The sequence below is a fragment of the Carya illinoinensis genome, chromosome 2, assembly GCF_018687715.1.
Source record: "Carya illinoinensis cultivar Pawnee chromosome 2, C.illinoinensisPawnee_v1, whole genome shotgun sequence".
NCBI classification, from domain to species: Eukaryota; Viridiplantae; Streptophyta; class Magnoliopsida; order Fagales; family Juglandaceae; genus Carya; species Carya illinoinensis.
In genome coordinates this window covers 1,333,156-1,403,772 of record NC_056753.1, presented here as the reverse complement: position 1 = coordinate 1,403,772, position 70,617 = coordinate 1,333,156, and the positions used below count along the sequence as shown (strand labels likewise).

The following is a 70,617-nucleotide window of genomic DNA, read 5'->3' as shown; positions in this document are numbered from 1 at the left end:
CAAGAAGAGGGGTGGGAGTTCAGTTAATAAGGTAGAAAGTTGTCAAAATGCAATCATTCCAAAAATGTAAGGGTAGGCCTGACTGAAAACACAATGCTCTTGCAACATTGAGAATGTGTTGATGCTTTCTCTCAACAATACTATTTTGTTGAGGTATCTCAACACAAGAGCGTTGGTGAATGATGCCTTTTTGATTAAAAAACTTAGTCATTTTGAACTCAGCTCCATTATCACTTTGAATCATTTTTATTTTAGTGTCAAATCGAGTTGCTGTCATGTTGTAAAAAGATTCAATACAAGCCCTTGTTTATGATTTTGCATGCAGTAAATAAACCCAAGTGGTTCGTGAAAAATCATCAACAAGAGTCCGAAAATACTTGGTTTCATCATAAGCAGGTATTGAACATGGTCCCCACATGCACTAAATGAAAAATGGAAGGAGATTTGTGATGGCTGATAGGAAAAGAATTTCTGTGTTGCTTAGCGATTGGACAAATTGAACAAGGAGAGATTTTATTTGCATTGAAATTGTCTTTTACATTTGGATCATCAATCAAGACTAGTCTAGAATTTGAAATATGACCAAGGCTACAATGCCAAAGGTTAGAACTATTACTACTAGTCATGACAGAAGTAGCAAAAGGTTTGGAATTAAAAGATAAAGAAGATAAAGCTTTTGTAAAATCATTTGGAGGAACAACCACTGGCAAAAGATGATACAAGCTGCCTTTGACTTCAGCCATCCCAATCGTGATCTAGGTGGAAAGGTCCTGGATGAAAAAATGGTTAGGCAAGAAAACCAAACAGTAGGAAAGAGATTCTGTTAGTCTTTTAACTAAAATTAAATTGAAACAAAAGGAAGGCACACATAAAGCATCCTTTAGCAGGATGTTATCAGTGACTTGCACATTTCCTAAATGACTTGCACATTTCCTAAATGATTAACAGGGATAGAAGTTCCATTTGGAAGCTTAACAGAATATGAAACCTTGGTTGTAACAGAGGAAAAGAAGGTGGTACTACAGATCATATGATCTGTTGCACCTAAGTCTATGATCCAAGGTATATCAATATGATCAACAAATTTATGAGCAAAAGAAGAAAGGGCAAGAGGGATACTAGAGATCTTGGAAGCTTTTGGCTTAATTGTGATAGGTTGATGGACAACCTAAGCCTAGTTCACAAAGGGGCAAGCAGTCGCAGTATCCTTGACTTGAAGCAAAGCCGTGCTTTGGTGAAACTTACTTGGTTTTCATTAATTTCCTCCTAGTTAGAATCTAATGACAAGCTGACTTGATTGACAGAAGGTCCAACATTTTTACCCTTGTAAAATTTATGGCCTGGAGGGCATTCATGCAATTTATAATTCCTTTCAACTACATGACCAGTTTGCTTACAATGGGAACAGCTAGGTACTTGTGGATTCTCTCCTTTAAAACAAGTCTCAAGGGTATGGCCCTGTATGCGGCAATGGGTACAATATGGCATGTCTCTCTTAGTAGTAGCAGGTGATTTGGTATTGGTTTTGAAAGAGTTATAGGATGTGTTTGTGACTAAAGCCATAGACTCAGGATTTGGGAAATCAGATATGATCTTGTGCTATTGTTCTTGCTACTGTTTAAGGTAGGGCTGTGCTCCGATTCAGACGGAGTCAGAATCGGAATTTCGACTTCCGATTCTGACTTTTGTCAGAGTCGAAATCGAGCTCCGATTCCGATTTCAAGAGGAATCGGAGTTCGATTCTAATTTTGAACAGAATTTCGACTTTCAAAATCCGAACGGAATTCGGAATTCCAATTACTGTCGGTAGTCAGATTTCTGATCGGGGCCAGAATTCCAACTTCCGACTTTAATTCCGACTTGTAGTGGTTGATACGTTTTATCTTCTAATAAATTTATTTTATCCTTATTTAATAAAAACTCTCACTTTATATATAAATTATTCTTGTTTAGTATTTCTCAATTAAACAAATAGGAATTATTTTATTGAATGGAATTTGAATATGTATTAAGTATTTTCTACTCTATTAATATTTATCTTTTTTTTTTTGAATGTGATAGTGATGCTAGTTTAGTACTTGAAAGGTGAAACTTTAGTTTTTATTAATTTGAGGTATTTTTGTATAGATTTTATTGTTATTTTCAATTTTCTTGAAATATATAAAAGCTTGAACACGTTAAATTGTATAATTAATTAATTAATTAATTAATTTTCTTGGTATAACGAGTATTAGGGACAATATTTTCAATGCAAAAGGTCAAATATGTTTGAGCACGTTAGATTGCATAATTAATTATTATACATAATTCAGAAAGTCCTAAACAATTAATAATAGGAATAACAGCCTATTTCAAAATTTGATTAAACAGTTCATAAGAATAAATATTTTGATTCAACCAAAATAAAAAACATCCTTTGCACTTTGCAGTATCGTACTTGGTCATTTGAAGTACCTGAAATTAAGATAAAAAAGTATTCAATCAATAAATGTAACCAAATATTGATACAAAAAATTGAACACAGTAAAAGTAAAATTTAATTACCATTAATACCAATAAAGATTAAGTTAATTCTGATATCAACTTATTTTTATCCATATTCCATCATTCATCGGCAACTATACTGGGTTTCACAATTACATCTGTGAAATGATAAAAAAATATAAATTAAATAAATTTATGAAATCATAAAAACAATTAAAATAATTAATAATAAAAAAGCAAGTAAAATAAGGTTACCATCTTCAAGCCTATAGCTCTCATCATCAATGCCAATGCTATCTAGTCCAAGGAGTGTATCACTTAGGCCTGGGCTCGGAGTCGGAATCGCGATTTCCAACCTCCGACTCCGACTGGAGTCGGAACCGGAAGTTCACTCCGACTCTGACTCCGATTGGAGTTCGGAGTTCCGAACTCCGATCGAAATTCCGATAGGTTCCGATCGGAATCGGGCTCCGACCTCCGCCCGATTCCGATTCCGAGTTCTAAAAAAAAAGTGATATATATATATAATACATATTACATCTTTAAGAAACTCTTATACAATTGTTCAAAACATTGATAATAGTTTAAATACATCTTTCAATACCAAAATAAAAACATCTTCCAATACAGAGGTGCTCCAAAACATCTTCCAATACAGAGGTGCTCCAAAACATCTTCCAATACATCGTGGTTTGTTGTTGGTGATACTTGAAATTAAAATAAAAAGCCACAATCAATAAAAAGAAAAAAAAATTATTCAGAAAAAAATGATTATAATTTCTGACCAATATTTTTTAATCGCGAGTTTATCAACTTAGCCACACTCCAAGTATCAGTCATCGGTAAGTATGCTAGGGTTCACAATTATATCTATGAAATCATAAAAAGTATAAGGTTAATAGATTTATGAAATCATAAAAAGAATTAAATAAATCAATTGAAATACTCAAATAAAGTTACCCGATTCAAGCTTATAGCTATCAGGATCAAAGCCAATGGTATCTAGTCCAATGGGTGTATCACTTAACCAATTCTGTGTGCAAACGAGGGCCTCCACAGTTGACGGTGACAATGAATTCCGGTAAGAATCCAATACTCGACCTCCAGTGCTAAATACTGACTCAGAGGCAACCGTAGTGATTGGAATGGCCATCACATTTCGGGCAATACGAGAAAGGATCTGATACTTGTTGGAATTAACATTCCACCAAGTTAAAAGCTGAAATGAATCGCTAGGTGCCTCAACCTCTTTCATAAAATACCGTTCAATCTCAGAAGTACACTGCATAATATTCCTCGTTGCAACGAGCTGATGATACTGATTCACAATATTATAACCTCGACGAGGTGGATTTAATGAGTCATCTGAGCTACGGTCATCGAATAGAGGTGTCGGCCTCGAGTGTGAGGTGCCCGCTGCGGATGAAGGCTAACCACTATTGTTGTAGTGAGAATATAAGTCATTAATATCCCTTTTAAGCGCTGTAATAAACTGTGCAACCTTCACTGCTCCCATTGTGGAATTTGCCCAAAATTCTATCAAGGCCAACGTATATCGGGGGTCAAGGATCACAGCCACAAAAAGTAATCTATTTGTTTTCTCAACATCCCCCTAATATTTATCATATTTGGCTTGCATCCTCATAGCCATACCAGATAATAATCCGCATGAACCCGTACAACCTTCTTGCAAGTGGTAGTGAAGCTCTGAGAGCTCGCTGAAGAATAAGTTTGCAGTTGTATATGCGGATCTAGATATCCGCACAGTCATATCATAAAAAACTTGTAAAAATCTCACAAAGTGTCCCACACTAGTCTAACCATGTGTGTCTGGCACACCAAGCTCCTTTCCTGCAGGCTCCAATGATCGGTGCAAAACTATAAGTGCACAGTATCGTAGTTTTATAATAAAGTGATAAGAAGAGAATCGTCCTCAGGGATTGATACCTTACTTTTGCCAAATACCAAAATTATACTAATCTTGATTTTATCTAAAGGAATCACTAAGATTTTTGTAATTGCAAATTAAACTAAGATCAATTGAAAGAGAAATACGCAAAGGAAATAAAACTGACGTTCAAAGATCAAATTAATGGGAAAGAAAACTTCTAGGAAATCGATTTCACCTAATTCTTCACTATACTTTTCTCATCCAGCTAATTTAATTTAATTCTTTTTGTTCATTAGCAAATCTCTAATTCATCCAATAGCCTTTTTCGATAGTCAATTGAAAATTATTCTTGTTCATCAATTCACACAAGAATATGCAAATTAATAAAGCAAGAAAGCAATAAGACCAAAGATTTACTTACTACATAGGTTCATACAAGTCTTTCGATCTCTATACTTTCCTATGCTGAAATATTCAAGATCTACCCTATGATTCCCTCTTTCGATAGCAAATCACAAGATTAAATATCATGTAATCAATGGCCAGTTAATTAGAAGCAATAAACTCAGAATAAATCAGATAAACAAAGAGAGAATTGCCTTAAATTAGCATAGACAATCAAGCATAGTTCGGAACTAGGTTACATCATTTTCCTAGAATAAATAAAATTTAGCTTATGCTAGAAATGGAATTCAACATAAACGAATTCACCATAATTGTTCTAAGAATATTGGAAGAAAATAAACGCTCAAAAATACTCTTCGCAGCCGCAACTCGTCTTCAAAAATTCAAGAAAATGTTTCAATGCTTCTCTCCCATCTGTGCTCGTGTATGATTCCAACGTACGTGCAATATATGGAATTCCCTCTCCAAAACAGATGATTTTAATCCTTCTAGCTGTCTTTTTCTGTCCCAAAAAATGTTCTCCCGTCAAAAGTACGGCCATAGAGTGAAAAATCACTTTTATATGGTGTGACGACAGAAAATCCTTGACCTGTCAAAATACAATGTTCGCTCGAGCGGAGTGTCGAGTGAGAATCGAGCGTTCGACTCTACCTAAATTCGCTCGAGCGGCTTGTCGAGCGCACATCGAGCGTTCAATTTTACCTGACTTCGCTCGAGCGGCCAAAAGCCTCCGCTCGAGCGATCTTTGTTTTCTCGCAACCCGCTCGAGCTCACTGTCGAGGGCAGTCGAGCGTTTGAATCTGCCTGAATTCACTCGAGCGGCCAAAAGCCTCCGCTCGAGCGATCTTGTAAATCTGCAATACGAAATTTTGCAAGTCATCATCCAGCAAAGCATACTTAAGTGCCCCATCCTCGACCTCCATCCTCTCGAATGCTCTTTGGTACTTTTGTGCCACATCCAACATAAGGTATGTTGAGTTCCATCAAGTCGGAACATCCAAACACAATGTCTTAGAACATGAAATTCCAAGCTGGCTTGCTATTGCCTTGAACTTTGACAGCCTTTGAGGGGAAGCCCTCACATACCGCACAATGTTGCGGACTCTGGTAATGGAATCGTCAACCTCTTTTAACCCCTTGCTGACAATGAGGTTGAGGATATGAGCACAACATCGAACATGAATAAATTCGTGGTTGCGGATGACATCAGCTTTCATACTCGTATTCCTCTTGAACCATTCAATTACGGTGTCATTGGCACTGGCATTGTCAATTGCAATACATAGAACCTTTTGAATTCCCCAGTCCTTTAAACAATCATCCATCAGTGCCCCAATTGATGCTCCCTTATGATCAATAATTTCTTTGAACCCAATAATCCATTTTCTCAAATTCCATTCACTATCAATGTAGTGTGCTGTGATACACATGTAGGAAATGTTCTGTATGGAAGTCCATGTGTTAGTCGTAAATGACACTCTCTGGTTAGTGGTAGTGAACATCTTCTTTATCTCCGCCTTCTCTTTTGCATGCTTCTTCATACAATCCCGCATCACCGTATACCGTGATGGCAATGGAAATCGTGGCTCAATAGTCTTGACAAACTTTCGGAAGCCTCTTTTATCGACTGTGGTAAAAGGCATCTCATCTTCAATTATCATCTCTGCAAGCATATCCCTCATGAATTTCTCACTGTATTGAGGGATGACCATTTTCTTAATCTGTGTACCATCAGTGGCCGTAGAAGTTTCGTAACTGAGCTTGGTCTGATCATTGATTGCCTCTCCCTTCGACATTTTATATCGTTGGCAACCCCCAAGATGGACTATTAAGACAGCAGTGCCTTGCTTCTTTGAATGACATCCACAAAGTGCCCCATAGTGGTGGCATCTCGCCTGTGGGTTCTCACGATTACCAGGGATCTTGGTGAAATGCTCCCAGGTCTAAGACCTTTTTGACCTATTTCGTGGCTGAGATGGAGTTTCAGATGGAGGTGGTAGATCTCCAATACCCATCTCCTCATCCTCATTAAACTCATCCTCATCTTCAATGTCTACTGGTATGAGGAATCGGCTACTTGCACAAGATATAGCTGTTTTAGAAGTGTGTCTAGATCTCGGCCTCGGTGACGGGATTGTGGCGCTTGGATTCCCTTCTGACCTTCCACTAGGTGAAACTTCCATATTTATCAAAAATAAAATAAAATAAACAGTTAATATAAATAGAAAAATAAAAAACTTGAAGGCACGAGCATAGAACAAAAAAGGATCTTCAATGCAAAGAAATTTTGCATGCACAAAAAAGTATCGTTCTTGAGAAACAAGAGAAGTTAGGATGACCATTTCTCACATATTTTCTTTACATATTCACCATATTTGAATGCAGGAACTAAACATATTTTCTCTACACATTCACCATATTTTCTCTACACATTCAGAAACAGAGCAAATTGGGGTATGTTGAGTATGTAAGAGCTGACAAGAAACAGAGCAAACAAGTTTCTAATTTCGGAGAGAAGTCATGAAGAGCCTTTTCCTGCAATTTGTAACACAAAAAGTAATGTTTGGCAATGTTTTCTTGGAATATAGTCTCTCTTCCACCTATTCTTGGTCTAATCCACTTTTCTAAAATCATGTTTACTTTCAAGCAATTAATTTGCAGTTTTCTAATATTATTATTATTATTATTATTATTTATGTTTTAATTATTATTAATTTGCAAGTTTTTAGAATCAAGATTGGGTCTTGCACTGTTTTTATGCCAAAAACCATTCAAGAAAGATGTAGAAGTACAGTAAAAAGGTCATTATATATCTAAATTTGAACCTTGATGAAAAGAATTGATTAAGATTTCAATTCTTACAGTCTGGTTAATCCATCAGCAAAGTCCAACTCTATCACAACTGCATAGTCCTTCAAGAAAGGCATGCATTGCAATTAAAAAATCAGAAAGTTCCAACTCAAAGGAAAGTCAAGGCCCAATCAAACCTACCCCCATCAAGCTCAGCAATGCACTTGCAAATAACATGAAGCCACTCTTCTTTATAGAAGCCCAACCAAGTGCACCTATAGACATCTACATGCCATTAACAATAATCCCACCCAATCTAGACAATAGAAACAAACATGTCTAAACCAAAAGAGAATCAACTAACTTCAACCAACTCAAGACCTATTACAAAGAAGAGGGTATCAGAACACTCTGAGAGAGATATCCCACCAAAAATGAGAGGAACTTATATAAGAAAAAATCTCATAATTCCAACATCCTCTAAAGAAACAAAGAAGGTAATTCCAACAGAAGGAGAGTAAGCAACTTCAAAACCCTCAAGTTTCTCTCTCTCTCTCTCTCTCTCTCTCTCTCTCTCAAATTTCCATCAACTGTCAAAATAATTGAAGAGGTAGGGTCCTATCTATCTCCAAATAAGAAATGAGAATCCTATCCTGGAATTGCAGGCATAGCCTGACCTACTGCAAGAAGAAGTCTTAGGACTCATATCAGAACTCATTAACCTGATATGGTATTCCTTATGGAGACAATTTTGAAAGATGTTAAAACACAAGGTGTTGTGAATAGTTTAGGCTTTTCTATATATATAAATGTTCCAAGCCAAGGGAAAAGGGAGGGCTTTTGTTGATGTGGCGCCATGGGGTAGATGTAGAACCCGTTTATGTCTCTAACAACATAATAGTTATGCTTGTGTACTCTAATCTTGTATATATGCTATGGTTGCTTTTGATGGTTTACTGCCCTGCTCAATATTCATGCAAAATGAAGTTCTCGGATCTTTTGAACCAAATAACTATTGCTTATTCAAGATCTATGTTAGAAATAGGTGACTTTAATTCCTTATTAAATCAATATGAGAAACATAGAGGTAGGCCCTTTGCCTCTACTTCAGCAACCAGTGGTTTAAGAAAATTCATGGAAGATAATGGGTTTGTAGACCATGGTTACAGTGGTTCTAAATTCACTTCAACTAACAATAGACATGGAGTCCTCCATGGACAATGCTTCATCCTGATGCAAAAATTTTCCACCTCTCAATCCACACCTCAAACCACTCTCCAATAATCTTCATACACATAGGGCAGAAACCAAAACTTTAAAACCTTCAAATTTTGAAGAATTCTGAGCAATAGACCCCTCATGTAGCATGGTGATAAAAAAATGCATGGGATACTCATTGGACTAAAACACCCTCTTATAACTACGTACCTATCTTCTGGGGCAAGGCTATCCAGTTGCCGTCGCTGCACTGAGGAGTGACTCGGGTGACTGGGTGAGGCATGGCGTCGTGGGGCGTGGGTAGCGGCACAGTGATTCTGTGAACACAGCAGCGTGGGCATTGGCAGCGGCTGAGTCGGTGAGCAAGGGGCGACGAAATGAAGAAGAATGGAGAAGAAGAAAGGGGCGGGCCGGCGGTTGAGTCGGTGAGCAAGGGATCGGGACAGACAAAATGAAGAACAGAAGAAGAAAGGGGGATCAGGGATGGCCGCATAGGTTTAAAAGAACGAAGCAAACGACGTCGTTCCTATTTCAAGGAACGTCGTCGTTTAAGTTAAGGGGGGAACAAAGATTCAGAACGACGTCGTTTTGAATCTTTGTTTTTATTTTTTAAAAAGTCAGAGTTCAGAGTCGGAATTTGGAGCCCATGCTGACTCAGACTCCGAATCCGACCTCCGACCCCATTTTCGGAGTGCCTCCGATTCCAACTCCATTTTTTGAAAATTTCGACTCCATCGGAGTCAGAGTCGGAACGGAATTCAGTCGAAGTCGAAATTTTTGGAAATTTGCACACCCCTAGTATCACTGATCTAGTTCTGTGTGCAAACGAGGGCCTCCACGGTTGACGATGACAAAGAACTCCGGAAAGCATCCAAGACTCAACCTCCAGTGCTAAACGCCGACTCAGATGCAATCGTCGTAATAGGAATGGCTAGCATATCTCGGGCAATACGGGAAAGGGTTGGATACTTGATGGAATTAGCCTTCCACCAAATGCATATTTCAAATGCAGGATTAGGTGCCTCGACCTCTTCCATAAAATACCGTTCAACCTTTGAAGTACACCCCATAATATTCTTCGATGCAACGAGCTGATGATACTCATTCATGATATCGTAATTCCTACGGCGTCGAGGCAATGTGTCAGTCAGGCTAAAGTCATCAGAGGGAGGTGTCGGAGTCATGTGTGAGGTACCCGTTGAAGATGAAGACTGTCCATTATTTTTGTAGTGGTTCACTGGTTGTACAAGTCATCGAGATCAGTTTTAAGCGATGTAATAAACGATACAGACTTCATTGCTCCGAGGACGGAATTTGCCCAATATTCTATCACAGCCAACTTGATTATGGGGTCAAGGATCACACCCACAAAGAGTAATCTATTTATCTTCTCAGCTTGCCCCCAATATTTATTATATTTGGACAACATCCTCTAAGTCATACCAGATAACAGTCTGCTAGGGTTATCACAACCATCTTCCAAGTGGTGGTGTAGTGTCTTGATCTGACTGAACCACAAGTTTGCAGTCGTGTATGCGAATCCAGATATTTTCATTGTAATATCATAAAAAATCTGCAAAAATCTGACAAAAAATTCTACACTCGTCCAATCATGTGTGTCCGGCGCACCGAGCCCCTTTCCTGTAGGCTCCAGCAAAGCATACTTGAGACCCCCATCTTCCACCTCCATCCGCTCAAACACTTTTTGGTACTTCTGTGCCACATCCAACATCATGTATGTAGAGTTCCATCGAGTGGGAACGTCCAAGCACAGTGTCTGAGAATGTTTTATCCCAAATTGTTCTTCTATTGCCCTGAATTTTTTCAACCTTTGCGGGGAAGCCCTCATATACCACACAATGTTGCGGACTTTTGTAATGGAATCGTCAACCTCTTTTAACCCCTCAGTCACAATCAAGTTGATTATGTGAGCACAACAACGAATATGGATAAACTCATGGTCCCGGATGACATCATCTCTTACTCTCATATTTCGCTTGAACCATTCAATTGCAGTATCATTAGCACTAACATTGTCAACTGTAATGCATAAAACCTTATGAATTCCCCAATCTTTCAAGCAATCATCCATTGCTGCCCCAATTGATGCACCCTTATGATCATTTATTTCTTTGAATCCAATAATCCATTTTTTTAAAGTCCATAAACTGTCAATGTAGTGTGCTGTAATACACATGTAGGAACATTCTGTATAGATGTCCATGTGTCAGTCGTAAATGAGACTCTCTGGCTGGTCGTCACAAACATTTGTCTCATCTCAGGCTTCTCTTTCAAATGCCTTTTCATACAATCTCGCATCACTGTATACCGTGATGACAATGGGAATCGTGGCTCAATAAGCTTGATAAACTTTTCGGAACCCTCTTTTCTCAACTGTAGTAAAAGGCATCTCATTTTCAATGATCATCTCGGCAAGCGCATCTCTCAACATCTTCTCACTGTATTGAGGAATGACTATTTTCTTGGATTGCGTACCATCAGTCGCAGTATAAGTTTCATAACTTAGCGTTGTCTGATCTCGGGCCGCCAATCCTTTCTCTATCTTATACCTCTGGCAACTATTTAGATGTGATATCAAACCAGCAGTGCCTTTTTTCTTTGAATGACATGCAACTTCTGTGTCACAATGGTTGCAAGCTGCGTGCGGTTCCAAGGGATCACCGTCAACCTTTGTGAAATGTTCCCACGTCCACGACCTTTTTTTATTTGATCGTGGACGTGGTGGTCTGGCCCTCGTGGATGAAGGTGGTACATCCGGCTCATCCCCAATACCCATATCCTCCTCATCATTAAATGTATCCTTATCTTCTATATTTGCCGGGAGTGGGAATCGACTACTTGCACATGAAGTTTGTGTTTTGGAAGTGGGTCTGGATTTCGTGCTGGGGACGGAATTGTGGCATCCTGATCTTGTTCTGGGGTCCCATATGGTTCTTCCTTCATAGCTTGAAATCTGACACATTTAGTTCCAAAATTACGAAGTTTATTAAAAAAATAATAAACAATAAAACAATCATCTATAGACATGCATAATGAATTCATTTGGCTAGTCTCATGTTTCAAAAGTACTCTTTTTTAATGACGAGCAAAGCTGCTGAACAGTTTTTCAAAACATCGGAATATGTGTCTGTGTTAGTGTGTGTGTGTTCTATTACTGATTTGCTTGTTGTTATATGCTATGTAATGCTAAAGAAATTGAGCATCTGATTTTTTTGGATCATAAGAAGCAGATGACATGTATTTTGAATGTGTTGTATCTGTCATAACATTGTTAATTAATTATTACCAGCGCCCTAATCATGATATCACACCTTCTATATAATATATATATAACCTTATATATAATATTACAATATATATATATTTGGCCAATTTTAACAGAAGCAGAAATGTCCACTAATATTTCTTAATTTTCGTACGTACGTACCACAATTACAAAACTATTAATAAATTAAATGAAAAGATAAGATTATACAATTGTAAACATGCAAGGAGCTCACTTATTTTCTTAAATCCCTTATACTTGTATTGATAAAAAAGAAAGCAAATATTTGGCTTAGTCTTCTTCTGCTGAGAGTGGTGGTCCTGTCAACAAACTTATGATTGAATTCTATCAATTTTATGTAATAACAGGTAAACCTGGGCTCAATAGTTATCAAAGTCTACAATTCAAGGAGAAATATTTGATTGGATGTGAAATAGGTTTCTCTTCCTGATATATTGTAGACCTGATGTTATGAAGTGAAAGGAAGTTGGGATCCAAACAAGTAGAAAACTAAAAGATTAGCCATCTCTGGATACTTCTGAATAGCCGACATAAGCATTTAATGATTATTTGTGTATTGGTTTTTTTTGTATGTTTACTCACGGATATGAACTGTAATTTGCAGCTGTCACTGAATTCATAGACTACAAAAGTTGGTCTGCAGTTGATCGACTTTAAGTTTTTAGTAATTAGAGTTGTTATTCAGTAGGATTTAATATTTATTGATCCTGTGCAAACTAAAAGTATTATAATCCCATCAGACAGGCATAGCCTTAAACCGCAAACCGCCTTCCCCAGAATTATGTTGTTAAATGAACCGTGAAATAGTCTCATTAATTACTTCTTGAATTTGAATAGCCACGTATGTTGGTACTCTTATGCTACTTGATGTCTTCATTTAATCCCATTTCTATTTTCACTGGTTAGGAAAAAAACGTATTATTGATAGTTATTAACTGACATTTTAATGTTAAACATTGTTGGTTCTTCAAGATTGGATCATTAGAGGACTGTGAAAGGGAAGACTCTGGTACCCTTTTGTCTTATAATCTGTCTTTCTTTAGTTTCAATTCTTGTAATGTAATTGCCTACTGTTCTAAAGTTCCATAAGATATGCATTTTGCTTATTACTAATCTTAGGGCTTAATGTTTGGTTAAATATTTGAGGGGATTCATATTGGTAGTGATTCAAGTTCTTCACTGCTCGGAGACTCATGTCTAGGTCTATCACCAGTTGATATGACATAGAATAAGTGTCAATCTTGCCCAGTGTGGTATGTTTTCAAGATGAGAAATGATATTTGCAGTTCTAAGGTATGCACGTCTTGCGCACTTCCTTTGAAAAAAGTAGGTAAATCTGATATTCACATGAGAAAATCATTTTTTTAATGAAGAATCTCATTTTTTTTTGAAAAAAAAAATAGTGCTAGGGACTTGCACAGTTTAAAACTGTATCTAGCATTACTCTTTTCAGATTTTTCTATCTCGATTACAAATGACTTCAGCAGGATCAAGATTACCCTGCCTATTTTCTGCATGCAGCTACAAAGCACGGTTCATTATCCTGTTAAGGGTCACTACCCTAGCATTTACTTACAAAATAACTTGAGTAGTTGGGTTTAAGGGTAGCATTAGTTTCCATAATTGAAGTAGGATTACAGTCTTGTCCACGTGGGCTGTTTGGAAGATAGCACACAAGGTGTAACACAACACACTTGCCAAACTTTATTGGCAAAAGCCTTATATCCCGTTACCCATTTTAAGAGTCTTAACATCAGAGAAGTGGACAGAAGTAACAGTGTGAAAAAAGGGAACCCATAAACAAGTAGCATAAGAGTAAAATACAATATGTATTTGTAAACCAAAAAAGGGAAACCATAATTTTGAAACCAAAATTAAAACAACATTTGGCCAGAAATCTGCATCCAAGCAACCCATAAACAATATAGAAGAACATTAAAATACAATATGTCAATAACTCATACAAGTAAAATACAATCGTGTTACTGACTTTCTTTGTGACATTTCCACAAACATGTAGGCCGCAGCCTTCAAAGTCCATCCAACTAACCCACAACAGTTGAAAAAGACCATCATCCTCCTCAATACATTCACAGCCAACGTAGAAAACAGAACATTCACAGCCAATTTCCAATTATCAAATAAATAATATCAAAAATTTGGAGTAAATACACAATGCAAAAATTTAAATTTACCGATTGGGAAATCTTGGTTGCAATTTGGCACTGCGGCAAGTCGGTAACAGCAACCTTTGCCAATTTACGGTGGACTATGGTCGATGGGGGGCTGTGGCGTCGTCGGTGAGATGAGTCTAAGCTAAGTGTTGAGCAGCTGATGACAGTGAGCCGTGAGCATGAGGGGAGAAAATGAGAAATGGTCGACTGGTCGAGTGAGGAACAGAGGAAGAATGGCTTATGGCCCTCACGGAGGCCATTTAGCCGTGATTCAAACGGTGTCGTTCTCATTTAAATGGAACGATGCCGTTCCAATTAACAGGTAGACAAAAACCAAATGCAAAACGGCGTCGTTTTGCATCTGTTTTTTTTTTTTTTTTTTTTTTTTTTAAGTCAGAATCGGATTCAGAATTCGGAACTTGTGGTTTACCGATTCCGATTCCGACTTCCGTTATGGAGTCAGAACTGCTCCGATTCCGACTCCGACTTCCGAACCCTCTGATTCCGTCGGAGTCGGAATCGGAGCGGAAGTCGGCTGGAATCGAACACTTTGAAATTTTGCACACCCCTAGTTTAAGGGAGAAAACCTTATTAACAGGAGGTATAGGGTTTGACATCATAATCTGATCTCTAACATCAGAATACTTATCATTTAGTCCTATAAGAAATTGAATTACATTATCTCATTGATACCTATCATTCAGGATATTCAGTTGTCCACAGGTGCAAGTAGGCATTGGATCATACACAGCGAGTTCATCCCACAGGGTCTTCAGCTTACCATAGTATATGCTCACAGGATCTTGTTCTTGTTGAAGACTTGCCAAGTTTCTCTTCAATTGAAATATGCGAGGACCATTTTGCTGAGTGAATCGATCCCTGAGTTCATTCCAAATATCACGAGCATCATCCACAAAAGCCACACTCAACTTCACCGTGGCACTGATGGAATTCTGAATCCAAGTCACGACCATATCGTTGCATCATTCCCATGCATTCAATAGGGGATCCTTAGATGAAGCAGGTTTGCAAAGGCTGGCATTAATAAAAAACAATTTGTTCCTTACTCTGAGTGTTTGACACATAGCTCGAGACCAAGCCACATAGTTCTCTGATGTAAGAAGATCAATAACAAGCGCAATGGTGGTATTATCTCCACTATCAACTCTGTATGGATTATTTGGGTCGTTGAAATTGAGAAATGAAGAAGGGGGATTCTCGAGGATCTCTTGTTGTTTCTCCATTGTAGTAAAAATAAAGAGAAATCAAGAACAAAAAGTGAGCCTGAGCTTAGATGCCATGTAAGAGAAAGAAAAGGAAAATGATGGAAGAGGAATTTCTCCTGTATTCACTATGAATTAAATGAATGAAACTGTACAAGGAACCAAAAAATATATACACAGCAGTGATAGCTACCTCCATAATAGAATCTGCCACCCCAATACTAACTAGAAAATAACTGAACCAATTACAATTATACAGCATAGCAAGTGAGATAAAATATAAAAGAAATGAAGATTTAATCTGGTCTATCCTTATGCATCTCATTCAGAGTGAGTGAACGACATGTACGATGAGAGGCTTCTTTTGGATGAACACGACAAGTAGTTGAAGGAAGACGACATGTAGCCTCTGTCTCATCAGAACGACTTGTGGCATTGTCAGCAGTAGAAACAGGATGTGGCAATAGAAGGGGTGTGACAAATATTTGTATTTTATTTGGGGAGGAAAATACTTCAACCAAGAGAGTGTAAACCAAAGAATTCTTTGCATTCTTTGCACGTGTTTGATTCTCTTTATTCAGAAATTACATGAGTAACAGCCTGTTAGAAATTCAATGGTGAAATTTCTATAGATTTTAGGAACCTCATGAAAACTCCGTAAATTTTTATGAATCGACTAATCGCATAGGTTTTAGTTTATTAACATAGTTAGAAATGCAATTTTAATTATTTGAGATAGTTAGAAGTGTTAAAATACGTTATGGTCTACGCCACTAGACTTAGTTGGTTATTTAGGATTTTATGGCGTAATAACTCATTTTCTTAATTTCGGACAAAACGCATGTTTGAAACTGTGAATTTATTTTCAGGGCACTTCAGGGTTGAATTTTGTAGGTTAATATGAATACTTACAATTTTTCAGTATTAAGTTTATTATGCATTTCTTTGGGGTGAATAGTAACCTCGATAAGCGTACTAAGTGCAGTGTTTTCAAAATCACAGTGTGAAATGTCCAAATTAGGTTAGAGAAGTTTTATTTGGATACTTGACAAGATCTTAACCACAAATAGTGAATAGTATTAGACACTTGGTACAAAGAGGAACCATTAGATGGATTTGTGAAGGAAATCAAGGTGTGAGATCATGCTACCTAAGTAAAACGTTTTTTCATCTGATCAACCAGATTGAGCCGAACCAAAGAGGGTTTCAACTCTAGTGAAAGCCTAAATGGTTGGAATCTAATTAAAATCCCAAAAGTTTGGTTGAAACTGAAACCTTAAACGGTTTCCCTAAACCCTAAAGTTGGCCTCCAAACCATTTTTTATCCGATTTCTAGCATTGTGTTTACTTACTTGATTAAATTACTTTCACATGCTATTAATTCATCAAATCCTTATTATGATATCATTATCCAACCTTTTTATTTCAAAATTTGATTGGACCAAGAAAAATTAGATTTGGTTTTGATAGCATCTCAAACCCTAACCCAACCACCTTTAAACCCCAAATTGAAACCCACTTGGTTGAGGCCCACCAAGGCCCATGAATTTGGCCACCTTGGCAAAGTTTCTTGCAGAAGTTTCCTCCCCCACATGGCAGACCATTCACTACCCTTGGTTGTATCCAATAGTGCCTTGATGAGATGGAGAAACTCACCTCATCAACCTCCATACCTCACAGCTTCTGCAGGCAGTCATTTTCCTTCATTATTCTTCACTTTATGTCACATAGCCACCTCCAATGAAGGGTCATTCAAGCCCATATGTTCCCCCTATAGAAGTCTAGAGTCGTGCAAGACACACTTCTTTCCCTTTAATCACTTCTTCACCCCTTTTTTAGAGAAAAACCCAAAAGAGCTCTCTTGGGCAGATTCCTAGGTCCTTTTTGTGGAGATTTTTTACCCTTTTTAAGTATTTTCACACAATTAATCCTTCATAAAAGTTGTTCTTCTTTCAATATAGTTTTCGTAGATATATTATTGTATCATTCCATGCTCATTTGATTGGTCAAAAGTATTTTTAACCATGGAAAGGTCATTCTGGGTGTGAAACTGGAGAGTATGTTATGTTTTAGAATTTTTGACTAACCTAATGGACATATCTTGGTCCGAAACTTTTATGGAGTGTTTTTAGCATGTGTTTAAGAGTGTTCATTGAAGTTTTGTTGCATGAATAAAACTTTTGATGATAGATTTTCTTAGATCTAGAAACTTGAAAACTGGAAGTGAAAAAATAGTTTTTATTTAGAGAAAATTTGAATATTTTGTGATTTGATCTTACTCTAAAGGATTTGATATTTTTATATGATGATCCTGAATCTCTTATTTTCATGTTAGGATGTTATTTTGAAGATATTTAGCATTATTTTCAAAGATATGATTTTTCTATGCAAGAGGATTTTGGTTAGGCCTAAGATTTGATATTTTAATTTAGATCCATGTTTTATTGAGTCTTAGCAATGTGATTTTAAGTTTGATGGTTAGACATTCTTTAGGACACATTTTTAAACCATGTGATGCTTTATTTCGAAGATCTCACCTTCTTAAGCCATTGATCAAGAGTTTTATCAAAGTTAGTTAAGAAAAAAGTTTTTGTTTTTGAACTAAGTGTAAAACCAAAAACTCTAAGTGTTATTTTGTGATTTTGCTGACTTTAGTTTGATGATTTAAAGCATGGTTGATCTTAGGATGATGTTATGAATTTGTTAGAAGTAAGATTTGATTTTTGGAATTCTTGGAAATGTTTTGATTTAGGGACAAAGCTTGTGATTCAAGTGTTTGGATCTTTTTATAAAAACTTTGGTGTTGATTATTAGATTTTTTTAAATGGATATTTTAAGTATGGTTTTAAACTTAGGATAGGAAGATATTTATTGCAAAATTTTGGTTTAAGCATAAGTTTTGAAGTTGGAAGGAATTGCAACAAAAATCAAGAGAAATAGCCTATCGATGTTTCGGCCATAGTGTGTTTTCCATAGTTGTAATTTGTTTTAAATTTTTCTGATTTGATATTTGAGTTTAGGATAAAATTTACACGAGGAATGTAAATTTTAGAAATTTTTAGAGTTAGGATGTGAAATCCTTAAGTTAGGAGTAAAATGATCATTTTCTCACATGTAGAGGGTAAAATGGTAATTCTAAGTTTTCTTTTTTACACATTTCTAATTGTTAGTAATTAAATTTCTAACTTTTGGAATATCCTCTTACAGTTCCTCGTGTTTCGTACTTTATTTTCATTGAAAGCGATGAATGAGGTAAGTTAACTCTTAACTTACTATCAGTGTTTTTGTGTATGTGTAATGGGTAAGGGAAACTATAGTTTATGTTTGTATGTTGTTATACATGCCATGCTATGCCATGTCATCACATGTTTATTTGTTACATGAATTATTTTATTATGAAATACTTATTTGTTACACAATATATTCTGTCACATGTTATGCCACGTTATGAACTATTGTCTGTTACATGCTATACTATGTTATAAAATATTGTCTGTTATGTTAATGTCTCAAAGTACGTCATGTCTGTCGTATTACATTCATGTCATGTTAAGACTTCTGTCCTTTCGTATTCATGTCGCGTTTGGTCTTGAATATAATTTGTGTATCTCGAGAATAATCATGTTAAGTTATTCATGTCAATCACGACTCTAAGTGCTAGGATGAGGTAATATCCTAGTGGAACTCATTTGTTCACGCTATAGTGTTTAAATAGATGTGAAATTTTCTTGATTAACGAAATACATTCAATAGGTTGCAAATGGGGCCTAACTAGCTGGTCACCGGAGCGCGCTAGGCACTAATGCTGATGGAGCCATATTTTATATTTCGTGTGTTCACAACAAGTGTGGTATAAATAATTCATGGGGCCACAACAACTATGGAGCATTAAGTATAAGGCTACAACAATTGTGGAGCATACACTACGTGAGACACAACAATTGTGACACGTAGAATATGTGAGGCCACAACAACTGTGGAATACATATTAACGCACTCATAACTGATGTAGATACCTGTGTTGTAATACGGTAATCGACAGAGACACATGGCTCAAGGGGACCCGTGTAGCACCCATATGGTCACTTTATTAATTAAGTCTATTGAATAAGATTCCAAATTCATGTATTTTACGTTACCTTATGTTCAAATTTACGTTCATGTCAAACTTCAAGTTCACGTCCATGTTATGATTTAAGTTCATGTCACGTCAAGCTAAGTTTCTGTTTCAGTTCAATTATGCCAGCTCATGCCATGTTATGTGCAGTCACATTATGTTTATTATTTTATGTCGTATTATGTCAAGTTATGTTATATTTACTTTTGAATTTGATGGTGCATTCATACCTATATTCTATATATGCATCATTAACCTCTGTGAAATTTTCCTGTTAACTTGTTTAGATTTATAATCAAATCTCACCATGGTAGTCCTAACTACCATTCCCCCTAAATGGTAGGCAATGTGTCAAGTTCAGAACAGGGAGCAGACACCGATAGGCTGGAGGAGGTTGACTAGACGCCATAGATGCGATGCGGAGATTTCATCTTTTATAGTTAGGTTTTTTTTAGACAGTATTCTAGCCTCGTTAGTCAAGTTACGCGAGTTACTCGACGAACTGGCTCAGTAGTGTATTTTGGTATTGTAAATATGGAGTCTAGTCTCTCATGTTTTGAAATTACAGTATTCTGAGACTTGTACTGTAATCGTGGATATTTATTTTGTTAAGTATGCATGGATTATGTTTTAATTATTTGAGATGTTATAAGTTTGGTGCATAGTATTAAAAAAAGTTATCCAGTGCGAATATTGCATAATGCTATATGCATGTTAGGAACATTGCATCCTATATGTCATGAACGGGGACAAGTAACCTTGTGTTGTATGTCTCGATGCTTCAGATGTCCGTCCGACCCCAAACGAAAATCTGGGGGCGTCACAACATGCATGTTACCAAACAAGTAACTTAAAAAAAAAAAAAGTGATATACAATCATGCATAACAAGCGAATTTGGTTTAACATGATTTGAAATCTCCAACTCTTGAAATATATCAATAGCAGATTTTTGGCGCATGTTCATGCATTCCATAACTTGGGATGATCATCACATTCCAAGATATAACATCCCAACCTTTCATTTGAGTTAGACAATTTCCTTGCGGCCTTTTCAAGCTGCCCATATTTCACACTATTATATATATCAACCAATATAACAATACTGAATCCTTTCTCCTTTCTCTAGAGATGACACAAGATGAGAACAACTCAAAATTAGTAGTGTTGCCAAGTAGTCAGGCTTCACGTACGTATGTACGTTCTTTGAAGTCATTTTATCAAATTAAGGCCACATACATCCTCATGATCAGTTTAATCCCGCTTTGAGTGTAAGATGAGATAACTGTGTTCCAAGTGTTGATATATATTTTCCATGATATGTATAGATTGCCTTTCTATCATATGTACATGTGATTTATGAGTACTAAATTGGTTACAATTTTCATAGGAGCTGGATGCATGTTGCATGTGTCTTTTCCCCTGCATATATAAATCTTGGACCTAATAATTGGCTTCAAATTTTATCTAGATAAATACGAGGAATCAATCAGAGAGTTGGGTTCAGTTGCATGGATTTCTTAGAAAACTATGTGGTGAGGTGTCAAAATTACATATTTAAGTTGCTAAAGTGACTAAATTGTTTAACCAAAATGAATTAAGTACTTAATTATGCAGCAGATTATGACACTTGAGTAAATTGATAAATTCTGATATTTTGCACTTGAAAATATTTATAATGCAACTGTTCCACATAAAATTTAATATCCCAAGTTTTACTCCTCTCAGAATAAGGGTAATCTGGAAAATACATACTTAGTACAACACCTAAAAGATGAAAAGTGGTGAACTCACGCATGCGGATCCAACTGTGGCACAATCGAACACACGCTGGAGAAAGAAGCTAGCACGATGTAGTGGCACGAATGAGGGGAAAAAATGGTCTGCTGGTGGAATCAAAATAAAAATAAAAATAAAAGGAAAAGAAATGAAAGAAAAAGAAAAAGAAATGAAAAAAATGTTCGGCCTCAATGTAGAGCAGGAGCTGGAGAAGGTGCTGGCACGATGCAGAGGCACGGACATAGCACCATCACGCAAGACCACAATGCAGAGGAAATCACGCACGGAAAGTAGGGACAAATTCAATGTTTTCTAGGGAGAGTTTTATTCTTCATTTTTATTGTATTATTGGCTGGACAGATGGTGCAGAAGGAGGGGCTATTGGGGGCAATTTCTAGTTTTTACGTTTTCAGGGGTATATCATACTGCAAAATTTATTTTTCGACAACTGTTTTTTGGTTGGGAAGTTTTTTCTTTTCCGGTTCTCCTTCATTTTTTTTCCTTATTTATTTTACTTCAGTTTTTTGCCAGAGTAAAAAAATGATTAGAGAGGACATCCATTTTGAGATGTTAGGCTAAATTTCTAAGCCTAAGTTTTGAGGAGTAACCTAGATTTGGATTTGAGTTGATTTCTTATACTTCATCCATTGATTTCTTTTTCATATTCTATTGCTTTGTGAAATATGTTATATTTGTGAAAGTTTGGAGTTCTTCTTGCTGATTTTGATTTGTTGTTGATGTAAAGCACAACTAATGCTTGATTGTGACAAAAGACTTCATAGGTTTCTTTCATCTTACATGGACCAAACTTGCTTTTCAACTCCGTAGGAAATTTTGGATGAACTATAAACCGGACTTAAATTGTTTTAACTTCTAGCTGTTATCTCTTTGAATAAGTAAATGATTGAGTAAAAAGGAATGTGAGAAATATTCAATTCTAATTCATGAATGAGTGAAACCTGAAGTTTAGGTATTTGATAAATTGTTTCGTAGAACACCCTTTTGGAATCCCAAGTATTTTCAGTTTAGATTTTTGTCACTTTCATTATTTTTGCACTCATTTCTCTAGCATTTATTTCATTACTCATTTCTTTTAATCTTACAAGCATTTAGAAAATTATTCCATTAAAAAAAAATAGCGAAAAGATCTAAACCATTCATCATTAATACACTCCACATCAATAAATAAATCCCATTTTCTTGTTTTTTTTCTTATTTGTGTAAGTCACCCTTTTCACAAACACGCTCCTCACACACACAACTCATTATATACTTGCTTTTCATGAACATTATTGTCCTTGCGGAAATGACCTTGGAACTCATCCATGTATTACTTTGATAGTTTCTGCACTTAAAAGACAGATTTAGAAAGCCATCAAGTTTTTGGCGTCGTTGCCGGGGACAACTGGTGTTTAGTATAGCATTCTCTTATTGCCGAGAGGACGTTTGTAGTGTTGTGAACATTTTCACAGCTTGAGTGACATTTTTATTATTCTTAATTTATTTGTTCTGTTTTTCTTATATTTTGATTTATTTTCTACTTTTGTTTGTATGACTGATTGGACCAGGGACCAAACTTTTCAGTTGTTTAGGATAGAATCACTATCATCTTTTAACTCTGCATCTTTTTCTCTTGAATCATCTTCTGACACTCATAGCACCATGGCTGAAAATGAGAATCATGATAGGAAAATGGTGAATCAAAACAAGACACTTAGATATTATTTACAACCTGTCAGAGCTAACACATCCTCATGCATAATTCAACCTTTGAATGCAAACAATTTTAATTTTAAACCTGAAATGATTTAATTGATTCCACATTTTCATGGCATGGAATCTAAAAACTCTTATTTTCATATCAAAGAGTTTGAAGAGGTTTGTTCTACATTCATGGATCGGAGCTGCATTGAGGAGGTTATTAGACTAAAGTTGTTTCCATTTTCCTTGAAAGATAAAGCTAAAATATGGTTGAATTAATTAAGACTTAGAACCATAGGCACATGGCAAGAAATGCAAACTGAATTTTTGAAAAAATTCTTTGCAATACATAGGACAAATGCACTTAAAAGACAAATCATGAACTTCACTCAAAAAGATCCTGAAACTTTTTATCAGAGCTGGGAAAGGTTCAAAGATCTTTTAAATGCTTCTCCTCATCATGGTTATGAAAACTGGCGATTGATAAGTTATTTTTATGAAAGTTTAACACCTAAAATGCTCCAATTTGTACAAATCATGTGTAATGGAGGATTTTTCAATAAAGAGCCTGGGAGGCATTCGAATATTTTGATTACCTTGTTGAAAATGCTCAATCTTGGGACGCAACTGATGTGCATGATAGGTCTAGGCAAGTTGAGTCTGGTCATGGAAAATATACTTTAAAGGAAGATGATGATTTGGGTGCTAAATTGACCTTGATGTCTAGAAAAATGGAAGCCATGGAATTGAAGAAAGTAAATGAAGTGCATGGAATCCCTAAAATTTCTAAAAAGTGTGGCATATGTAAGGATCATGGACATTCAACTAATGAATGTCCTTAGTTGGACCAAAGCAATCCCTGCTTTCAAAGAAGTATTGTTGGACCAATCTAATGCTGTAAACATGATACGTAAACCATATTCTGGTCCTTACTCTAATTCTTACAATCCAGGATGGAGGAGCCACCCAAATTTTAGTTGGAAGGGTGCCTAGCATGTAGCTCCAACAACCTTGGCTCCGGTGCCCTCTCAACTCGCAATTCAAACACCTCCAATGCAAAAGAAAGGACTTGAAGAGACGGTGCAGCAGATGTCAAACACCTTGCAGCAATTTATGCAAAGTCAAGCAACAATCAACAATTAAAATTCTCAAACGGTAAACGACATCCGGAGCACACTTACAAAGATGGCTAAAACTTTGAGTTCCCAAGAGAAAGGAAAATTTCCTGCACAACCTCAATCCAATCCACAAAGTCAGACACTTCAAGAAAAAATTGAGAGTTCAAATTTAAGGCAAGTGAAGACAGTCACTACTTTGAGAAATGATAGGGTGGTAAACATCTAGCTCAATGAACAAGCTGAAACTGAAACTGAAAATATTACATGTCTTGTACCTGCTCATTTTCCTCAAAGATTGGCTCCCCTGCACAAAGATAAACATCAATATGAAATTTTAGAAATACTCAAGCAAGTTAGGATTAACATTCCATTATTGGATGCTATTCAACAAATTCCTACCTATGCTAAGTTTCTAAAAGATTTGGGTATTGTTAAAAGAAAATTAAATGTACAAAAGAAAACCTTTCTTACTGAGCAAGTCAGTCCCATAATTCAGAGTAATAACCCACCAAAATATAAAGAACCTAGTTCACCTACAATTGCTTGTGTTATAGGAAGTTCAAAAATTGGTCAAGTTTTGTTAGATCTTGGTTTAAGTGTGAATTTACTGCCTTATAATATGTATGAGCAACTTGGTTTGGGGGAATTAAAACCAATTCCAATCATTTTACAACTAGCTGATAGATCAATTAAAATGCCAAGGGGGTTGTTGAGGATATCTTAGTTCAAGTGGATAAATTTTTTTACCCCATAGATTTTGTTGTGTTGGATGTTCACTTGACACCAAAATCTTCTTTCCAAGCACCTGTGATTCTTGAGAGACCTTTTCTTGTCACTTAAAATGCATTGATAAACTGTATGAGTAATGTTTTAAAGCTGAGTTTTGGGAACATGATCCTCAAACTGAATATTTTTAACATTTGTAGGCAATCTCAAGATTTGGAAGATGTACAAAATGTCAATTTGCTAGAAAGCATCCTTGAGGAAGAGGCTTCTTTGGCACAACCTGCTGTTTGAATTAGAAAATATTTATGACCTCATCATTGATGACATCCTCATTGATGCTTTTCCTGTTTTTTATGCAGAAAATAAATTTGAAGCTAAATGGAGGCCTAAAATTAAGCATTTCCCACCATTGACAGCAAGTTTATAGCCTTCAACAGATGAAATCCCAACACTGGAGCTGAAACCATTGCCAACTGACTTGAAGTATGCATTCCTGGGCCTGGACAGCACCTTCCCAATAGTGATTTCAGCCCAGCTCACTCATAACCAAGAAGATAAACTGATGGAAGTCTTGAGGCAACACAAAAGTGTTATTGGATGGACAATTGCGGATATTAAAGGTATAAATTCTCTTGTGTGCACTCATAGGACTTATTTAGAAGAAAATGTAAAAGTCTCTAAGGAGATGCAAAGGAGACTAAATCCTACCATGAAGGAAGTAGTAAAAATAGAAATTTTGAAACTACTTGATGTAGGAATTATCTACCTTATTGCGGACAGCAAGTGGGTAAGCCTCATTCATATAGTTCCAAAAACATCTGGGCTTACCATTGTGAAAAATGAGCAAAATGAACTGATCCCTACTAGGATTTCTACTAGTTGGCGCATGTGCATAGACTATAGAAAGTTAAATGCCGCCACTAGGAAAGACCATTTTCCTTTGCCCTTTCTTTATCAAGTTTTAGAAAAGGTTGCAAGTCATAATTTTTATTGTTTTCTTGATGAATTTTCTGGTTACTACCAAATAGAAATAGCACCTAAAGATCATGAGAAAACCATATTCACTTGCTCGTTTGGCATTTTTGTATTTAGAAGAATGCCTTTGGGACTATATAATGCATCGGCTACTTTCCAAATATGTATGCTTAGTATTTTCAGCAACATGATTGAAAACAGTTTGGAAGTATTCATGGATGATTTTTCAATGTATGGTAGTTCTTTTGATGCATGTTTGACTAACCTACAAGCTGTTTAAGCCAAGTGTGAAGAGAAGCAATTGCTTCTCAGTTGGGAAAAGTGTTACTTCATGGTTCAACAAGGCATAGTTCTTGGTCACATAGTCTCATTCCGAGGTATTGAGGTTGATAAAACTAAGATTGATCTTATCTCTAAGCTTCCTATACCCAAGATGGTAAAGGAAATCAGATATTTTCTTAGGCATGTTGGGTTTTATAGAAGGTTCATTCAAAATTTTAGTTCTATCTCTAATCCCTTGTGTGAGTTACTTATGCATGATGTTGCTTTTGAATGGACTCCTTCTTGTCAAAATGTTTTTGATAAGTTGAAAATCTTGCTTACTACACCCCCTATCATGCAACCCCATGTTTGATCTATTCCTTTTGAGATAATGTATGATGCTAACGATGTAGCCATAGGAGCTGTATTTGGGATAGCGTAGAAATAAGTTCCCACGTGTCATTTCTTATGCAAGTAGGACTCTTAATGGAGTCCAAAGAAATTATTCTACCATAAAAAAGAGTTACTTGCTGTAGTTTTTGCATTAGACAAGTTTCAAACTTATATTCTTGGTTCTCCTGTGGTTGTTTTCACTGACCATGCAGCGTTAAAGTATCTATTGTCGAAGAAGGATGCCAAACCAGGATTGATTTGATGGATTCTTCTTCTCCAAGAATTTAACCTTATTATCAAGGACAAAAAGGGTGCTGAAAACGTAGTTGCCGACCACTTGTCTCGGCTTACATTTGCTGAAAATGAGCACACTTTTCCTATCCTTGACTATTTTTCTGATAAGTAATTAATGTCAGTTAAAAACTTGCCTTGGTTTGCAGACATAGTTAATTTTTTGGTGACAGGACAAACTCTACCTCATTGGAGCGCTCAAGAAATACGAAAATTCAAACATGAGGTAAAGTCATTCTTCTATGATGATCCTTATTTGTTTAAATATTGTTCTGACCAAATCATAAGGAAATGTGTGCCTGATCATGAAATACAAGTTGTTCTTTCCTTTTGTCATACTGAGGCATGTGGGGGACATTTTTCTGCACATAAAATCATTGCAAAAATTTTACAAAGTGGATTTTATTGGCCTCATATGTTTAAATATGCATACAATTTTTGCAAAACTTGTGAGCCATGTTAAAAATTAGGCACAGTTACTAAGAGGAACATGATGCTTCTACAACCCATTTTCGTTATTGAGATTTTTTATTGTTGGGGGATTGATTTTATGGGGCCATTTTCATATTCTTTTGGTTATTTGTATATCCTAGTAGCAGTTGATTATGTTTCTAAGTGGGTTGAAGACATTTCTTGTAAAACAAATGATCATAAGATAGTGCTTAAGTTCTTGAAAGAAAACATTTTTGCTAGATTTGGCATGCCTAGAGATATAATTAGTGATAATGGAACCCATTTTTGCAACAAACCCTTTGCTGCCCTCGTGAAAAAATATGGTATACACCATAAGATTTCCACTTCATATCACCCTCAAACAAATGGGCAAGCTGAATTAGCTAATACGGAACTTAAGCAAGATAGGAAAAGACAGTCAACCCCAACAGAAAAGATTGGTCTTTAAGGTTGACTGATACACTTTGGGCTTACAGGACAACTTTTAAAACCTCTCTTAACATGTCCCTTATCGCTTGGTATATGGAAAAGCATGTCATCTTCCCGTTGAGCTTGAACATAAGGCATATTGGGCTATTAAACAATTCAATTTTTCTATTGACCATGCTGGTTCTATGAGAAAGTTTCAGATTTAAGAGTTGGATGAGCTTAGACGAGATGCATATGACAATTCCAAATTGTCAAAGGAGCGCATGAAGATGATACATGACAAGCACATCCAGAGAAAGAATTTTGAGCCCAATGAACAAGTTTTACTTTACAATTCTCGCATCCACCTATTTCCAGGCAAATTAAGATCGAGGTGGAGTGGTTCTTATTTAGTTAAGGCTGTATTTCCATATGGAACTGTTGAAATTACTAACCCTCAAAATGGAAACACTTGTAAAGTAAATAACCAATGACTTAAATATTTTTTAGAAAAACTTTCACCTAAGGATACTTTCATTCCTTTGGAGGATCCCACTTATTATCATGATCCTTAGTTCATTTCTGTTTTATTTTAATTTTTTTTCTTTCTTTTCTTTTTATGTTCTAGTTTATTTCACTTCTATGTTTTGTTCTTTCCTTTGTTTTCTTTTTTTTTTTTTTTTTTTTCTGGTTTCATTTTTACTTTCATGATCCCCTCAGCCATCTCAGGTATTTCCTTCGGCCATATTCTCTTTCATGCCTTGTTTATTCATGATTTGCTGTGAGGACACAACCCATTTTTAGTTAGGGGGTAAGGAGAATATTCTACCACTTAGTCTCTCAAGATTTATAATTGTGGGGTCTGAGTTTTTTGCTAACAAGTTATTGATTTCACACTTCTCTACTTAAGATCAGATAGTTGCAGTCTTTGGTTACACTAATTCCCACTAGTTTAGGTTTAAGTTCAACACAAGACCTTATGATAAGTCCTAGCAACTCAAAGTTAGGCAATGTATTTCAAAGCTATTGAATGATAACCCTAATAGACACAATATAGATACTTTTGTTGTTTGATTGATGTCAATCAGTAATTTTCATCTAAGCAACTAGCAAGAACTACAATGAACTATATCTTAATGGCCTAGGAAAAGTGAATGAGAAACTCCAAAAAAAAAAAAAATAGAGGTAAAAATACATGAGAAAAGGGACAGGCCAAAGATAAAAAAGAATAAAAAATAAAAATGGTGCAAGTACATTAGAAAAGGCTGCCTATCACCGGGATCCGTTAAAAAAAAAAGAAAAAAAATGGATCTTTCAAAGTGTGATAGCGTGAAAGCTACCAAGTTTTAAATTGGAGTAAAGACCTTTTGATTTTTTCTTAAAAATATTGCTAGACTGAAACTATTGTGAGAAATCTTGAAACCAACAAATGGCAATTTGTTTACACACTTGATGCACTCAAAGATTTGCAGCTTAGATACATTCCCCTTATTTGAGTTCTTGAGAATTTTATAAGCCTTTGTGTTGAACTATAATCTAACCTAACTATATTCTAATGCCTAGGATTTCAATATGATTTGTTATTTTGTAGAGATTTTTGAGTTCAGTGGCTCACTCTTGGATCCTTCATTTGTTATCGCATTATTTGCTAGAGACTAGCAATAAGCTAGTTGGGGGTTGTGATAAGGTGTCAAAACTACATAATTAAGTTGCTAAAGTGACTAAATTGTTTAACCAAAATGAATCAAGCACTTAATTATACAGTAGATTATGACACTTGAGTAAATTGATAAATTCTGATATTTTGCATTTGAAAATATTTATAATGCAGCTGTTCCACATAAAATTTAATATCCCAAATTTTACTCCTCTCACAACAGGGGTAACTTGGGAAATACACAGCTAGTGTAGTACCCAAAAGATGAAAAGTGGTGAACTCACGCACGCGGATCCAACTGTGGCACAATCAAACACATACTGGAGAAAGAAGTTCGCATGATGCAAGGGCACAAAAGAGGGGAAAAAATGGCCTACTGGTGGAATAATAATATAAAAATAAAAAAAAATGAATAAAATGTTTGGCCTCAACGCAAAGCAGGAGTTGGAGAAGGTGCTGGCACAATGTAGAGGCATGGACAAGCACAATCACGCAAGACCTCAATGTAAAGGAAATCACGCATGGAAAGCAAGGACAAATTCGATTTTTTCTACAAGGCAGTTTTATTCTTCATTTTTCTTGTATTATTGGCTAGACAGACGGTGCAGAAGGAGGGGCTATTGGGGGATTTCTAGTTTTTACGTTTTCAGGGGTATATCATCCTACAAAATTTATTTTTTGGCGGCTGTTTTTTGGCTGGGCAGTTTTTTCTTTTCCAGTTCTTCTTCGTTTTTTATTTTTCCCTTGTTTATTTTACTTCAGTTTTTTGATAGACTAAAAAATGTTTAGAGAGGACATCCATTTTGAGATGTTAAGCTAAATTTCCAAGCTTAGGTTTTGGGTGATAACCCAGATTTGGATTTGAGTTGATTTCTCATACTTCATCCATTGATTTCTTTTTCATACTCTATTGTTTTGTGAAACATATTATATTTGTGAAAGTTTGGAGTTCTTCTTGCTGATCTTGATTTGTTGTTGATGTAAAGCACAACTAATGCTTGATTGTGACAAAAGACTCCATAGGTTTCTTTCATCTTATATTAACCAAACTTACTTTGCAACTTAGTAGGAAATTTTGGATAAATAATAAACCGGACTTGAATTGTTTTAACTTCCAGTCATTATCTCTTTGAATAAGTAAATGATTGAGTAAAAAGGAATGTGAGAAATGTTCAATTTTAATTCATGAATGGGTGAAATCTAAAACTTAAGTGTTTGATAAATTGTTTCTTAGAACCTCCTTTTGGAATCCCAAGTATTTCCAGTTTAGATTTTTGCCACTTTTATTTTTCTTGCATTCATTTCTCTAGCATTTATTTCTTTACTCATTTCTTTTAATCTTACAAGCATTCAGAAAATTATTCCATTAAAAAAAATAGAGAAAAGATTCAAAGTATTCTTCATTAATACACTCCACATCAGTATATAAATTCTATTTTTTTTGTTTCTTTTCTTAGTTGTATAAGTGGCCCCTTTCACAAATATGCTCCTCACACTCACACAACTTATTATATGTTTGATTTTCATGAACATTAGTATTCTTGTAAAAATAACTTTAGAACTCATCCATTTATTATTTTGATAACTTCTGAGCCTGAAAGATAAGATTTAGAAAGCCATCACTATACCAAATGTGATAAAAGTCTGCATTCATTGCAAATCATTGTCCTTGAAACGTGCATCAAACGGCCACTAACTGAACTACGCATTTAGTTCATGTAATGTAAGCACATAGTAGTGTTCAAGTGGGCCGCAATCGCAGGGCGGCTCGAAACCGGTACGTGCCCCCATGTTTCGCAAAATAACCTCTTCGGATTTGTTGTCGTACTCCCGGAAGAAGCAAATTACAACATCTTTTTGACCGTGAACAGAAAATAGTGGCGACGCCCCAACTTTAATGGGTACTGACATTGGGGACTGCATGCATGCATGCCACTTGCTGGTTTTTTTTTTGGTTTTTCTCCTTTTTCTCTGTTGAATTAACGGCGTAAGCTCTGGATGTCTGGATGGGCCAAAAGTAGGTTAGATCGTGGAAATTACATGCCGCTTGTATGACTTTGCTGACTGTTAGTTTGATCTAACTTTCAGACCAAATAATTATCGAAGATGAGGATGACCTGTTGATTCCTTCCCCAAGCGATAAGAAATGAAATTTCTCAGGACTGACACACCGTTTTTTTTTTTTTTTAAATGACAAATTGGAAATTAAAGATGAGAAATATGCCTTTCAACATCTTTAATTAATGTTTAATGGACGTGGAAGGGGCGACTTTAGAATTAATGTAAAATCCTAAGAATTGTATATATAGTTTCTTCCTAAAAGAAAGCATGCATTTTCTGACACGCGTTGTGTTCCCCACAGCTTGTTTAGATGACACCAATGCAATTACCTTGCAAACGCATGGTGGATTGTTGATTCGCACAAAAGTCTCTTTTTCACGCAATTCTTTTTCTTTTGCTTTCGGTGGCCATTAAAAGCCCATAAACAGTGGCACGAAGTTCAAGTTGCCGGACAGGTTTCTGAAAATTAAAGCATTTACCTCTCATCTAAGCAAAGTCTGTGCTGCGTGGTAAGACTCAAAACAAATGCCATTCGCTGAAACGGGAGGCTCTCTCATTAACTTTCCCCATGTCCCAATTTCCCATTATCGGATATTTCCGTTTGAAACTTCTTGCAACTGCTAAAAGGGCATCGGCTTTGCCTTGTATTTCTAGTCATATCCAACGACGGCCCACGAGGCCACGTGGTGTAGCAGTTGCAGTTCGACCCTATTTCTAGGAGTTAGGTCCTCTCTCTCTCTCTCTCTCTCTCTCTCTTATTTGATATCATGAATCATGCCTGAATATTATACATATTCAATAATTTTCTACTTCTTGTAGTCTTTTTTACCCTGTTTGACAAGTAACTCGATCTCTTTATAAGCCAACCCCACCTCCCATTCTTCACCAAACACCCTCCTTTGTTCTCTTTATCCCCTTCCTCTGAGAAACATACCGTCCAAGCTCCATCCTCGATCTTCTGACATGGCAACCATGTCCATAGCCATATCCACTCTTCTCTTCCTCACTTTTTCCTTGTCTTCTGCCTCTGACATGTCCATCATCAGCTACAACACCAACAATAACAACCAACATCAGCAATCAACAGGTCGTAGCGACGCCGAGGTGATGGACATCTACACGTCGTGGATGGCCAAGCACGGGAAGGCTTTCAACGGGCTGGGAGAGAAGGAGAGGAGGTACGAGATCTTTAAGGATAATCTGAGGTTCATCGACGAGCACAACAGGCAGAACCGCACCTACAAGGTTGGGCTCAACAGCTTTGCCGATTTAACCAACGAGGAATACCGTGCCATCTACTTGGGCACCAGGACTGACCCTAAGCGAAGGATCACGAAGTCCAAGAATCCCAGCCAGAGGTATGCTTTCAGGGCATCTGAAAAATTGCCGGCGTCCGTTGATTGGAGGGTCAAAGGTGCTATTAATCCCATCAAGAACCAAGGAAGTTGTGGTAAGCAAACATTTTGCTTGCAAAATCAAATGGGAAACCAAAAACTTGAAAATCATTCATGTTATGATCATTTTTGGGTGTTCGATTTCTTTTTTGAATATATTGCCATGACCTTAGATCATAACATAAGGTTTACTCATGATTTACATCACTGAGACAACGGCCTTTGGCAATTGCCTGTGGAATTCTCTTTTCTTTCTTTCAGAATAAATGTGTGCGAGAAAGTATTGCATGCAGCAGACCTCTTGGTGGCCAAAATTGGACTGTTAGATAACGTGAATATAGAATACTGAATTAAACACGCAAACGTCAGGTCAGGCCCATCTATATATATATATTAATATGTTTGGGCTTGGGCCAAGGCACCTTAAGCCCACCTATCCGACTTGGTCCGGCAAACCATAGAGAGATTAGAAAATGTCTTTTTAAAGTAGGTAGTAATAAATGAATAAATACTCTGTTGCTAACTGGCCAAGAGGTGAGCAGGAAGTTGTTGGGCGTTCTCAACGGTGGCTGCAGTGGAAGGCATAAACCAAATCGCCACCGGCGAACTCATCTCTCTTTCGGAACAAGAACTTGTGGATTGCGACAGGGAATACAACGGCGGTTGCAATGGTGGTCTCATGGACTATGCCTTCGAGTTCATCATCAACAACGGAGGCATGGACACCGAGTCTGACTACCCTTACCTAGGCGTTGACAACAAGTGCGACCCAGCTAGGGTCTGTATCGAAATCGAAACAGCTTCATTTGTTTTTCAATTTCTCTGATGCTTTTCTAGAAGCTCTTTTTTTTTTTTTTTCCTACTTATATTTCTTTGTGGGGTTATATTGGTTTTGGATTATTATTTGCAGAAGAATACAAAGGTTGTTAGCATTGATGGGTACGAGGATGTTCCGGCCTTTGACGAGAATGCGTTGAAGAAGGCTGTGGCGCATCAGCCTGTGAGTGTTGCAATTGAAGCCGGTGGCAGGTCTCTTCAGCTCTACCAATCGGTAAGCTGACTTGCTACTTTTATTTCTTTTCGTGGTGGATAGCATTAGAGGTACGCATGTATGTTTCTCAAAGGAAAGGTCTTGCTCCATTTTTCTGTTCTTTCTATGGTTAGCTTGATTAGGAGCTAGCCCATGTGTAGCTTATATTCAGGAGAACTATAGAAATTCTTCTCTCTTTTGAATTGCTTATGGCCCAATGAACTACTCTGTGGAATATGAAGCAGGTGTGGTTTGTCAGAAATAATACCGGTTGAGTATGCTTAAGAAAGTTGATTTTTACTCTAAAATAAATGGTCGATTGATTAAAGTTTTCTTGTTTAAGATTGACTCAAACTTCTCAAATAACTCTCTTGCCTCTTGGGTTGGTAAACTTTTGAAATTAACTTTTGGACTCTAGTTTATGATAATATGAAGCTGGGTGATAGTCTTGGTGTAATTTGACTCTGTTTATCTTCTTTTTCAAAGTTCGAAGTCTCATTTTTTTGTCAAGTAAAAAGTTATTGGTTTCAATTGTATACAATACCAACTTAGTCGTTCCTTTCATATTCTTTTTGCAGGGTGTATTTACAGGTGAATGTGGGTCAGCGCTCGACCATGGTGTGGTTGCTGTTGGATATGGGACAGAGAATGGGGCGGATTACTGGTTGGTAAGGAACTCATGGGGAACCAACTGGGGTGAGGATGGATACATCAAGATAGAGCGCAATGTGGTTGACACGTATACTGGCAAGTGTGGGATTGCGATGGAAGCCTCCTATCCCATTAAGAATACTGACCAAAACCCTTCCCAGGCTTTGTTCAGCAGTGCTTGAAAAAAACATTTTGATTACTCATTTTATGATCCCCATCGTGATATGCTTCATTGTCGTATATGCATGCCCTCTACCTATTCCTTGGCCTAAATTTACCATAGGATGGCTGGGCTATTGTTGTCTTATTTTATATATTGATCATTGTTGTACATAGGTTGTCGAAGTTGCACCTCAATAATTGATGATGATGTCCAATTCGCTATCATTTGCTTTGCAATAGTATCCATTTGTTTCCTTTTGTGTTTTAAAGAGGATTAGAACTCGACTTTATTGATAATTATCTCTTTTGGACTTTTACAAACAAGAGAAAAGCTTTGGGGCAAGAGTATTATATTGTTCTAAGAACTAAAACAAAACATCTGTACCAAGTTGTATTACCATGTAAGTGAAAAGCCGAATGAAAAGATGCATCTACACTAGTGTAGCAACTCCCAAGATTGCCAAAGCATCAGCCAAGCCATTCATTGTTTGTAAGTATTAAATAATTCAAAAGAAAATAAATAATGGAAGGTAAGCATGCCAATCCACAGTTAAAAATACATCCAAAGGGGGTTCTTGTAGGTTATCGAACTAAAGAATCAATCTCCACAATTAAATCCAAAGGTTTGCAACCGATAACAAAGTTGGTTTATAACACCTCCGCAGCTAGCAGCTCCGGAGTTACCTTTAAGCCTTATCAGTTCGATTTAATTTAGAGGCCTTACAACATTTGCTCGAAGTTTGGTCAGATGAAACAAAGCTAAGATAAATGTAGATAACTTGGGCGTAGGCTTCAATTTGAGAGATGTTCTGATCACAACTCCTTCATGTCTAGTCGCATTTCTACCTAACGAAAACTCCCATAAGATTAATAAAGGAACCAAGGTGAACCTGATCATCTGATCCTTCAAAATAACATCCAACAAGACCAATTTTCTTTCCACGAGTTAAGAGTTTAGAAATGAAACCCCATAAATAGTTGGGAACATAAGCACAAACCTCGGCAGCAAGAGAAACAAGAGTAAAAAAGATTAACGTCACTTTCAGGCTTCTAGCATCTCGTTTACAACTACTAGTACTACGTACACTAAGATGCTAGAGAAATATATACCACAACTTCGAATTTTGTAGTTTAATGTCACTCCATTGTGCCACAGTTTCCAATTTCCATGAAGCATATTGATCTTCAAAGGCAGCAATAATTCCATACATACCTCCCAAAACAAAATCTAGATTGTCTTGTCAAAAGTAATGAGGTATGTACAATCATTTTTACAACTATTTCTATAAGAAAAATATTATTCATTATTTTTACACTACATATAATTTTTTATTTTTTTCTCTTACTAAATGTATGGTGTATGGATGATAAATAGAAGAATTTAATTAGTTTAAGAAAAATAAAAAAAAAAATAAAGAAAAATAAAAATAAGTGTGGTGTGTGGTGCGTGAGGATGATGAGTAACAAAGCTCTTTATATAATCATGTTTTAAATCGAGAGTATTTATGTAAAATAATATTATTTGTATAATTTATTTGATATAAATCTAAAACAAAATTATGAAAAGAGTTACATGTGTATTATTTGAAATGAGATTATTCTTTCTAGTGAGGGTTTTGGAAATAGAACAAAAGGTTTGGTAGATGTTATTGGAGTTTGGACTTGTGGGTTCCTTTTGTAGTAAAACAAAATATTATTAAATATATCTCAATGCATGTAAAGGCTATGGTGGCAAAGACAAAAGGACGGGGGAGATGACAGTAAAAATGATGGCTGATTCGACTCTTCACTGCATGCAAAAATAAAAACAACCATCCGAAGTGTGGTTCCGTGTGATACAATCCAGTCGAGACTTCTGTTTGAGAGGAAGCTTCATGATTTCATCTAATAAAGACTAGCCTCCCAATCAAAACAATATAGGTTATGTCTGCGTGTAAAATCTATCTCAAATTAATTATTTATGGCATCTACTACTTTTTAATTTTTTAAAAAAAAGTTAAATATATCTAAATTTACTTTATACATTTAAATGTATATTTCAACACACTTCGTATATATTCAAACACATCTTAATTGGATTCACAAAATAATACTATTCACTGATTAACTCATATCATTTGAAATCACCTCAACACCCAAACGCAGCCTTAGTATTATCATAGCTCGAGCATATGTTTGACTTTTGTGAATGAAAAACAGCACTAAAAGACTAACCTTGTTTGGAACTTGGACTCAACTCAGTTTAGTCTAATTTTAAATAGACTCTAACATTCAAACACCCAAATTTTAATTCACTCAACTTAAAACTTCTTTATACATGAAACCTACAACTTTTTTCAACTCAACATCTATTTACATGCGGGACTCACAACCTTTTTCAACTTCTAATAAATACATTTAAACTTATCTTAACATCCAAATGCATATAAACTCATCTTAGGTGAGCCCCACAAAACTTACTACATCATCTCAACTCACTACTATTTATAAAGAACGCAACTCATCTAACTCGTCTCAACATCCAAACGGGGTATATAAACAAATTCATGTCCAGTCTTCATAACAAAAATTATTGATCCATCTTTCACCACTTATTGACTTTCTAGAAAAATGATAATTAGGAGGCTAAGGAGAAATTTCCAAATGAGGGAATCTTAGGGTTTTGGCATCACATCTTCAAGTGACATAAATTTGGATATAATAGAAAATGATAAACTCAGCAAATAGTTGACAAGTTATGCGAATATAAATGAACGAATTCTTTAACAACTACAGAAAATCTTGAAAATGGGAGCCATCGTATAAGTTTTTCTAATCATGTTCTCAGCATCAAGCATAATCCTGAAAATGAGAGCTCTCGTATTCGTTCTACTCAACTTGCTTTCAGCTTCAAGTAGAATCCTAAAATGGAAGCTCTTATATTCATTCATGCGGGCTTCTAAAGCCACTGATTCTCATCAAGAATCCTCACCAACATGGCAAAAATCTTCTCTCTCTTTTTTTTCAAACGTTTTTTTAAACCTCTTAAACATTTTTAAACCTTAAGTAGAAACCTTATCTCATTGAACAAGTATTCACTATCAGAACTGATAATCAAAGTTTAAAATTTCTACTTGAGCAAAAGGTAGGAATGCCTCTACAACATTAGAAAGTGGTAGAGAATCGAGTTACTAATGCTCTATCCAGGAAAGGTGAAACCATTAAACATGAACTAGGCTGAGTATTGCTGCTTTAACTATTCCCACAACTAAGTGGTGGAATAAGGTTAAAGAGGGTTACAAACAAGATCCATATGCAGTTAAACTTTTGAAGCAGTCTACATTGGGTCAACTACCTTAGAATTTTACAAGCTCTGCTATAAGAAAAAACTGTTTGTTGCTTAGTATGGAGATTCTAGGCAGAAGTTATTGCAAATCCTACAGAGTGGGCCATTGGGGGACACTCTGGTTATGGTAAAACCCTTCACAAGGTGAAAAATGAGTTCTATTGGCCTGAAATGAGATCGTGCCTGAAGAGTTTTATAAGGGAATGTGGACTGTGTCAAAGGGTGAAGGTAGACTAGTTTACGCCCAGTGGGTTGTTGCAACCCCTTCCAATTCCTTCTCAACCTTGGTTGCACATCACTATGAGTTTTGTGGAGGGGTTACCTAAATCTTAAGGATTTGACAATGTGTGGGTGGTTGTGGATCATCTCACTAAGTATGCTCACTTCACTCCTCTCACCCACCCTTTCTTAGCCAAATTAGTGGTCCAACTTTTTGTTAAGCAGATTCTGAGGTTACATGGCATGCCTCAGTCGATTGTCTCAGATAGAGAAAGTGTTTTCAAGAGTTCATTTTGGCAATAGCTCTTTAGGATACAAGGAATTCAAATTGCACTAAGCACTTCATACCATCCACAAACTAATGGTCAAGTGGGGTTGTGAATAAGTGCCTAGAAAATTACTTAAGGTGCTTTGTGTGTGATAAGCCAAAAGCTTGGGTCCACTGGATTCCCCTAGCAGAATGGTGAAACAACACCACTTACCACTCAACACGCATCACCCCTTTTGAAGATCTATACTATTATGCCCCACCTAAACTCTTGCCTCATTGGAACCATTAAGGTTGAAGCTGTAGATGAGGACCTGAGGTCCTAAGATCAAATCCTACAATTACTGAGACATAATGTACAGAGGGCTTAGGATCAAATGAAGAGGTATGTTGATCTTAAGAGGAAGGAACAACAACTTGAGGTGCAAGAGTGGGTCTACTTAAGACTACAGCCCTATAGGTAGCATTCAGTGGCCAATCGCCAAAGTCTAAAGCTATCCCTTCAATTCTTTGGACCCTATCAGATTACACAAAATATTAGAGACGTAGCTTACAAATTAGAGATACCCCCTTCATCATCCATACATCCTGTGTTTCACATATCACAGATCAAGAAGAAATTGGGGCAAAGCACTATGGCTCAGAAAACCCTACCTCCTACCGACATAGACGGAACAATTAAACCATAACTAGAGGAAGTAATTGAAAGGAGAACGAAGAAATCAAAGAATTTACCGATTGTGGAGCTTCTAATCCAATGGCAGGGCAGCTGGTGGAGGATGCAACCTAGGAACCCTATGGAGAGTTGAAGAAAGCCTACCCACAACTTTCCCTTGGGGGCAAGGTGTTCTAATGGGAGAATTTTGTCACACGCATTGGGGGCGTTTGTGGGCTAGAACACCTTGCCCCCAAGGTAATAACCTTTCCTTTGGGGGCAAGGTGTTCTAACGTCTAAAACCAGACTGAACCGAACCGGTTACACATCTAGCTATTATTAATAGATGTTATGACTATTTTACCCTTTTCAAGTCTGTTGTTAGTAATTGTTAGTGATTGGCTGATGCTATGTGGAAACCATTGGGAAAATTCCACTTATTATCCGTCTCATTCCCTGTAAGAATCATTTGAAAAGTTATTTGAATCAAGTTCTAAAATTCTCTCTTCTCCTCTCTCATTCTCTAGAGGTCTCTAACCCAAAATTTTTATATTTGTTCCGTATTGGCCGGTACGACCAAAATTTATCATTCCGATATAGTATCCAGTACACCATGCCACCCCATTCTGTTCCTCTCTAAATTCTAACCATTCAGGTCCGTTTCAACCATGTTGATCATTCTGGCCGAAATTGGCATTTCGATCTCCATTCTGTTTCAAACTGTTTTTATAATTCTTTTGTATTTAGATGTCATTTTTATAAATTTTAAATCCAGATAGTATTTAATTAATTATAAAACATAAAATATATTTATATAATTTTAATTTTTTTTTGTAACTTTAAATATGTTTTCTCATTTTTTTTAAATATCATTATTTTTTAATAATTTATCTATTCTTTTATTTTTTTAAATTTTTTTTTAATTTTTGTGTCGCAACTCAAATTTGTGTTTTTTTTCAACATATATTCATTTTATAAATCTTCAATTCTTCTATATATATACACATACATACATATATATATTCATTCTATTAGTTGTTAGTTTCTATACATATAAATATTTATATATAATTAATCATGAAACAGTAATAGTACCAAAATATTTCGTAAAATTTATCAGTCCACTGCTTTAACCGAAACGATTATCGGAACTGTATTCAAAACGTTGGTCTCACCCTTTAAGTGAGCTGTGTTACATCTTCTAGTCGATTTCACTGGTGATTGTAAGAAGCGAGAAACCTGGACGCTGCAAGGGCAAGATATTTCAAAGCAATTGCAGCCGATGCTTCGGCATTCAGTTTTAGGGATGAAGAATTTTGAAAGAGAATCAAACAATAGTGAGTTTAAATTATAATGTAATTTAAAAGGTAATTTGCTCAAAAACAGGAAAGAAAAATAACTTGCACTTGGAAGAAAGCAGGGGACCGACTACTCCATGCTATCAATGTCTTTTCTATTGCTACAAAACAATGCAAAATCCTTTTGTTTGGCACTTTGATTTCTCCTGCTCGTTCCCCCATGTGAATATAATTTACCATACAAAAATCTGCAGAAGAGAGAAGGCTTCACGTCTCTGGCCTGGTGATCTCTTTCTTCACTGCATACTTCCAACTCGGATATTCTACCCCTATACTTTAGGGCGACGTTTACCATGTCTTGAGTTCAGTCTTTTTCTAAGATCGGTTATTATCTTATCCTGATCGGTGAGTCGAACATCCCTTTCAATCAATTCTTGCTTCAATCTTTCAATCTCTTTCAAGTGATCACAACTGTGATTTGGATCCCCTCTCTCTATTTTACTAAGTTCTTGTTTCTTTCTTTCAATACGTGCCAGGTCATCACAGTACTGATTTGAAGAATCCTCTTCGGTTTTCGGATTTGTCTTTAGCATCTTGGATGCACCTGGGGTTTCCTCAGCTTGGAAAGCTCTCTTCTTGAATGATATTTGGCCAAGGGAATCATCATGGGCCATTTTACGGACATATAGACTAGTAACCATGCCTGTTGTGAGCTTAAGTTCGACAAGTTTCTGAGGCCTCCCCAATGAGTCCTAACATGGAACAGAATAACAGAACTTCATTTCTATTATTGAAAAAAATAAAAAATAAAAAATAGGCTTCTTCCTTGCATAAAGCATAACATCCTTAAAAGAGTACACAAATTTGGGGTCTTATGGCAGGGTACTATTACTGGTGCAAGTGTCCCAAGGGACTATGGATTGCCTGTTCATGATAATAATCTCATCACTTTAACTACATCATCTTTCAATACTATAGAGCATCTAGTTCTCAAAGTACAAAAGCCAACAAGAATAGGGATGCCAGGCAGGTAGTGAAGTAAGTTGAAAGAATCACATTTAACAGTAAATACCTTTTCTTGGCTGCCTTTGACAGTATCATATGCTTGATATGCCTCTTGCGGATTCTTGAATACAGCAAATGCAGAATATTTGTCTCCCTTCACTTTCCTAGATGGCTGCCAGAAAATCATCCGCACCACATTAGAACCTTGTTTTGTAAGCAAACTGATATGCATGGGCTAGAACTTCACAAGTTAGGCAATGAAAAGAAGAAGAGAAGAGAAGAGTGAGAATAAAAAAGGGAGGTATATAAAGGAAAATTTGATACAATGCATTTGTGCCTGTCAAATTGATGGAAGCACATATATTGGGATGAAGCTAAAGGGAATAAGTCAGATGAAGATAAATTGAGATGAAGATAAATTGGGATGAAGCAAAAGAGTGTGAAGAGTAGATCATAAGAACTCATTGGAGGATACTTTTTTTTTTTTTTGTCATCCCATCAAATGGAGGCAGTTTCTATGTAATCTGCCAACAACTTACACAAATTAAATTGCTTGTTTGAATTTTTAGGTCTCCATCCATTCGTAAACAACAAACCATCAAAGGATCTGAACCTAAACAAACCATCAACGGCTGAACTAGCAGCATTGTTCAACAGTAAAATCCTTTTCAATAATAAATTGATAACTCAAGATGACTCCAGACGTCCATAAAAGTAAAACACACATCATTCCAATAATCAAAAGCTCAATCCAGATCTTCTAAAGGGAAGTGCAGACCCCAACAGGATATACTAAACCTTGAGTTCAATGGTAAAATCTGCAGGAATGACTTTATGCAACTCTTCAGAAGGCACATTGTTTGGTATCCTGTGGAGAAGTAGCTTTGCCATTTCAGATTCAGGTACCTATAGATAATTTAAATGTCATGAGCAAGTATCATGTTGGTAGGAAATTGAAATGGCCAGAAATTTCATGTCTAAACTTACATCCTCTTGAACCAGTGGAATAGGCTTATCAACACCATGATCTATCTTAGCAAGAACAAGTTTCATTGCAGCACAGGCATCATCTAGACAATTGTGTGGAGCACCCTTCTTCCGAACTTCATAGCCCAACACAGACTGTCAACAACAAATGGAACAATTAAGCATACATCAAAAAGGGGCCAAAGTTGCTTGTCAATTATTCACATGGAAATGCCAAAAAACCCTTTTTCAAATCATTTCTTACAATGAATCATAAATTCCACAGATATTTTTTAAAATACCACATGTACATTAAGTAGAAACAACAGATTAAGAACTTGCCTTGCACAAGTTATTCAAAGATGGTCTTCTATTGATAGATCCATCCGAATATTTAAAGATAAGTGCGGTGTCAATCACTCTAGCATGATCCAACTTCAGGGCTGTCACCAACAAAATAAATAATGAAGAATACAAATAAAAATAAATAAATGCTAAGATATAACTACCTTGCACATAAAGTCAAAAAGACCGACAGTTCAGTTGGGGGAAGGAGAATGGGAGTGCCGAGAGGGAAAGAGAGACACTCCAATCTAGTTATAATGCTTAACTCACCTTTCAGGTCATTATTTAAACTGTGGCCAACTAATATGGTTCCCTTGAACAACAGCATCTTCATAGATTTCTACAAAATGCACCAAAAAAATAAGATATACAAGTAATTCCCAAAACTTGTGGGCCATCCAAATAATACCTGTACATCTGCCAATGAACAAGTAACTCCTTTCAAATCGGTTGCACTAATGCCTGTAATATCAGTTCTATAATCTGCAACTGCTTTGCCTGGGTTTACATGTTCATCAAGTTTCACCTGCAAAATAAAACTTACTAGAAAAGTTGTACGAGTAGGACCTCTAAAGGGTCCAGAAACTGTCTACCCAGCGGGCCAGGGAGAAAAGATTTTTCAGCCATTTTTTACTTGGGAAAAGAGAGGTGCACTTGAAACCGCAAACCAAATTAATTGTTATTATTATTCTTTTATAAGAAGAGAAACCAAATTAATTAATACCTGTAATTTACGATCCACAACACATATTCTCACCAATGCTTCAGAACCATCTTCACAGAGTACCATCTCGCAATCAACAGCAAGCATTGCATTTGATCTCATCACCTTGGATTTTTTACTGAGCTTTATAACCACCCATTCCTGCTTCAACATTTCCATGCAAACTATCAGGAAGCCAAGATACAGACGAACTCGAGAGTTGTGGGAACTTATTTATATATATAAGCACCAAAAGCTACAGTTTATTGTATTTTGGTATTCATCCAGATGATATAGATGTAACACCTTACAACTACCACCAAATCCTAATTTGATACTCCCATAAGGGGTCAAATACCAAAGCCTTTCTAAGGTAATCAATTGAAAACATGGGCTTCTGTTCACATTCTTACACTTTCTTTTCTTGACAATTGATTGTCACAACAGCTTACTCTACACTAGAGAGTCCACAAATTAGTAATCGCATATTACAAAGTTGCCCCCTAGCCAATAAAACATGATTGACCTATGGTTACAAATGTACTGGAAGTAGATTTAGAAAATGAGACAATCAAAACAGGTAGCAGTGAAATATTGATAGCCATAGAAATCCCAAAGATGAAAGAAGGATCTTTCAGTGATGATAATGTGACAACCATTCAGGCAAAAACAAGAAACAACATAAACTTCATGGGATATTACCAAGTGATGAGAGAAGATGTCTTAACACCATAAAAACTGGCAGTATCAGTTGCAAAAAGTGGCTCATTTCAATTTAAAGGGGCAATTAGGACAAGAGAAAGATCATAATAATGTGAGTTCATTGCCCTGAGACCAGAAAGACTCTAAGGCTCATCAGAATATAACAGCACCACAAAGAGCAAGATGAAAAAAGAGGATTTATCTTGGCTTTAGTTTGAAATACCATTTAATGAACCTACAACTAGCATGGAAAATATTGAAGTATGGATATTGTCTAAAGTAAGCATGCCTGAGCAAGGCAACAATCAAGAAGTGCATGCGTATGAAAACTGAGCAAAGCATTGTTACAACAAACCTCATCAATTGATGGGAACGAATAATCCGATGGGTATTGTGGGTGTTCAAGAGTTAATCGAACAAGTCTCTGCACTGCCATCATCAGAAGTTATCAAGATATACCATACAGAATGTAAATATACGATTCACATGAAAGAAAGCAATAGAGAAATTAATGCAAGAAAATAATTAGTATTCTATCAATTTGATGAAAACTAGAGCCTTATCACTCAACAAATCACACATGCATTGTCAAATTTTATAATGAGGGCATAGAAGCAAACTATAATCAACCAAATTTAGTTCATAGTATACGGGCATGAGTCATGGAGTTAATAAACTGAAGCTACTACGTTTAAATGGGACACGATGTTTTGTACATATTAGAAGGGCTTGGGGAGGGTTTAAAAAATGAGTACAGGAATTTGTTACCATTATACGGTAGTTGTAACCTATATATAGTAAAGGTGCATGAGAAGTTATGTAACTTTCCCTCAGCTTCTAATTTCCTTTCAGGCAAATTTCACAGCATGGCATTACAGCATATCAGGGTTTAATTCTCTCTCTACAATACTTCCTTCTTTTATCCCTTTATCTTCTTGTCCATTTTCTTTTTTTCTTTTTCTTTTTTTTTTTTTTTTGTCCCAACTCTCCCACTTTGTTTTGTGTTATATTGATCAAGGATTACCAAGCTTTGGCATTAGTGGCCATTTTAGGTGGTAGATGGCATCAAGATCACCTTCTTCAGAGGTGTGAGGTCGCCATCATCGTCATCACCATCCGTGGTACTGTTCAGTGGTTTGATGTGACCAGCAGAACCATAATGGTGGCAGCTAGGATTTTGAGTTTTTCTTAGGCAAAACAAATTACTCAGCAATTGTTTCTTAGGCAAAACAAATTACTCAGCTAGGATTTTGAGTTTTTTTTTTTTCACTATCACAATTAATATTTTGTTTCTTAACTGCTATAGATTTTAGTAGGTTCAATTTTCATGATTTCCTTATATCTATTTCTGTTCGTGATTAGGTGATTCTCTTGTATACATCCTGTGTATATTGGCTATGCCTCGTGTTCTTCAACAAAATTGTGACCACTCATCAAAGAAATATCTTTCAACCCAAATGGCTGGTAAGCAAAATCAAACAAAGGGCATAAGAAATGGCAGTTAGGAATAGATTAATTTGGCCATTTGCTTGGAAGCTTGAAAGGCTAAATTTGAGCCTTAAGTGAAACAGTCCTAATCAGGCACAAAATAATAAAAGAAGATAGAGAGTAATAATGACAGGAACCACACATAGTCCCTAATGCAACTAAAAACCTATCGCATCAATGCCTCAAGGGCCATACCTGCTCGGGGATTTCATCATCTGCAGATGTCTTTGTAAATTGATCCACAAGGTTGCGCTTTAAATGGCATTGCATTATTTTAGCAAAAAACTGAACAAGTAAACACACAAGAGGAATAGTCTTTTAAAAAATGAATACCATTATCTTTGTAAAAATATTATACGTTCATTTGAGGGGGCCAAGATGAAATGTAAAATTGATATTATTTGTTTTGAGTGGGTTTATAACCGAATTGCTTTATGATTATTAAACCACAATACCAACAATCTGAAACAGAGACAATAAATTCCAAATGCAAACCTCCATAGCTGTCCAATTACCTTCAAATCATCCTCTTTAGTGAAAGTCTTCAGAAAAGCAGACAACAGATCAATGGACCTCCTTGTCGGATCACTCAAGCTAGCCCCGAGCTTTTTGTCATGAAAATCCAAAAATTCCTTCCAGTCTCCTTTAATACCCTTCATTCCATGTTTTTGGGCCAACCTCACCATTTCAACAAGAATCTGTTCACATTCCATACAAAAATTTGATATATATTTACATAAGTGTGCTTTCATGTGTTTGTACAGCACTCACGCGTATCTGAATATAGTGTGAATAAAAATTAATAAAAATAACAGTTAGCTTCTTCAAACAGACTCACACTTAACTAAAATTAAGACAAGTCATTTGTTTTCTCAACTTAGTGAGAACCTCAAACAATGGCTCATGAACTTTTATAAACGCTTACTAATAAAAAAAAGCAAGAACAAAGTATCACCACCAGTAAAGGTAAATGCCAAGTGATTTCTCTCCTCTCCCTCACCTATCAAAAAAAAAAAAAATCTCTCTCCTCTCCCTCTCCACTAAATTTTCAAAAATCGGTCCAACAGAATACCTTCTGCCCGACACTGCAAAACATGCTTGCATGATATTTTCTTCTTTAAACACAAGCATAGATAATGCAAAAATACTAACTTGCTCATTTATAATCAAAGACCATAGACAAGAAATTGAGAGAAGAAAATAGTTCACTTGGTCCCCGATATCCCTCATAGAACTGTTACTCCTAGTAAATTTCCGTCAAACCAAAAGAACATACGCAAAAGATTACAAATTTTCAATTTCTTTTCCTCCTGTTATTCTCAGAAACAAAAGGCAGTGAAGCACCAAGTGTTTCCGCTGAACACGAGTAAAAATGGAAAGAAATATAGGGGAGGGAGCAGGGATGGAGTTTTACCCTTTTCTCCGCGGTGTCGAATATTTCGTCCATTGGGGGGCTGTTTTGGCGAGGGCAACGGGACGAAGCGAGCAAAGAAGTTCCGGAGTGCTGCGAGTGACGGCTGATAGAATTAGAACACGGTATATGCACAAACACGACCCGAAAAGTTTACCTTTAAAAAAACCTAAGAAAATGGGGTAAAACCATTCTTATGGCAGGTAGAACAAACCGTTAAGCAAGTTGGCTCGAAAAACATGTAGCAAGCACCGGCTCAGATGGGGGAAGAAGTGGAGGAGCGGCGCACGGCATGAAAGAGAGGTGCCGTCAAACCCTAGTTCACGTGTAGAAGACTGACAGAAGGAGAAGTGATTTGTTCTTGTTTAGTGTTGAGTTTGTGTCTGAGGTTCAGTGAAGGAAGTACACGTGAAGGGTCATGGGCCAGAGGCGTGGGTTTGGTCATTGGGCCTATTATGTTATTTACATTAAGTCTGTGTTAAATGGGCCATGAGCCCGAGTCTTGAGTCTCATTTAATTGATGAGTCCGTATGTAAGGCCTGTTGGCCCAGTAGAGAGTCCTTATATTTGGTACCTGACCTGTTAGCAGTATTTGAAATCTTTAATCAAAAACTTTATTCTCCTCTTAAGTCTTGGAGGCACTTTCCCTCGAAGAAAGCAATGTATTTTTTCTATCTATTCTACTATTTAATTACAAACATGGTTAAAGGTAGAAGAATGAATCAACTACAAAATGGTCTTAATGCTCTGAAAAAAACAAATATGGTGCTGGAAATAGAAGTGACAATCATCGAAAGGCAACTTAATGCATTTATACAATAGCTCGCAATCATGAATGCAGAAATGTAGTGGTAAAACAATAGTGGAGACTCTTCTTCCTATGTCCAGAATCGTAAGGAGTGCAGCCCACATCAGCCACACAGCGAGGTCCAAACTCGCACCATCAGACTTGATTTTCTGATGTTCCATGAAAAAGATCTTGCAGGTTGGATTTATAAAGTGCATCAATTTTTTTCTTTCGACAATACACTACCACAGCACAAACTAAGGCCTGCCTCATTTCACATGGAGGGTAAGGCCCTCACTTGGTTCTAAGGATTAGAAGAATCTAGATAGATTCATGATTGCGATACTTTTATTAAAGCCCTATTAGTGAGATTTGGCCTAATGTATATGATGGCCCCATGAAGGCCTTGACAAGATTGAGACAAAAATGGAACAATAGAGGAGTACAAAGCAAGGTTTGAAACCTTAGCTAACAGATTAAAGGCATTGGCAGACCTCTACAAACTCAATTGCTTTATTAGTAGGCTAAGTGATGACATCTGGTTGACTGTTAAAATGTTTAACCCGCCTGATTAAACCTCAACCTACAGTTTAGCCAAAACTCAAGAAGAAAAAAACAACATAACCAAGAAAAACCTAACCAGATTTAGTCATAACTACTCCCCAAGCCTGGTATCCTTAAAAATCCAACCAACCACCATTTTCCCATAAAAAAATCCACCAGATACCAACAAACCTTTTTCAAAACCATCTTTACCCATACAGAAATCAACCAACAGCAAATGTAAAAGAGAAGCGAGAAGGGTCTCTATTATTATTGTGACTCAAAATGGCACTTGAGGCACAAGTGCCAAAGGCCTAAGCTGTATTTGTTGAAAGAAGTGTTACTAGAAATTGATTTGATAGTGGCTTATGATGATAGGCTATGTGATGGTGGCCAAATTGAGGACACACCACCCCTCGAACATGTTGCAACCCAAAGTAGCCCCAAAATCTCACTCCATGCACTAATCGAGTCTCACAACCCGAGAACCATGCAGGTGAAGGGAAAAATTAGCAACCAATGGGTTACTATATTTGTGGATACGGGGTCTATTCACATTTTTTTTTACCCAACAGTTATAAGAAGAAATAAATTGCCTCTTGATGTTAATGAGAGGATGAATGTGAGAGTTGCCAATGGGGAATTACTACCTAGGGAAATGTAAGGGTGTCAAAGTGTTAATTCAGGGGACTATTTTCGTGGTGGATGTCCATGTATTGGTCTTAGCGGGCTACGACATAGTTTTGGAAATTAATTGGTTAAGAGACTTGGGGTCGATTTATGGAACTTTGAAAAGCTAATAATACAGTTTCAATACCAAGGTGAGGATGTGTCCATTCATGGTTTGGCAAGGGCTAAAATGATCGAGGAATTAACATTAAGGAAGCGTGATGGGCTAGAAAAAATGGGTGTAATTTTACAGGTGATAGAAGAGGTGAAAAACACCAACTCAGTAGCTATAGAAGTTGCTCCAGCAGAGTTACAGCCACTGTTACAGCAGTTCATTGAAGTATTTTCAGATCCCAAAGGGTTGCCCCCATCTCGAATCCACGACCATGCCATAAATTTACTACTCGGTATCAAACCCATCTCCTTAAGGCCCTATCGATACCCCTATTACCAAAAGGAAGAGATTGAGAAAATAGTGCAAGAACTCCTCTCGACTGGGATTATTCAGCCTAATCAAAGCCGTTATTCATCCTCGGTGATGCTAGTCCAAAAGGCAGATGGTATGTGTGTTGACTACTTGGACATCAATAATGTCACCATCAAGGATAAATATCCTATCTTAGTGGTGGAAGAGCTTATGGATGAACTAAATGGAGCAAAAAAAAATTCAAAGCTGGATTTGAGGTCGGGCAACCACCAAATCCTTGTTAAACTAGAAGATGTGCACAAGACAACGTTTAGGACACATGAGGGCCACTATGAATTTTTAGTTATACCCTTTGAGCTAACTAACACACCATCCACCTTCCAAAGCCTAATGAATGAGGTATTTAAGACCCATTTGAGAAAATTCATACTTGTGATTTTTGATGATATTCTTGTATAGAACAAAATAGTGGAGAAGCATATGCAACACCTCCAAGTTACCCTTAACATACTGTGATAACACATGCTGTACGCAAAGCGATCTAAATGTTACTTCGGATGCATGGAAGTAACCTATTTGGGCCATCTCATATCCATGGAATGAGTGCAGACAGATTCCTACAAATTAAAAGCAATGAAAGATTGGCCCTTACCCAATTCTCTCAAGGGCCTAACGGGTTTCTTAGGGCTAACAGGGTACTACCATCGATTCATAAAAGGCTATGGGAAAATTGCCTCTCCCTTAACCCAAATGTTGAAGAAAGATGCTTTCAAGTGGAGTGAAGAGGCAGAGTTGGCCTTTCACAAGCTCAATGTGACTATCACCCAACCTTTTGTTTTAGCCATTCCAGATTTCTCAAAGCCTTTTATTATTGAGTGTGATGCCTCGAGTAACGCCATTAGGGCTGTTTTGATGTAACAGGGTAAACCCTTGAATTTTTTAGCCAAGCATTAAAGGGGAGGGCCTTTATGATGTCCACATTTGAGAATAAGTTGTTTGCTCTGGTTTCATCTATTCTTAAGTGGCGACATTATCTACTAGGGCATGTCTTTGTGGTGTGCACTGACCAGCAAAGTCTCAAACACCTTTTGGACCAAAAGGTTGGCACTCCAATGCAACAACGCTGGATTACCAAACTGTTGTGGTATGACTTCATGGTGGAGTATAAAAAAGGGGTGGAGAATAGAGTGGTCGATGCCCTATTAAGGAAAGATATGGAAGGGAAGGCTGAACTAATGTTGATTTCATTCACTAATGTACAAGGGCTTGATGATTTGATGGTAGCGTGTGAAAGGGAAACACAGGTACAAAACCTGATTCAATCATTCTCAGAGGGTAAGTTGGGCCCTAAGTATACCATCAGGGAAAGGTTTCTGCTGTACAAGGACATATTGTATGTTCCTAAGAATAAGGAGTTTAAAAATAGGCTACTGAAACTATCACACAGCAACATGTGGGGTGGCCATTCGGGTTATGTCAAGACAATCCACCATATGAGGAGAGATTTCTCTTGGGAATGTCTTAAGAAGGATGTTAAGGCATTTATACGAAATTGTGATGTGTGCTAACGAGTTAAGCTTGACAATGGCCTACCAAGTGGGCTTTTACAGCCACTACCCGTGCCAACACAATCATGGGCTCATATAACTATGGACTTTGTGGAGGATTTACCTAACTTCCAAGGATTCAATTTTTTATGGGTGGTGGTCGACAAGCTAACCAAATATAACCACTTTATCCCGATCAAACACCTCTATACAGCTAGGGATATTGTCCATCTATTTTTTAAGCACATTTTTTAAGCACATCTTTACTAGCCAGTTTTGGTAAGAAATTTTTTCCTTGTAGGGTGTTCAACTTTCTCTAAGAGCGGCGTACCACCCTCAAACGAATGGACAGACAGAAGCCATGAACAAGACCGTGGAGAATTACCTCCGATTATGGAGACAAGCCAAAAGATTGGGTGAGGTGGTTTCCTCTGGCTAAGTGGTAGTACAACTCCACCTAACACGCATCCACCTAAACAACTCCCTATGAGGCTCTCTATGGACAACCACCCCCTCGACTATTGAATTATGTGTGGGAATAACATGTGTAGAAGCTGCAGACACTACTCTATGGACTCGGGACTAGATTTCACAAATGCTCAAACACAATCTCATCAGTGCATAAAACCAAATGAAAAGGTACTCAGATCTCAGATGCAAGGAACAACAATTCAGTGTAAGTGAGAAAGTATACTTGTGGCTGTAGCCATATAGGCAGAGCACGGTGGCTCAACGGCGTAGCTTCAAGCTAGCCCCTCGGTTCTTTGGGCCATTTCGCATCTTACAGAGAATTGGTCAGGTGGCCTACAAATTGGATCTCCTTTCCTCTTCAAGGATCAATCCCAATTTCCACGTATCTCAACTCAAGAGGAAGCTTGGAAACAAAATCACTGCCTTACCCATGCTACCACCAATAGACGATGAAGGACTGGTCAAGGCCGAACCTGAGGAGATCTTGAATCGATGCATGGTTAAGGCTGGCAACCAAGCTTGGGTGGAGCTCTTGGTTTAATGGCAAGGGCAAGCGGTAACCGACGCAACATGGGTGGAGTTTTCACAATTAAAAGGAGATTTCTCCCACCTTGCAGGGAAGGTATTTTGAAAGGGGGAGATGTGTAACAAGCACCGACTCAGATGGGGGGAAGAATTGGAGGAGCAGCGCACGACATGGAAGATAGGTGTAGTCAAACCCTAGCTCACTTGTAGAAGATTAACAGAAGGAAGAAGTGTTTTGTTCTAAGTGTTTAAGTGTTGAGTTCGTGTATGAGGTGTCCAGTGAAGGAAGCACATGGCTGGGTCATGGGCCAGAGGCATCGCAGCATTGGTTTGGTCATTTGGGCCTATTATGTTATTTACATTAAGTATGTGTTAAGTGGGCCATAAGCCCAAGTCTTAAGTCTTGTTTAATTGTTGAGTTCGTATGTAAGGTCTGCTGGCCCAGTAAAAGGTCCTTTATGTTTGGTACCTGGAACCTATTGACATTATTTGAAATCTTTAATCAAAAACCTTATTCTCTTCTCTCTACATCTTAGAGGTGCTTTCCCTTCAAGAAAACAGTGCATTTTTCCTATCTATTTTGCTATTCCATTACATCCATTATCAGTAGTGTTATAAAACACTAAACCAATAACTAACTTATGGGGAACTCCTTGTTGAACCAATAGTTATGGTAGGTAGAAAAACTGGCACTTCAATGTTTGAAAGTTCCATAAATGAAACCCAAAAAATATAGAGCCAAATCTGAGGTTTAGAACCTATGATTAATCCACACCCAAAATACTTGGAACGACTGAATGAAGAAGCACAAACTCCAAAAAAAAAATCTCCTGTAAGAACCCCTAGAAGATTAGAACTAACAATGACAACGTGTCACTTCTAGGCCACCAAAAGCCTTATTCCTCCATTATAAACTGAGGTATTAGTAATAGTTTAGTGATCAGTTCGCACCTCCTCAAAGAATGGGAGAGAGATAGATAGTAGTCAAAAGAGAAGAAGCTTAGAAAACACATGTCGCAGTTATGCAGGTAGAGAGAGGTGCAGAGCTTCAGCCTTCAGCTATCACAGTTTGTGCAATCAAGACTAAGGCACTGGGAAAGGGATGATCTAGTAGTGTGGGCTGGAGGTTTAAGTCAGAATAAACAACTCTGGATCGTGCGAAATGGGCCTAGCCCATAAGTTTACTCCATCTTACTTTGAGTCCATTTACTTTACTTCAGCAGTTGAGGCCCAGAACTAATTCAGGATGTTTGGAAATAATTTTTATATCATCTCATTCCATCTTATTTCTTTCCTAAGGACATGTTTGGACTTCAGAAAAGACGCAAAATTCACATTGGCTTAGACTAGCCAGAACCGATGCAATTTGATAATTGGGTCTTATTGAGAATTATTACAATAAAAATAAGTTGGTGCCTTCAACTCATTTTATTACAATCAAACTCATATTGGAGAATTATCTCTTATGGAAGGTGCAAATCATGCCCTTCCTCAACGGACATAAGCTCTTTAGCTATGTGGACGGCACCATTCCTATGTCGCTTCCCATGGTTGACGGTTTTGTAAATCCTGAATACACCAAGTGGGTGCTACAGGACCAACTCATAGTTTTGGTTATTAATGCCTCTTTTTCCAACACTTTGTTGCCCCAGGTTCGTGTTTGCACCACTTCCTCTGAAGTCTAGAACACTTTGTATAGCTTATTTGCTACCCAATCCTCCACCCACATTATGCAAACTAAGTTCCAATTAGCTACCCTAAAAAAGGATTCAGATGCCATCACCACATATTTTCGCAAGGTTACCTGCTTAGCTACCACTCTTGGAGCCGTTGGCCAACCATTGTATTCATCTGAATTCACCATCTATCTATTAGCATGCTTGGGTTTGGATTATGAGTCGCTTTTTACCTCATTGACCACCTGTCCTGACACCATTTCCACTCCTCAAATTTATAGCTATCTATTGAACCATGAATCCCGTCTCTTCCATCAAACCAGCTCCCTTCTCTTTTCCATTTCTCTCGCAACTTATAACACAACCACTTCCACTTAGTATGCTCCAAATTCCTCTCCCGGTTGTGGATGCGGTCACTTCTCTCGTGGCCGCCATGTTCGTGGCCACCCTAGAGGAGGTAACTTAGCCTTTCCTTGCCAATCCTCCCCTCACCCTGTTTCCCAAATGTGCCAAAAACTAGGTCACTCTGCTATGACCTGCTACTACCGCTTCGATCACTTGTATAAAGCTCCCCCACCATCTTCCTTCTCGGCCAACCTTACTGCAATGTTCCATGTGCCCCCTCCCAATTCCTAGTTCCCTAACACGATAGGAATGAACCATTTTACATCTAGTTTTTCTAACCTCAGTTTGGATGTTGCAGCTTATCAGGGCCCTGACCAAGTTAGCGTTGGAGACGGCTCCACTCTCCCCATCCATCACACTGGTTCTGCTCATTTACACTTGGTTTCCAGAAAGTTTCTTCTTGACAAAATTTTCCATGTTTCATCTATTACTAGAAACCTACTTTCTGTACGTCAATTTTGCATTGACAATCATGTATACTTTGAATTTCATGCTAATGTTTTCTTTGTGAAGGATTCGCAAACTCGGACAGTATTTCTTTAGGGTCATGTTAAGGACAGCCTCTATGCACTGTCAACTGATGTTTGGGTCCTTCCTCAGCTCAGTTCCACTCCTCCTCAAGTCTGCCTCACCAAAAGAGCTACACCATAGATTTGGCACTTCCGCCTTGGTCACTCATCATCACACACCACATCACTCATAATAAAATCGTTTTTAGCTTCTTGTTTCATACTCTTGGCCTATGCCATTTATTTATCCTTCACCTGGGCCTTCTGCTTCCTCAAACACCATCTAGCCCATCAGCACTCCTTCAACCCAATCCATCCTTCAAACCCAACCCATCACATATAAGCCAGCTCATAACCCACCTCCTCTCACCCATACTCTGCTTAATGCATGTCCTAGGGTTTCTGTTTTAAACCCCACTATCCCAAAGCCGTCTCACATTTCTTCTCCTACCTCCTCTACTCCTCCTCTACTCCTCCTCTACCACGGCCTCAACATCCCATGATTACACACTCCCGCAACAACATATGATGTCCCCTCCACCATTCTGACGACACCATCACCTGGCCTCCCCCACAACCTCCTTAAATCACACTGAAAATACCCCCAACCCTGTTCCTGAAGAGCCATCATCCTTTACAGAAGCTTCTAAGCACCCTAAATGGCATGTAGCCATGGTTCTTGAATTTCAAGCCCTCATTCCAATCACACCTGTGATTTAGCCCCGTTCTTCTTTGGCCTCAATGTCCTCGGTTCAAAATGTGCCTTGAAAACTAAATGTCGGGCCAACGGGACTCTCAAACGCCACAAGGCCCGCCTTGTGGCCAAGGGTTCCACCAACAGGCCAACGTCGACTTCTTTAAAACATACAGTCGGATTGTCAAACCAGTCATGATTCGTCTCCTTATCTTCATTGTAGTGTCCTCTAGGTGGCCCCTACATCAGTTGGACATCCAGAATACTTTCCTTCATGGCAACTTAGAAGAAGCCTTCTACATGCAACAACCGAAGGATTTTGCTGATTTGGACTATCCTCATCACTTCTGTAAGTTGCGCAAATCTTTATACGGTCTTAAACAAGCCCCTAGGGCTTGATCTTCTAAGCTCAGTAGCAAACTTCCATCACTAGGGTTTATTGCATCCAGATCTGATTCCTTATTATTCAGTTTTTCCAATACCACTGATTCCATTTTTTCCTAATCTACGTTAGTGATATCATTGTGACTGGCTCAAATAATGTTATGATTTCACAATTTATATATGTTTTGAGTGCTTCCTTTCTAGTAAAGGATTTGGTGGATTTGCATTATTGTTTAGGCATTGAAATTACTAGATCATTTCACGGCTTGTGTATGACTCAGTCAAAGTACCTCAATGATCTCTTAAAAAAACCAACATGCAGTACTCTAAGCTTGTTTCCACTCCTATGTCACCATCCATTAAGCTCACGGCAACTGATGGTCCCATTTTTGAGGACCCTCAATTGTATCGTAGCATTGTTAGAAACTTGCAGTATCTGTCTTTCATAGGCCCTGACATCTCATTTGCAGTCAATCAAGTATGCTAGTATATGCATTGCCCTCGTCTCGCTCACAAGCAAGTAGTCAAACGCATTCTGCCTTATTTATGTTTAAATCCTAATTTTAGTTTTCATTTTTCTCATGACTCTTCTTTTGCTTTATCTATTTTTTTTTTTACACTGACTGGGTCGGGTGCCCCGATGACAACAAATTCACTAGTAGATACCGTGTGTATTTTAGTTCTCACCTTGTCTTCTGGAGTTCCAAAAAGCAACCCACAATTACCCATTCCTCCATTGAAGTCGATTACAAAGTTGTTGCAAACACAACTTATGAGATCCTTTGGCTTCAATCTCTTCTTAGCAAGCTGAATATTTTTCTCACTTAACCACCCACCTTATGGTGTGACAACCTTGGTGCAACATACTTGTTCGTCAACCCAGTTCTACAATCCCGAACGAAGCATGCTACTTTAGATTATCACTTTGTCAGAGATCACATTGCTGCCAAGGTCCTTCAGGTATCCTTTGTTTCAAGCAAAGACCAGCTTGCTGACATTTTTACCAAGTCATTATCCACAACTCGATTTAATCTTCTTCGATCAAACCTTACCATACTTCCAGTGCTGCTTGTATTGAGGGGGACTATTGAGACAAATACTCCACCAAAACTGTTAGAAGATGGCACTACAAGAAATGACGATTCGAAAGCAGCACGCGGCACATCACATGCAGTCTAGAATATTTGATTCTAAAAAAATGATGAGTTGGATGTTTGTGATTGGTATGTATTATAGAATCTGCTGTATTATTTCTCTCTCTTTCAAACCTCACATGTTTATATATAGACACTACTATAAATGTATTTGAGCAAGGAAGGAATACAGAATAGAACAATACGTTCTCCAAAAAATTATTTCAGTTTTAGTTTTTTTATCAAGCACCTATTGTGCATCCTTAAAATAACTTTCTAAAGGATCAAATAGGTCTAGCTTGACAAGGAACCCAATGAGGTTAAGACAAAATTAATTTATGTCTTAATCTAGCGTGTTGCACATAGACAAAATTTTAAGACATAAATTAAGTTTGAAATCCAATGAAGTTTAATGAGTCATAACTTTGGAATGGTTCCAACCTGGCTGTGATTATGTATTGGGTTTTACTTGAGAGGAAAATGAAAATTTATCAGCTATATATTTCTCCATCATATATCTATAGCACACTCGCAAAATCACTGGGAGTTTTATATACACTTTAGACTCCAAATTATAAAAATGAGACATACATTGCATCCTCAAATTACAAATAAATTATCATTTAATTTGCTCATTTTTTCAATCTTGAAGACTATTGAGATAAATAAAAAATAGATAAGGTGACACAATCTTAATGGTAAATCTGCAAAATCATTTAATAGTTTAAGAGTACATAGTGTATTTATCCTTGTAATATATATATATGTGTGTGTGCGCACGTTTAAAGTAAACGAAGCAACGTTTTCATTGCAATATGATCACAGGTACTGTTGGGAATTTGGACATCTTAAATTCACCCCTTAGGATCTACCATTTGCAAGAATATCAAGAAAAATAGAAAAATAATAACAACACAAGATTTTATGTCGAAAACTGTCAAAACAAGAAAAAAACCATCAGACCGAGAGAAGAAAATTCATTATGTGAAAAATTGTTACAATTACACAATTTCTCTCATCACCCCAAACACGCCCACAAAGCTTTTCCCACTAGCAAAATTTTAACTCACACCTCTTTACATTTTGCAAAAATGGACAATAGAGAAATTTAACTAGAACCAAAAGTTACTAACTAAGCATTTGAACTTAACCAAGAAGGCTAAACCTTCTTTTATAGGCTTTGAGCCTTTGCTTCTCATTCCTTCCCAAACAATGTGGGAGTAAAGTAAAGAAGCAAAAAATCCAACAATTTCTACTTTGCGACTTTGACTAGTCTCACAACCACGCTCCGCATCAATGACGATCTTCATAATTTATGCTATCATGTTCTACTATAAAAACATACCCACTCAGAATAAAATCAATTTCAAGCATTTCACTTCGGCCTATGTTGAAAATAATCTTTCTGAAAATTATAGTGTAACTTCTATGTTTGACTTTTCTAAAAGTTTATCAGCCATCAACATGAATTTTCACCACATACCTTACATCAATGTCAACCTAATGCCTGTGTACAAACTTGTAGACCCATTAGTATTAACACATTCTTTAAGGATATACGTGTCTCATTTTTCATAGAGAGAGACACAACATTAGCATCAATACAAATATCTCTAATTACTTAATTGGAGCCACTTGAAGAACCTGTTCCTTGTAGTAGCTGTTTCATCAGTTGCTAGTATCACTAATGACTTTAGGGGTTGGTCTGCTTTTTAACGCCTTATGTAATCCAATTTCTTCAAAACATCCTAACATTGTCTTGATGAATTTTACGGTAAAAATGAATAGTACCTTACTAAGTAAGTTTTCAGAAAAGATTGGAGGGTCACAATGATCCCCATTAAATTCCAATTTCCTATACAGAACTTGCTTAGATAGTACGTATCCATATTACCACACCAAAACTCCACCCCTACTAAAAGGATCTAGGTTCTGATATCACTGTGGGAAATTTGGACATCCTAAATTCACCCTCTATGATCTATCATTTGCATGAATATCAAGAAAAATAGAAAAATAATAATAACACAATATTTTACGTGGAAAACTCACAAAATAGGAGAAAAAGTACCAGGCCCAGATAAAAAATTCTACTATATAAAAAATTGTTACAATCACATAATTTCTTTTATCATCTTAAATACATCCACAAAGCTTTCCACATTAGTAAAATTTTAATTCAGACCTCTTCTCATTTTACAAAAATGGATAAGAGATAATTTTAATTAGAATCAAAAGTTACCAACTAAATATTTTACTGGTGCACTTAACTAAGAAGGCTAAACCCCCTTTTATAGGCCTTGAACCTTTACTCCTTCTTTATTCCCAATCTATATGGGAGTAAAGCAAAGAAGCTAAAAATCCAACAGGTACTTCTGATCCTCAAGGACCTTAACTTTGAGCATGCCTCACGATCAGTCTATGCTTATGATGCGCGCATGCGAGAGACATTTCTAGCAATCACGTACATGCATGCAGTTCAAGCTTGACCCGATAGCAATATACGTTAGTTTTTGTTTGTTCTTTGACTATTCAAAGATGCATGCACGTTTTTTTCCAATAAATCAACTGTGTTCGTTGATCTGATGGTAGGCATTGCATGCAGCTGTGAGGTTAAAACAATGGAGCGAGTGGATCGGATGTCCCACTTTCAGTACTATTTAAAGTCTGGAGCTTTGGTGGGTGGATAAGTCAAACTTTGGCATTTAAGTCAAAGTCATGTGTGCCATGATTGGTAAGACTTTAATGGCAAGAAATCTGGAATTAATGCTGTTGCTGCAGTGGATGGCAAAGTGTTTTCGTGGTCTGTGTTATTCATTCCTCGACGCGGACACTAGAAGTGCAATAAAAAAGTTACCATGACAGCAAGATTGTGGTTGGAAGGAAAATCATTACTAGCTAGGATTAACAGCTTCCACAGCGATGGGTTTCATTGGCCGAGGACCACTGTCATCATGATATTGTCTTTTGAAACCAACAATTTTTCTGCTCTTTTTACAAGCCCTACTAAAAATCTGATTTTAAAGATTTGCAATAGAATATTGAAATGTGTCATGACTTTAATTGTGTCCTTAACACCGATTTACAAATAAAAACTTTCACGATTCGATGGATTTTTTTCCCACTTTGCTTGGGATTTATGGCCACGAGGATTCATATTGTCATGACCGGCCCAATTTTATGCAAGGCCAGTCATGGCTTTTTGTTCTCTGTGTATCATCGTGATCGGCAACAGATTTTCAAGAATATATTGGCCGATTCATTCATAATAGCTAGCCCCGCTAATATTCTATATTGAAAGCATTTTAATATTATGATGATCACATGCAATATGATAATGTCATGCATGTAAATAAATTGTATCCATATCGTTAACTAGCTTTAAGCAACAGCTGTCTATGTCGAGTGAGATAATTTAGTGCCATACAAATTAAGAGAATTAATTAATACTGATGTCACGCCGTCTAAGTTGTTGGCTGATATTAATTTGTTTGTTAAGGCTGTCAAATTGAAAAAGAAAATTTTCTCGGAAATTTAAGGAAAGCTGAAAACTGACATGTATATACGTATAATTTTCTACCAAAGAAAAGAAAACTGTCGCATTCTTTTCTCTGCAACGACAATATATAGCAGAAGTAGCAGCGCATGCAGATCAGCGAGAGAGAGCTAGCACTCGTAATATTCTTTGTTCTTTTATTAATGGATCCGTTGAGAGTTAGTCCATAGTACCGTCTCTCTCTCTCTCTCTCTAGCTTGCAGATTGAGCCATGAAAGCGAGGAAATGAAAGAAGAAGGAGAAAATAGGTAGGCCATGCAGCCTAATAAATTAACCTTTCACGAATACCTTTGGACAAAGAAAGAAACTACAAGTTTTATCTCTTTCGTCGTCTCAGGCAACTCTGACCCTTTACCGTGCAACACAGTCAAAGAGCCAGAAAATAACACAAGAAAAAAGGAAAAAGAATTGGTCACTGTTACTGATCATCTCTTTATTAATTTCGCTCTCTCCGAGAGATCCCTTTGGTTTCTTTGAGATTTGGGACTGCATGAATCGTAAAGACATTGGAAACGACGGAAAGAAGATCAGAGTATCGATTTACAATGCTTTGTTCCCGGAAAGATATGACTAAACTATATATATGTAATACCTAATAAGCACGAGTTTAAAAAGGACCAATCTTTCATGCCTGGCCTGGTACTGTCCAGCTTGAACCCATAAAGAAGAAAAGCTAAAACTAAATATCCATCATCTGCTACCACTTTTGATACTCGATCTACTAAAATAAGAATTGGAATCCCATAAAATTCTGCAATTTGTACAGAGTATGCTTAAAACTTAAATCTCAGGGGTAAACTGATCGATCAGCTTTACAAGTCACCAAACTAAACTAGATGTCAAAATCTTCACATCATGTTTCCATTTTTTTATTTTTTTAAACATCACCATTTTATATTGTCAATGGACTTATAATTAGTTGTTCTTTGAATTTATTATAACTACGTACGTATCATCATGGACTTTTTGGTAGGAGGGAATTATTCAAAGTGGCATATATATCGCCAAGTGTGGACCATATATTATATCAATGAAATATATCAACGATATCACCTGATCTGTTAAAACTAATTAATCAAGTGGGTGACGATGCTGTAGTACTACTATATATTTATGGTGGCCTGTAAAGATTGATGTGGATGATGATGACGTTCCAAGGACAATGATGGAGAACTGCACATGTATGCAGACCTAACTAGATATGATCATGAGTGATTCAACTAGCTAGCCGTACGTACGTGTATATTACATGGTCAAGGCTGTTAATCTGATATGCGTGCATGAAACATTGACTAAGAGAGCTAGCTAGCTAGGCAACAACATGTACGTTTTTATGACATATGAAGGTGGGGGGATAGAGTTAAGTAACCGCGGGTTGATGATCAATCGAGGAACGAGAGCTTGTCCTGGCTACCACGGCAACCAACTCGTGCCTGCTTTCTCTGTGGCTTCTTTCTCACAGTACAGCTAATCTCGTGCAATAACTATTTTCCCATTATAATGTTTTGGGTAAGATCGATGAGGCCAGAGTCTTGCATGTAAGTGGGAGAGAGACACAATAAAATATCATATATGCTCTAGATCGATATATAATGTTTAAGATGTAGGCTCTATTAATTCATATGTTTGTCTGTTTCTCATTCGAAACCATCAAATTCTTATAAAACCTTAAACTTGGACGAATATGTTATTGCATGTTTTAATTAGTCACTACAAGAAAAATTAGAATTTGTGACAGATTGTTTGTGACAAGAATAATTATTTGTTATAAAAACATATTCATTTTAATAAAAAATAATTATTTTTATAAAAAATAGTTAATCACAAATAAACAGTTTTCTGATAACAAATACTGATTTTATATATATAAAGGCTCCATATTTTTCCATCTTTAAGTACTGATTATTCATGTCACCTAATTATTAATTGTCATGTGGTGTAAGAATAAAAGGTTAGATGGGAGAAAAGTTCCAAATACTCTAATTCCAGCAAGGAAAAAGGAAAGAATTTATATACTATAATGACCTCGCCGGTGTAAACAAAGTTCTTTATATCTATCAATAAAAAAAAAATTGACACTTCAATATTGGATTTATTAAAGAGCATGCAAAATATTGGTACACATGGAGTGGTCCAATCACCCCAGAAAGATCCACTAGTCCGGTCAGGGTAATCCACTACAATCACTACATTGATCTAGCTAGTTTTCTAAATATTTTTATTATAAATATATGGGAAAAAATGAGAAGACATGCATCAACTACTTGTCATGTTATGTGCACATGAAACGTCAAGTCAACTTCCATGCATGGCTTAATTAATTACGTAAATGATGATAATAGTAGTACTGATGATATATGAACAACTAAAGGATCTCTGTATTTCTTTCATGATTTACATTGTTTACAAAAGCTCCATTATATAGGAGAATTACAGGACAGTTTGGACATTTACTCAAGCACATAGTGTGCGTGTTGCCTAAAGCTATTTACTGGAATATTATTGTAACCGTAAGGTGCCATTTTACAAAGGACTACCAAAAACCAACACAAGAGAATTATAGCAAGAGTGTTCTAGAAGTTTCTGGAGGAGCTTTCATGCTAAGAAGGCTGGACTGCTGTGTGTGCTGCTGAGGTGATTGCTGTGAGATTTTGCTTTGATGAGGTGGAGTCGGATCTTATTTGGGCTGAGCTGTTAATACCCTCCCGCGAGTCCATGATGGGAACCAGAGTGAGACTCGTTCTTAATTGAAGAAACCGAGATGATTGCAAGGGTTTGGTAAATATGTCAGCAACTTGATCTCAGGATGCAGTGAAGGCAACTTGTAGAGACTTGGAAGTGACACGGTCAAGCACAAAATGAAAGTCAATCTCCATATGCTTTGTGCGTGAGTGAAGAATAGGATTTGCTGCAAAATAAGTAGCCCCCAAATTGTCACACCAGAGGGTAGGAGGCTGAGAGAGAAAAGTGCCAAGTTCTTTAAGCAGTGATTGAAGCCAAAGTAGTTCAGCAGTGGTATTTGCCAGTGCTTTGTACTCAGCTTCTGTGCTGGATCTTGCCACGGTGGGCTGCTTATTGGAACTCCAGGAAATTAAATTGGAACCAAGAAAGACACAAAAACCGCCAGTAAAGCGACAGTCATCAGGGCATCCTGCCCAGTCCGCGTCAGAGAATGCATGAAGCTTATAGGAAGAGGAAGGGCGTATGAGAAGGCCATAGTGAGCTGTGTATTTAAGGTATCGAAGGATCCTTTTGACCGCTTGCCAGTGAGGTAGTTTTGGACAATGCATAAACTGACAAATTTTATTGACAGCAAATGCAATGTCGGGTCTGGTAAGAGAGAGATATTGAAGACTACCTACTGTACTACGGTAAAGGGTTGGGTCACAAAAATCAGGACCATCTGTGAGTGAGAGTCGAGCAGAGGAGGCCATGGGGGTTTGGACAGGTTTGGCAAGGTCCATGTTGGTTCGTTTAAGCAGATCACAAACATACTTTGTTTGTGATAGGTGTAGACCGTGTGAGAGATGATGAATTTCGAGTCCTAGAAAGAAACGAAGAGGGCCAAGGTCTTTGACTGGGAAGAAGGAGTTGAGAGAGTGTAAAACAGAGGTGATAGCATCCACACTGGAACCAGTAAGAATAATATCATCTACGTACACTAAGAAGAAAAGAGTAACAGATGAATTTTTGTAAAAAATAATGAGGGATCGGATAGTGATTGTGTGAAGCCAAACTCAAGAGGTTTGTTACTCAACTTGGAGAACCATGCGCGTGGCGCTTGTTTAAGGCCATAAATGGCCTTATTCAAGCGACAGACGTGGGTGGGGTGATCGGGATGGATGAAGCCGACGGGTTGGGACATGAAAACTTGTTCTTGGAGGTCCCCATGCATAAAGGCATTGTTGATGTCTATCTGCCGTAGGGACCATCTTTCAGTAAATGGAAAGTATGGTACGAATTGTAGTGGACTTCACAACAAGACTAAAAGTTTCGAAAAAGTCAATACCTGCTTGTTGATGAAACCCCTTTGCGACGAGGCGTGCTTTGTATCTGTCGATGGTGTCGTCCGATCGTCTCTTGGTGCAAAAAATCCATTTGCACCCGACGAGATTGTGGATTCCGGAAGAAGGTACCAAAGACCACGTATTGGTGTTCATCAGTGCTTGGAACTCTTCGGCCATGATTGTCCTCCATGCTTGATGTTTTGAGGCTTCGGTAAAATTGATGGGATCCTCAGGAATGGGAGAAGAGAAGGTGAGAAAACTTCGGGGGGGTGGCCAAAGGATAGTTCCATCGGTGAATTTTTTGGGACAAAGGGAATTGGTTTTAGATCTAGTGATGATTTGATTTGTTGGGGAAGATTCGGCAGATGATGAAGATTGCGAGAAGGGTTCGAGAGTATTGAAGGAGGGAGATAAGGGCTGAGGGGAATCGGATTGAGGTGGAGTATCAGAGGGAGAAGGTGATGAGGATGGGCTGTGAAGGGTAATGGGCTTAGTTGGTGAAAGGAGTGGGCCCGTAGGAGTCTGAGGAGAGGGATGAGAATCTGGGTTATGTTCAGTAGATGGGGACGAGCTGGGTAGGATAGACTGGAGTTGAGTGGATTCGGTGGGCCGTGAGTGGGTGTTATTAGAAGATTGGTTTGTTATGCATGGGAGCTGGGCGGGACATGGACCGAGAATGGATGGAAGAGGTGTTGGGGATAGATTTGAGTCCGATTTGATGGAGTGAGTGAAAGGGAATAAATTTTCATCAAATATGACATCTCTTGAGATGTAGAGATGTCCTGTAGGGAGATGTAAACACCGGTAGCCATGATGAGAGTCACTATACCCAATAAAAAGACATTGTGTGGAGCGAAGATCCAGTTTATGTTGATTATAGGGCTGTAAGTGAGGCCAACAAGCAGTTCCAAAAACTTTGAGAAAATTGTAATTAGGAGGTTTAGAGAACAATTTTTCAAAAGGGCTAAGGTGTTGAAGTAAGGGAGTAGGAAGACGATTTATTAAATACACTGCAGTATGAAAAGAATCTGCCCAAAAATGTTGAGGCAGTGAGGCATGGGCCATAAGTGCTAAGCCAGTTTCGACAATGTGTCGATGTTTGTGCTCAACAACACCATTTTGTTGGTGAGTATGAGGGCAAGAAATTCGATGCGAAATTCCTTTGGATTGAAGAATATGACTAAGAGGACGAAATTCACCTCCCCAGTCACTTTGAATGGATTTTATTTTGGAGTTAAAAAGTAATTCAACAGATCGTTGGAATTTATTAAAAACTGAGACAACATCAGATTTTTGTATTAAAGGGAACCACCAAGTAAATTGAGTGTAGTCATCTAGAAAGGCAACATAATAACGATATCCTTCACGAGAAAGAACAGGGGCTAGACCCCATACATCGGTGTAAAGAAGTTCTAAGGGCTAAGTGGCCCGTTGATGGAGAGAAACAAAAGGTAATTGGTGACTTTTTGCTTGACAGCAGGCTGAACATGGAGAGTTGAAGTCTCGGGTTGAGACTGGAAGAGAGTGGTGAGACAAGACACGCTGCACAACTTGAAGAGATGGATGCCCAAGTCTAGAGTGCCACCGAGAGGATGTGGTGCGCTCGCCAACAAGAGCTTGAAGAGGTGATGCATTTGCTGGAAAAGTGTATAAACCATCACGCATGGGGCCACGAAGGAGAGGGGTCCCCGTTTTGGAATCCTTCACAATAAAATGAGAGGCATGAAATTCAAAATAAACTTGATTATCAAGACAAAATTGATGTACGGAGACCAAATTTTTGGTGATATGAGGAACATGTAAAATTTGCTTGAGATGAAAGGAACGAGAAGTAGAGGTCAAGAGAGAATTACCAATGTTGGAAATAGGTAAGGCAGTACCATCCCCTACACGAATTTGATCAGATCCATTGTATGGGGCAGAGTTGAGGTTCAGATGAGAGAGATTTGAGGTGAGCTGATTTGTGGCTGCAGTCTCTAGGTACCAGTTGTTGTCTGAGGTGGAATTTGATGAGGTGTAGTTGGCGGAGAGGGATTTTGGTGGGCCATTTTCGTATGCATGATCATAGCGATAGTAACATCGCAGCGCAAGATGGCCAACTTTTCCACAAACTTGGCAAGTTGGCTTGGAGTGCGGTAAGGGAGACTGATTTGGAGTCGTGGAGATGGGAAAGAAATTTGGAGGTGAGGAAGTGGGAGTTCGACCCCTTCCTCGACCGCGAAAATTACCTCGGTAGCCTCCCCGAGTGTTACTACAACCACGAGGGGAATTAGAAGAGAAATTTGCAGATAAGTCAGTGTAGGAGGGAAGATGGGTGGAGTGAGCAATGCGATTTTCGTGAGTGAGAAGAAGCCTAAAGAGTTCTTCGGAGGAGATGGGTTCAACACGAGCTGTAAGGGTAGTAACCAGAGCATCAAAATCGCTATTTAATCCAGCTAGGAGATAGGAGATAAATTCGGCTGAGGATAGTAAAATACCAGCAGCAGCCATTGTATCGGAGAGATGTTTCACTTTTTGGAAATAGTCAGAAACAGAGGAGGAACCTTTTGACACAGTGGCAAGCTGATATCGAAGCTGAATAATCCTAACTTGGGATTGAGAAGTGAAGAGTTTTTCCAGGACATTCCAGACTTGATAAGCGGTGCTGTAGCCGACGATTTGGGCAATAAGATTGTCAGAGAGGGAGGAGATGATAGCACTAAGAATAAGCTGGTCAGTATGAGACCATTCAATATATTCTGGATTGATTGTGGTAGAGTTGGGAAGAAAATGAGGAGGAGGAGGATTAGTGCCATCGACAAAGTGGAAAAAACGCTGGCCTTTCAGATATGGAACCATCTGAGCTCGCTAGAGAAGAAAATTGTCATTGTTTAATTTTACGGAAACAAGATGGGAGAGGTGAGGAAGGGAAGAAGAAAAAGATTTCGGGTGGGGAGAATTTTCGGAATGAGCTTCAGCCATGGAGACGTTTGTCTAATTGAGGCTCTCTGATGCCATGAACAACTAAAGGATCTCTGTATTTCTTTTATGATTTACACTGTTTACAAAAGCTCTGTTATATAGGAAAATTACAGGACAGTTTGGACATTTACTCAAGCACATGGTGTGCGTGCTGCCTAAAGCTATTTACTGGAATATTGTTGTAATCGTAAGGTGCCATTTTACAAAGGACTACCAGAAACTAACACAAGAGATTTATATTACAGCAAGAGTGTTCTAGAAGTTTCTGGAGGAGCCTTCATGCTGAGAAGGCTGGACTGCTGCGTGTGCTACTGAGGTGATTGCTGTGAGATTTTGCTTTGATGAGGTGGAGTCTGATCTTATTTGGGCTGAGCTGTTAATAATATATCATGGTAATCTTATTGCATTTTTTCAACTTCAAAACAAATGCATGAGATAACTGAAAGCATGATGATTATCTCTTTCCTATCATATGTAACCAGCTTTCTATCATCGATATTCTCCTCGTGATCATCTACAAAGTAACTGTCATTAATATATATACATATCAAAAGCTATTTCACCTTAACTTTCAAGTCTTTGAGGATGAAACTTGCATGCATGCATGACTTTGAATAAATAAAAAATAAATAAATAAATGAATAAATCATTAAAGTCAAAGCAGCTAGCTTGCAAGTGGACCTATGCAATTACATGCATGTACGAATGATATATGCACCATTAAGACTGAGTAAAACTGTAGCAACTTAATTGCTTGCAGCTGCATCACTGTCTTTATTCTTCAACTGTCTGTGGATACTTTTACGCATTGTCAATTAATTAAATAACGGCAAAACTAATTAAGAGAGTGTGTTTCGAGCAGACAAGACGGCAACACTCGGTATAGAAGATAAAATAGGTTTTTATACTTTTCTTAGGTGTGTTCCTTTCCCTTTCTTTTACACCTTTCCACCTTTCCAACACAAGCACTCCCTATCTAGTCACTTCACCTTTCATTAGCTTTCCCTTCCCTTCTCATTTATCCCCTCTCTCTCTCTCTCTCTCTCTCTGAGCTAAAATATACTCATTTATTTGGTAAATCACTTTAAGAACACCTCACGCCTTCAAGGGCACCTGATCTGTATCAACCCACGAATGTGTTTTAATTATAATCTAAAAGTTCAAGGACACGATTATCACAGTATCATGATGAGGATTTAATTCCAGGTCGTGTTATATATTGTTCACAAGCCTCACATACATGATACTAGTACTGCTGGGGCTAGCTATGCAATATTGTACGTACTTTTACTGAAGTAGCTAGCTGCTAGGCATTGCTTTCGTTGTACATAAACCGTTTCATTTAATGCAACCTCCTAATTCATGGAAATAGTTGGAATATATATCGTTGCAAATTAAAGGTTTATGCACTACATATAAGAATACACATCAGCTAGCCCTTACAAACCTCAAAGAAACGCAATATTTAATTAAAACAGATCAGCAAATTCTTCATGTGGAAAAGTGGGAAGACTAGCTTTTTCCAAGTGTATATAAACCATTCAATTTTATGGGGAGACTTTGAACAAACTCAAAGGAAGCACTAACATCATCAGCTAGTTTTCATCCATTCACTTGATCAAGGGCTGTTAACTCATCATGATACTGTGACTGACATCCATGCAGCTAGCTAAGTCAAGTCGATCCGCACATGCATTAGCCATTGGATGATGACTACTATGCAAGGTCGATCAACGGAAGCTAAAGATCATGAAGACTCCAGACTAATTAATTCAAGAGAAATGATTTAATTACAAAAAAATTCCACAAAAGTTAATTTAAAAACTAACGTGGCTTGATGTTGTACGTTAAATTAATATAAAATTATTTTTTATTGTAAAGTAGATCTAATGTATCATATGAAATCATGTCAGTTTGTAAATTTATTTTTATGAAATCTTTTTATAGATCTCATATGAAGCCAAAAGCTTAATTCAATTTTGAGGATCATTTAATTTCATTTATTGTCTATGATCTGCACTTATATTTTTAACAGAATTTGTAAATCTAAATTATTGACGACGTGTCTTATCACTGAACGTAATCACTTATTTGCAAAATGTCAAAGGGGTGATGGCGTTGTACAGGTGCAACACTTCCGATGTTTAAGTCAATGAAGAGTAGTATATAATAACTTGAGTATATGATCCAAAATCCTTTAGAGTTACCTGGCATATATATATATAAGCGTGGAGAGATATTAGATCAGTACTATGATGGGATCACTTTCATGTGATAATTATCCGTTCACCTTACCTCTAAATAATAGGAGTAATCTGCTCACCGTATATATCCGCTTCCGTAGTTAGCGGAATATCGAGCCTCCATGGACCTTTATCCATCATCATAATTTATAGTCGACGGTTGTTGGAACATTATTGGACCCTCCATAAATCATTTTATTGTAGAAGATTATAAAGTATTTTCTTTATAAAATTCTTGGAAGTGTAGAATTAGGTTTTGCATTTATCTGTTAATCTCAATTTATAAAACTGATTTAAGAAAAAATGTAGAAAGAAACATATTTGTTTATTATTTTATATGGTGTTTGAACCATTCATCAATCTGAAGTGCTGTCATCACTTACACCACAGATTTGGCCATCTTATTATAATAATTGTAATACGAGATTTCTTGCTTACTTTTTCAGGACGATGATCGAATTTTATAATAATTGCACCTTCAACGTATAATAAATTACAGTTTCAAAAGAAAACAAAACATAGGAAGGTGCCGTGCAATTTCGTTTGTCATTCTTCTTGTTTTGTCGGTAATATATATACATATATACTTATATATAGTACTGATACATGTAGAATTTTTTTTATAACCTTTGGTATAATGTTTTAAAATGTGGGTATTTATGTAAAGTTATGTTATTTTATAAAAATATATCTCATTTAGAACATAAGGGAAATATTAATTTACTTATAAAAGAATTATACAAAAATAAACTTGATCGCAAGCTAATATGACTTGATATGATACCTTATATTAAAAATTTACTTTTATTATAAAGTAGATCTAATAAATTTCATAAAATCACATCAGTTTGTAGGTTTATTTTGATACAATCTAATTATATATGTAGCAGTTATCAAAATTAATTATATAAAAAGTTGTAAAGAGAGTTATATATCTATCATTTTTCTTATACTTATATTATATCTTGACTTATTTTTTTGGACATGCCATTTGACCAAGGAAAATCATGTTTTTAAAGTTCCATTTA

At 37.1% G+C, this 70,617-nt stretch overlaps 2 protein-coding genes and 1 non-coding gene across 4 annotated transcripts; 1 reads left to right on the top strand and 2 right to left on the bottom strand.

The window, feature by feature from the left end:
- Nucleotides 1-23,447: 23,447 nt before the first annotated feature.
- Nucleotides 23,448-23,554, bottom strand: LOC122302041. Its single transcript, XR_006240290.1, has one exon. It is a non-coding gene; the product is annotated as a small nucleolar RNA R71 (small nucleolar RNA).
- Nucleotides 23,555-32,178: 8,624 nt separating this feature from the next.
- Nucleotides 32,179-34,892, top strand: LOC122296211 (cysteine proteinase COT44-like). The gene is made up of 4 exons (XM_043105714.1): nt 32,179-32,880; nt 33,367-33,602; nt 33,735-33,875; nt 34,433-34,892. Exons 1-4 carry the CDS (start codon nt 32,394-32,396, stop codon nt 34,685-34,687), a joined length of 1,119 nt encoding a protein of 372 aa, XP_042961648.1. The 5' UTR covers nt 32,179-32,393; the 3' UTR covers nt 34,688-34,892.
- A 5,564-nt stretch (nt 34,893-40,456) lies between these two features.
- Nucleotides 40,457-47,431, bottom strand: LOC122296199 (small RNA degrading nuclease 1-like). Of its 2 annotated transcripts, XM_043105692.1 has the most exons (13): nt 47,267-47,431; nt 47,056-47,145; nt 46,157-46,339; nt 45,837-45,926; nt 44,509-44,577; nt 43,473-43,613; nt 43,158-43,274; nt 43,019-43,088; nt 42,746-42,846; nt 42,425-42,559; nt 42,236-42,343; nt 41,505-41,609; nt 40,457-41,184 (listed from the first exon to the last, which is right to left on the bottom strand). In XM_043105692.1, the coding sequence occupies exons 1-13, from the start codon at nt 47,291-47,293 to the stop codon at nt 40,762-40,764; spliced, it is 1,659 nt and encodes a 552-aa protein (XP_042961626.1). In that variant the 5' UTR covers nt 47,294-47,431; the 3' UTR covers nt 40,457-40,761. The 2 variants fall into 2 exon arrangements, with proteins under 2 accessions (XP_042961626.1, XP_042961634.1); XM_043105700.1 differs by lacking the exon at nt 45,837-45,926.
- Between the last annotated feature and the right edge of the window lie 23,186 nt (nt 47,432-70,617).

Bases quoted from the DNA above. Each gene is read 5' to 3' on its own strand.
- LOC122296211 (XM_043105714.1), top strand. From the start codon at position 32,394: ATGGCAACCATGTCCATAGCCATATCCACTCTTCTCTTCCTCACTTTT. The intron at 33,603-33,734 runs GTCTGTATCGAA...TATTATTTGCAG, and splicing joins ACAAGTGCGACCCAGCTAGG to AAGAATACAAAGGTTGTTAG. The intron at 33,876-34,432 runs GTAAGCTGACTT...TTCTTTTTGCAG, and splicing joins CTCTTCAGCTCTACCAATCG to GGTGTATTTACAGGTGAATG.
- LOC122296199 (XM_043105692.1), bottom strand. From the start codon at position 47,293: ATGTTTTTCGAGCCAACTTGCTTAACG. The intron at 42,344-42,424 runs GTAAGTTTAGAC...AATTATCTATAG, and splicing joins TTCCACTGGTTCAAGAGGAT to GTACCTGAATCTGAAATGGC. The intron at 41,185-41,504 runs GTATTTACTGTT...GTTCCATGTTAG, and splicing joins TCAAAGGCAGCCAAGAAAAG to GACTCATTGGGGAGGCCTCA.